A 72,089-nucleotide genomic window follows, 5' to 3' on the forward strand; every position below is an offset into this window, starting at 1 on the left:
CCTTGGAGCATGATACTCAGTTTTGCTGGGTAGGTAATTCTTGGATTTAATCCTAGCTCCTTTGACCTCTGGACTATCATATTCCAAGCCCTTCGATCCCTTAAGGTAGAATCTGCTAGATCTTGTGTTATCCTTTCATTCCATTGGTTATGTTTTATAATTTCTTGATTTCTCATAAAGTCACTGACCTCCACTTGCTCCAATCTAATTTTTAAGGTGGTATTTTCTTCAGTGGTCTTTTGGACCTCGTTTTCCATTTGGCTAATTCTGCCTTTTAAGGGAATTCTTCTCCTCATTGGCTTTTTGGAGCTCTTTTGACATTTGGGTTAGTATATTTTTAAGGTGTTATTTTCTTCAGTATTTTTTAGGTCTCCTTTAGTAGGTCATTGACTTGTTTTTCTTGATTTTCTCACATCACTCTCATTTCTCTTCCCAATTTTTTCTCTACTTCCCTTACTTGCTTTTCCAAATCCTTTTGAGCTCTTCTATGGCCTGAGACCAATTCATATCTTTCTTGGAGGCTTTTGATGTTGCCTGTATGACTTCATTGACCTTTGAACTTTTTGTCAGGGCGTGACTGCTGGTAGAGTAGAGAGTACTTTGTCCCAAGCTTTAGGGGCTGTGCTGCTATTTTCAGAGCTACTTCTACACAGCAAGCTCTGCCACAGCAGTGCTCTTCCTTCCCCAAGAACCTCCAACCAGGACCATGACCAAGATCCAAGCAGGGCTAAGCTTCCTCTGTGACAGCAAAGCTCTCCTTGCCCTCCCACTCTGATCCACTGCTTGATTCCTCCCACCCTGTGAGCCAGGGACTCTGGAAGCAGCTGAAGTTGGAGCTCTGGAAGCATCCACTGGAGCTTTCTGCTGCTGCTGCTGCTGCCACCTCCCCCATGGTGGGGGCTTGACCACTCTCACCCTGATTTAGCAGTTTTCCCCCAACCTGGTCCTTCTCTGGAGTTTGTGGATTGAGAGGTCTGGTAACTGCCACAGCTCAATGTTTCATGACCCTAAGTCCTGCTCCAGCCACCTGACTCATGGTCTGATCTGCTCTGGCATGGCCCATGCTAGGCTGCCCTCTTTTCCCAGCACTGTGTGATAGACCATCCAGGCTGTCCTGGGCTGGAGACCTGCTTCCCTCTGTTTCTTTGTGTGTTCTGCAGCTCTATAATTTGTTCAGAGCCATTTTACAGGTATTTGGAAAGATTTGGGGGAGAGCTTAAGGAAGTCCCTGCTTTCCAGCTGCCATCTTGGCTCTGTCCCCTCCAGAATAAGCCTGGTGCATGTATTCTCAATATGTCTATAGTTTAATTAGCTTTGGTGATTCTTTAAAGATTATCTATTTTCTGTTACTTCATATTATGATTGAAACTTTTTTGGGATTCAGTTGAAAATCAAGAGACAATACAGGCATTTCCTTCTTTTGCTACATGAGCACAACACTGGTCCATCACCTGGAACTTTTAAAGTATTTTGACTAATTTACATTGTCTGACTTTCTACTGTCCACTGAATTTCTATTTCAAAAACTCTTCTCAACCCTGCCATTAATGAAAGAGGTAATGAGAAGCCATTAAATTGGTTGAAATGCATCTTTCCCCCTATGGCATTATGCTCAGCAATGCAGAGTTTTGTGCCTAGATATAAGCAGTTTTCCTTGGCTTTAAGGTATGCCATATTTAAATCTTTTCTTTCAGTTCTCAATGTTATGTAGTTTGGAGCAAATCAGACTGCAGACTTCTCCTGACAGCTTGTGAAAAAAAAAATTATCCTAAAAGACTGCAAAGTTATTGTACATTATTAGATGAATTAAACCCAGGGTTGCCCTCATTTGGTATACTGTAGATTGTATTGACATCCAGTTTCCTTCTTAGTTTTGATAAAGCAAGTGACTTGTTGTATGACTCCCTGGAGGACCAAAAATTCATATTGTCTTGTTGGGTGAGCTCTGTGTTTAAGACCAATTTCCTTGCCCTGTAAATAATTCACACATTATTTTAGTTTAGTTTTCCTGGCTTTTGACTTTGTACCAATATTACTCTTGTTATCTGCACCACTGAGTTCCATTTTTCCATTTATTTCAGGATAATCACTACTTTATTAAATTTTTTGAATTCTTATTCTCAACTATTGAATATCTAATAATTTTTAAGAGCTCTAACTTTGGAACCTTTGTTCTTCAATTATTTTATGTATTTCAGTTACTCTGGGGATTCTTATTGGCTCAACATTGTTTTTCCCACTGCAGTTCTGGTTGTGTATGTGTGTGCATGTTGTACATGTATGTGTATATTGTATTGTACATATATGTGTACACATATATGTATTGTATGTACATATATGTATATATGCACACACTTATACACATGTATATATGTACATATACTTATCTATGTATATGTGTGTATATGTGTATCTATGTACACGCACACAGAGTACTTGCTGTCCCTCCTATTAGAAGGCAATATCCTTGAGAGTAAGAATTCTCTCTAGAAAAAAAAAATAAATGGAAATTAGTTTTTTTTGTCTTCAGCCCCATCAGAGTGCCTGGCATACAGTAAGCATTTAAAAATGCTTGTCAAACTCCAAAAGACTCATGATGGAAAATGCTTTCCACATCCAGAAAAAGAATTATGGAGTCTGAATTCAGATCGAAGCATGTTACTTGCCATCTTTTTTGTTTGTTTCTTCTTTCTCATGGTTTCTCGCATTGTTTCTAATTCTTCTTTACAATACGACTAATGTGAAAATAGGTTTAATATGAATGTATATGTACAGCCTATATCAAATTACATGCTATCTTAGATTGGAGGGGATGGCGAGAAAATTTGGAACTTAAAATCCTATTGGAAGTTAATGTTGAAAATAAAAAAAAAAATCAAATAAATTAATTCATTCAAAGATATTTGTCAATTACTTATTGAATCTTCTGGAGCTCTCTCCATGTATTTTAATATCCATTGTGTTTTCTTTCTTTGCTTTGTATTCCATTTCTTTGCTTTTATTTTACTTCCTCCCTGCCTTTTCCTTCCTTTCCTTTCCTTTTTTCCTTCTTTTTAATTCTTCTTTCTTTGCTCCTTCCTTCCTTCTCTCATTCCTTCCTTCATTCCTTCTTTGTTCTTTCTTTATTGCTCTCTTCCTTTCTTGTACTCATTTCTTTGGTGTCACTGATAAGCTTTCTTCACTTTGATTTATGAAAGTTTCTTTGATTTTCTCAATAAGATAGGAAGTGACTGCTGAGATGAAGGTGGTGGGGTGAGAGTTATATAAAGGGGTCAAAGAAAGAAAGGCATATTTGTGAGGAATTTAACAGAGGAGAATGAAAGGCTTGTAACATAGCAATGAGGGTTACATTTCTTTAGGACTTAATGGTTTATACAGTTTCGCAGAAACTTTCTGATGTAGGCAACACCAATATTATTTAATAAATGAGGAGAGGATATCTCAGACACATAAAATAAATTAGCTATGGTGACAAACTTAGTGAGTAAACTGGGGCTTGAATCCAAGGTAGTTTGGGAGGGAGACACTAACTTCAATCTAACTGCAAGTCCAGTGATATTTCCTCTATACCATGCTCCATTTGTACAGGGATGAAAAGCAAAGCTTGGGAACCAGGGTTAAAGCTAAGACAAGAATTGGCATTAAGGAGCCCCTGAAAGGCCAAGGTTCTTGACACCTCATGGCTTTCTTCCTCCATGTCTCAGTGCTGGGTGTTTCTCATATCTGCAATACTCTCCCTCTTCTGCTCTGCATACTGACATCTCTGGCTTTCTCTAAGTCCAAACTGAAATCTCACCTACAGGAAGTCTTCTCTAACCACTCTGAATTTCAGTGCTTTCCTTCTTTGAATTATTTCCAATTTATTCTGTACATAACTTGCTTTGTATGTATTTGCTTGCATGCCTTCCTCATTAGATTGTAAGCCCTTTGAGGTTAAGGACTGTCTTTTGCCTCTTTTTGTATTCCTAGTCCTCAGCACTGAGCCTAGCACAAAGTAGGTGTTTAATACATGTTTATTGAATGGAATTAATGCCTCCTTGTCCAAGGACAATGTCCTTGTCCAAGACTTCCCTCATTGCTATATGATAGATGGTGTTTTGATGAATTTACTAGAGATATATTTGCCAACCCACCATTCTGCTTCTCCTTCATTATGTGGTATTTCCCTTTACTATGGACTCTATGTTCAAGTGAACTAGTATATTTATTGCTCCCAACCTTAATATATCATCTCCCACCTCTATTCTTTTTCACAGGCTGTGAACCATTCTTAGAATAACCTCACTTCTTACCCTCACCTCCTAGAATTTTTATATTCCTTCAAACTTTAGTTCAGTCATTAGCTAACACAGGAAGCCTTACCACATCCTCTTTGCTTTTCTTTCCATACATTATTTTTGTATTGATTTATCTGATTTCCTGAGTACAGGAACTTTTTAAAATTTCCCTTTTGTCATCAGTGTGTATTATAGTTTTTTTGTTACCCCACATAGGAGGAAACTTTTTTATTAGCTTAGTCTTTTCATTTGGCATCAAGAAGAGCTATTATGTTGGAGTAAGCCTTGAGTTTAAAGTGAGCATGGTCATGAATAGACAATGAAACACCCTTTGGAGAATGAGAAGGAATATACATCTTCAGGTTCCTCAGACTGTTTCATATTCTTATTTTACAGTGTATGATATTAACTTGTTGCTCCCTAAAGTGATTTCAAAGCCTCCTAGTAGTTATTGAATGAACATCTATAGTCCTTTGCCTTCTTGTTCACGATATATCACTTTGTCCCTGTTAAGGAGTGAATCAGAGGTGAAAGTGCCAAATTTGATTTAAAGACCTTGTTCTGGTCTCCTATTAAAATTCCTGGTTTTGTTACAAATGTTAGTTCCTAGTTGCCTGTGATGGTATTTTATGGTGGGACATTTTGTTATTATTTCATTATTTTCCCAGTTGCGAGGAAGATAAATTTTGATGTCTTTGTTTTCTTCTAGATATGTCCTCCATGGGATTCTAAAGGAGGAAAAAGATAAATGTATAAAAATAAATTAGAATACTATGGTAAAAAATTATATTTGGAAATTATACATGAATTCTGATTCCTGGGTTGAACCTGAAAGCTGGAATAGACCTGGATACTCAGTTCATTACTTCCTTCTGGTATGCAGATTGTAAACATGAAATACGTGTTTCCCCATCTTTCAGTTTTTCAAAGCCCTTTCTCTACTGAAAACCATTACCACTATACTCAATGAAAGACATCATGGATATAAGATAACAAATACCTCAGATGAAACAAAATAGGGAGAGAGTTTTTGAAAATCAGTGTCCCACTTTTCACAGCCATGTTTATCAATCAGTGTTGGGGGAGGCTCTTTTGGGGAAGGAACACCAAGCCTGCAGGTTTTGGATTGCCTGCTAGTCAAGTACTCCTACCTGTAAATTGTCATGTTCTTCCTACTTTGGGGAGAAACTGAGATGCATGGACTAGATCTCTTCTGCTGAGGTGGACTTATTTGAATTGTCTTAAAATTAACTATAAAGGCTGGTCTCACCTTGAAGCCATTGCTGATAAGACTCCTTTTAATTCTCTTTGTTCTGAGTTTTCCCTGTCGCTAATCAGGGTGAAAGCCCAAATGAAGTATTTTCCTTTCAAGAGTCATTGAGAAATTGGGGGGACCCTACTTCACTGAGAAATCATAATAAGGTCCCTGTTGTTGTTGAGTAGTGTCTGACTCTTTGCAATGCCATCTCAGGTTTTCTTGGCAGAGTTACTGGAGTGGTTTGCCAATTCCTTCTCCAGCTCATTTTATAGATGAGCAAACTGAGGCAAATAGGATTAAGTGATGTGTCTAGGGTCACATAGCTCATAAGTATCTGAGGCTGGATTTGAAGTCAGGAAAAGGAGTCATCCTGACTTCAGGAAGGGTACTTTATCCACTGAGCCATATAACTGCACTGATAAACCTTGTCCCACCACTAATGATACACACACACGCACGCGTGCACACACACACACACACACACACACACACACACACACACACACACATATATATATATATATACATAAACATATATATATATATATATATATATATATATATATATATATATATAGTCTCCCCCTATAGAATGTAAGTTCTTTGTGAGTAGGAATTGTTTCATACTTTATACTTATAACCCCAGAGCCTAGCACACTGCCTGGCACATAGTAGGTGCTTAGAAAATGTTTCATGATTTATTCAGTAATATAAATGACATTGAACTCTAGCTAATAGCCACTTTGAATCACCTAAATTTGTTTAAAATTTATTGTATTTTTCTACATCACATCTTAATGAGTTGATTAAAAAAACTCATTTTATGCTGATTACTGCACATGCTAAATAGAGAAAGCTGGTGGCTCAGTGAACAGAGCACTGAATCTGGAGTCAGTGAGACCTGAGTTCAGATCCAGTTTTAGACACTTACTGTGTGACCGTGGGCAAGTCACTTAATCTCTGATTGCTTGACAAAAGGATCCACTGGAGAAATGGCAAGCCAATCCAGTCTCTTTGCCAAGAAAATCGCTTGGACAATTATGGTCTATGGGGCCATGGAGAATCAGACACAACTGAACACCACCAACAAAAGAAGATGCTAAAATTGATTGTTATGATTATTCATTTGAGATAGAAAATGCTCACTCCTTTCTCGGGGTGATTAACATTTTCACCACTAAAGTAATATGTTATAGCATTTAAACTTTAAAGGGGATCTTAGAGTTTGCTTAATTAGACCCCAGGCAGCAATCTTTCCTCACCATAATGGTTATTTAGTTAAAAAAAGGCTTGAACAATCTATCAGGAAACTTGGAATCACATTGTGAGGGGTTTGTCACTCATATAGCCTTTGCCAAGGTACAGCCTTCTTTGGTACTGTTTCTACATGTGTAAAAAGAGGAACTTATATTAGATAATCTCTACAATGCTTATTCATCCTAAATAATTATTCTGTCAAAGACATAGTCTCTAGTAATGCTTTGATAGTTTGATGCATCTTTGATCTTATGGATATAGTTACTCTTTCTGCCAGTATTGACACCAAGAAAGTCAGACCTGTTTCTTCTGTTTAGCCCATGTCTGTTTCTCTCTATAACTACTCCATGGAGAAGCTACAAATTGTGCTAGAGGTCTTTCTCTAGGTTTTTTTAAACATCTTCTGGATACCAAAGCAATGCCTTCACTGTCCTTTGGCTATCCCTAATCCTTGCAGCACAACTGACCTATTTCCTGTTTCTGACACATCTTCATAGTATTTTTAACCCACTTCACATATACAATTCATCAATGGTAATATGATTCAACTTACTTAATATATCTGCACTTCCCTCCTTCATAATTGAGATCCTTCATAATTGTAATACTTTTGAGACATAATGTTCCACACATATACAGCATCATCAGTAGGAGAATACATATATTAATAAGATATACTTTTAAAGGTAGGGAGCAGCTTAAGATCAGGAAAATGCTACACAATTTTCCAGATGTAGTCCAAGATAGTCTCCTCATTCCATTCAAATCTGGATCTAGCTTAATGCCCATCTGCAATCCCTATCAAAGTTAGCTTTACTGATGCAATAATGCAATAGTTTTACTATTGAATTGCATGCCAAAAAGTGGGCATTACTCATGCATCATTCTCTTGACTGTTTCCATGTAACTTCCTATAATAATTAATATTTAGTTGCATTAACTGATGAACCCAAGCAATATTTGGGGATGAATAAAATCAGCCCAATATAATCTTTAAATAGGAACATGTGAAGTCCTTCACTATCTAAGGAATCTCACTTATAGAAGGAAAGACTCCAAAAGAATAGAAAAGATCACAGGTGGCTTATTTGACAACAAAGACACCAGAATCTACTGATCCATGTTGTATTTTCTAATCTTTATAAAATTGTATGAGAATGGTCTTTTTAGGCATCCAGGGTATCCCTGATGAAAGATGAGAAGGGAACAGTCATACTTTTCATGGATGATTTTCTACAACAGACCACAGTTCTTTTATCATATAATTGACTGTCACATGTATAGGATACAAGATAATTATTGGTTTCATTTTTTTATTATTTAAAACAGAACTGGTACAACAGAAAATATTCTTAAAAGCCTCTTCAACAAGTTGACTCCAGTATATCTGTTAAAATCTCATAGGATTTATTGATAGATGTAACCATAGAGATAACTGTTTAGTCATCCTCAGATTATAAACATCAAGACATGTATACAAAAATTCCTGCCAAAGATGTTCACCGGTGTCATAGATAATTCAGAAAAAATATATAAGAAAAGCATATAACATAGATGCATTCTTCAGTGGCCTTTTTTGTTATTGACACCATGGAATCAGTCTCATAACTCACACTGAAATCATAATTCACCTGTATTTAGTCCCTGAAAACACCAAGTTAGGTAAGACTTTACAAGGGGAAGTGTTTTTTGGCATAAGAATTATATTTGCATAAGTTCCCACAGTGGAGTTTTGTGACCTTATGATGAGATTTGACTATAATTTTTGGAATGTTTAAATTGAATGTTTTTCCATTACCAAAATTCTATTTTCTCTCCCTCCCAACTTTCATTAGAAAAAAAATAAACCTCTTGTAATAAATGAGTACAATCAAACAAAACAAGTTACAACATTGTTGGTCATAAAATTTAATAATGTTATTATAAAGCAATGTTGTTCAGAGCAGCTTAGTACAAGGAATTTTTGGGCAGTAAACAAACACCTTTTTTGGTCTGATTTGCCTTTCTTCTCAACTGCCTGGTTTGTCACTCTAGGTCTTTGGGAGAGGAAATGCCTTTTCTGAGTATTTTGCTGCTCCTAACATTGGCCTGGAATTGAATCTAATATTTTCCTAATATACTTGGCAGAAATATAAAAAAATAAGAAACTTGGGCTGTCACTTTCTCCATGTAATTATGACCTATTTTCATTTGTACTGTTCTTTCTTTGGGGGTTGAAAGAGTCCCTTGGTTGTGTTCATGAAAGCAGTATGATTTAGGCAGGTTATAAAGGAATGGAACATCACCGCTCATCCCATCTTTACATCTAGAGGGAAGGAAGGGCTAGAATGCTTCTTGGCATGGGCTTCTGTGGATGACTGCAGTTCTGTTTGGGGACCACGACTGGCATTTTTTCGTGTCGACCAAGTGCTTTTCAATCCCAGATGAAAGGTATTATGTGATGGCAATGAATCCTTCCCACTTTTAGCAAATTTCATTTAGCTTTAATACACTTCAGTTGAGAGGCACTGTGACTTTTGAGAGATTTGTTTTTTGCTTTCAGTCTTAGACTGGAGAGAAAATGAAAAGGGAGAGCAGGCCCTTCAGCTTGCCTTTGTCCACAAAGTTAGCAATGGAAAGTGCATTTTCATTTGACAAAAGGGCTAGAACTATACTCAGGAGGTATTGCTCTTTTCCCTGCCTTACTCGCTCTTCACTGAAAGTCACGTTGCTACCTTCCTGTCAAAAAGCCAAACGTCATTCACAATGTCAATGCATGACCCAGGCTCTCAACTTAAGAATCAACATCTGCTCCTCCTTGATTATATATAGTGGGTATGATTTATTTCTCATTTCCTTAAAGCTAGCAAAAGGCTTATTATGAAAAATACATTTCCCCAATATTATAGGATCAACATTGTAGAGCTACAAGGGATCTAACCCATTTATTTCTACCCCTTCACATTATAGATGAAGAAAGTATGAACTAGAGAGGTTAAGTCAGGAGTAGGGAACCTGAAGGCTTAAGGCCACATGTGGCCTTCTAGGTCTTTGGGTGTGGCCTTTTGACTGATTCAAGTTTCACAGATCAAATCCTTTTATTATGAGGATTTGTTCTGTGAAGTTTGAATTCAGTAACAGGGCTGCACTTGAGGACCTAGTGTCTCAAGGCCATAGGTTCCTCATCCCTGGTTAAGTGAATTTCCAAATGTGAGATAGATAATTAGCATTAGAGGTAGGATTTGAACCCAAGCCTTCTGACTCCAAAGGCAGTCTTGCCCTTCCCTTCTCTATTTCTGTCAATTTGCATATCTTACCTCAGACCTCCTTCCCCACCAAAACTGAAATGCTGTCTGAAACATTTGCCATAGTAAGAAAAGTGTTTGACTTAGAGCCAGACAAGATACAAGTTTAAATTTTTCCTAGTACTTCTCGAGTGGTCATGGACAAGTCACCTAATTTCTCTGAGCCTCAATTTCCTTATCTCTATAATGGGTCAAATGGCCTAACCAATCTTGGGACAAGCTGTCTCTGTTTTATATATTTATTGCACCCTTGTTCTACATCATGCCCTATAGCCTGGCCCTGGCCCTTCTCTAGAATCTGTCATATTTGAAATATTTCTAGTCTAAGACATAAAGCCTAATAATAGGGACTTCCTCACAGTCTCTCAGTGAGTTTCATCTTTCTAACACATTCTTTTGCAATATATATTTGACCAGGCTTGATCTTTTATAGTATTTGTGTTCTTCTTCATGTTGGTTAGCATTTTCCTGGCTTTACAGTGAATTTCTGCTTTGGGGGTTCAGGGATCTCTGTCCCAGGTTTTTTGTTCTGGGATTGTGAGTCTAGTTACTGGCTTTGTGTATTATAACTTTCAGTTTCCTGAGGTCTGGGGGAGGGGTCTGGCTGCCTGAAGTCTCCTCTTCCTCTGGGGCTGCTCTCCAGCACTGTTGCTCTTCAGCAGTGGTCTAAGTTGTTTGTTGTTTGTGCTGGTGTCTGCCACTTCCCCTGGGGGTGCAAGGGTACATCTGGGCTCCTGGTGTTGACTCCTGCTGGCTCTGTCCCTCTGTGACCCAGGAACTCCCACTGCTTGGCCACTGAAGCCCCACTTCTCTCTCCTCTATTCCAGTGTTTTTTCCCCCGAGGAATTCTCTGGGTCAGGGGGGAAGAGATTATAGCTATTTACCTGGCCATTATGTCTCCTGGAAGTTCACAAAGACACGTTTCATACCTTTGGGCTGTAAGCCTCAGGAGTTGATGTCTCATGGCTGGTAGCATTGCTCTGCTGCCTTTCCTCCCTTCCACAGACTCCCGTAAGGAGGCCTGGGGATCGCCACCAGTTTCAGCCACCCAACTTTCTCCCAGCCTGTCTTGCTGGTTGGTTGCAGCACCTGCTTCTGCTTTGGTGCTGTCGGGAGCAGCTCCACATGCAGAGCTCTCTCCCAGTCTACAGATTCATCCTGTTGGCCTTTCGGACTCTCCTGGCTTGGAAATTTGCCCCACTCAGACTACTCGTGGTTTCTAACTTTCTCAAATCTGCTCAGATTCACTTCTTTATAGGTATCTGACAGAGCTTGTGAGAGAGCTTCGGTCAGTCGTTGTTTTCAAGTGGCCATCTTGGCTCCGCCCCTGATCTTTTGCAGTATTTCAGGATGGAAGAGACCTATAAGAAAAGGGCATTTATCTTTTGACTTTTGGATGTGAATTCTCTGCAGAGTTGAGCTCTGGTTTTTGAGGTGATAGAAATGCAGCAGTGTTTATTGACCTGTTTGCATTTCCCCCAGGTTAGGAGAAGGAAAATTAGACAATCAGTGATTATGTATGGAATACTTCACCCCATGCAATGAAATCAGAAATGAAGGTATGACTAAAGCTTGGCCAAATCAGCATATTTAGAGCACATTATAGGGTCTATCCCAAATTCACATTGGAGTTGTTTCTGCAGAAATTCCCTTTCTCTTCTTCTGGGACAACAGGAGGAACCCAAATATTATGGTAATTGCTATAGAAAATCATAAATCTGAACTAAAACTTGGGGAACTGAAGCTAAGGGTCTTAGATACGCTCTTGCCTTGGATTCTTGGTAGTTTTCTTTGTGTTATTTATAGAAGTTATATTGTAAGTTATTTATTAGATTGTATTATTATTAGCATTATTATAATTACTATTCTCTATTCCCTTGGGAATAAAGTTGAGAAAGCATTTCATTGCGTATTACAATTTGTGATAGGAGGGAAAGAGAGAGTGAATTCCAAATAAATCATCCAGTTATTGTGGTAAGGGCAGAAGGAGGGCAGAGTATTGTTTCTGAACTCAATCAACCTGGCCTTAGGTACCATGAAGGTCCAAGAGATTGGTTACTCTGATTTTGAGTTCAATAATTGGGAAAGGATTCAAAAACAGTTACCAATGAAAGTTTTGGAGTCATTCCAATAGAAAGCCAACCACTTGAGGGGAGGGGCTGTTTTTTTTTTAACTTGGTATCATCGGAGGCTAGTATACCACCTTACAATTAGGATATATTTAATAAAAATAATAAAAGTATCTTTGTTATACCTAAAGCCCTCAAACCATGCCCTATGGTTCTTATATCAGAGGAAAAGAAATTGACTGTGTAGACATCAAGCATAGGCTGTGTGTTCTAGAAAATCCTTGTCATTATAGTCTTCAATGTTTTTTCTTAGCTTCTGCTTGATGACTGGTAGCCCAGCCCTGCTCCATATCACATCATTAGATCATAGAGCTAACCTAATCTAATCAAAGACCTTAAATGGTCCTTACAAGCCATCTTGTTCAATTTTCCATCTCCCTTTTTACATATGAAGAAACTAACACCCAGAGATGTTAAATAAGTTGTCTAAGGTCACATGGGTAGCATGTGTCTGAGGCACTTCCCAATGTAAAGTCCAATGATTTCTGCAACCTTTTCTGGATCTCCTTTCTCCATACTTAGAATCTTCACTGAAAATTTCTAGCTTCCTAGTTGACTGTACCTGTGAGATCAGAGGTGGGAAACTAACCAGTCACTCCTGAGAGACAGATACTGCCCCATCTTTATAAAACTTCTAAGTCTCTTCCACTTTGTTGAGTAACCTTTATTTAGGAAAATGATCTAGGTACACCAATACCTCACTAGGAGGGAGTGATGGGAGCCTGGCATAGCCTGAGGTTCAACTTTGGAGTGATCCTCTTGCATGAATATTTAATCATTTCTTTTTCCCTTTCCCTCGGCCAATGACCTCAAGATCTTCTTATCCAAGGCCCAGATTCCCTGATGCCTCCCCTTTTGGTAATCATTTTGCATCCTTGGCTTTCACATGACTGTGAATCTGATTCAACTGTACTGTTTCTACCTCTGTCCCCCACCTCTTCCCCACCCTACAATGGAACAAATTAAATGCTTTCCCTTGTGTGAGGTAAAATGTGCATGTAATAAAGGCTTATTGCTTTTAACATACTTGGCTGTTTCACAACTTTGGTTGAAATCTCCAAGTCCCCAAAATGCCTAGAATGGAATGGGATACTGCATCAGAAGGATTCTGCTCCAGCAATGAGTGAGGTGTGGGATGGGATGGCACGGGAAGTGTCCTAAGCAGAGTCACAGTACCCAGATGGCCACTGGCCAATGTAAAACGAAGAACATTAGCCCACTACCCCACATGGCCTTCTTCCTATATGTCAGCATATATACACAAGAAATGTGACCACATATTGGAAGTTTCTTGGGCATCCCAAATAATTTTTTTTTATAAATTTCTTTATTTATTTTTGGTTTACCACACATGGTTCTCCATAGTTTTGAGTTCCAGATTTTCTCCCCTCCCTCCCCCCTCCCTCCCCAAGATGGCATGGAGTCTCATATAACTGTCATGAATGACTTTGCATTGAATTAATTTATGCACTAGTCAAGTCATGGAGAAGAATTTTGACCAATGGAATGAATCATGAGAAAGAAGAAACAGAACCAAAAAAAAAACAAAACCCCAAAAACAAAAACAAAAGAGAAGCAGAAAAGGCGAGCCTGTAGTGTGCCTCAGTCTGTATTCAAACTTCACAGTTCTTTGTCTGGATGAAGATAGCATTCTCCATCGTGAGTCCCCTGGAGTTGTCTTTGCCCCTTAGGTTGCTGAGAAAAGCGCAGTATGTCAGGGTTGGTCCTCACGGAATCCACATATCTGTGACTGTGCACAACGTTCTCCTGGCTCTGCTCCGCTCACTCAGCATTATGTCGTGTAGGTTTTTCCAGGTTGTTATGAAGTCTGCATCATCCCTATTTCTTATGGCACAATAGTATTCCATCACCTTCATATACCACAGCTTGTTCAGCCATTCCCCAATTGATGGGCATCCCTTTGCTTTCCAATTCTTGGCTACCACAAAGAGAGCTGCTATAAATATTCTTGTACATATGTGTCCTTTTCCCACTTGCGTGATTTCTTTGGGATACAACCCTAGAAGTGGTATTGCTGGGTCAAAGGGTATGAACATTGGCATCCCAAATAATTTAATCATGACTCTGGAACCCAAGAAGCTTATCTGGGTCAGAATCACTAGTCACAAATAACCAAGTCTTCCTAAAGGTGACATAATAATGGTCAATCTAATAGCTACTAGAATCAGTCAACATACTTCATTTTTATGTAAAAGGTGCCCTCCCACATTTCTGAATGGGTAATGACTTTATCCCAGCCATGGGTGGCATCACTGTTTTCCTAAGTTATGGTGGTAGCTGAACCAGCTGATATATATTCACACATTACCTCCCTCCCCCTGGCCCATAGTACTGAGCCCATCACTGAATTCTCAGGGGGGACTCAATAACTTGTTAAACACCTACTATACAGAAGGACATGGGGACTTAAAAATTTCTGTACCTATAATTTAATTGTTAAAAGAAATCCAAGGGAAGAAATCCCCACTATCAAAGCAGATTAACAACAATTTATATATCTCAGTGAAATATGTGAGGTCACATTGCCATTATGTGTTAGAAGTGGGACATGAGCTGAAATTTTCCCTCATCCCATTAACTATGTCATGATACTCTTGACTATTAAACTACAAAGACAAACATGGAACTGTCCCTGCCTGATTTAGATATATAAGAATAACAGACTTTGTCTAATAGAGAAAAGATCAAAGGATGTGAACAAGTAGTTATAAAAAGAGGAAACATAAGTAATGAACAGTTATATGAAAAGATGATGAATTATTGTTAATTAGAGAAATAAAAATTTAAAGCAACTCTGAGTTTTTAACTGGTAGCTGTAAGATTAACACGATAAGCAAACCAGAAAATGACAATTGTTGGAGGGGCCATGGGAAGACAGGAACATTGGTGTGCTCCTCATAGAGTTGTGAATTGGTCTGACCATTCTATAAAGCAGTTTAGAAATAGGCCAAAAAAAATTATTTAACTATATATTGCTTTTTATTTTATTTTTCCCAATTACATGTAAAAACAATTTTGAACATGTTTTAAGGTTTTGAGTTCCAATTTCTATCCTTTCCTCCCTCCTTTCACCCCTCCCTGAGATGGTAAGCAATCTGACAAAGGTTGTACATGTGTGATCATGTAAATAAACAATTTTACTTTTGACCATGCAATACCTATATCACTACCAAGACTATTCTTCAATGAGACCAAAGGAAGAGAGAAAAGAATATACATACACATCTATCTATATAGGGATATAAATGCACACACACAGGTGTATATATACACACATATATATGCATGTGTTTATGTATTATATATATAGAATATATCTATATTAACTATACATGCCTATTCATATATATGTATGTATATTAGAGTAGCTTTTCTTGTAGCAAGTAACTGGGAACAAAGTGGATGTCCAACGATTGAAGAATGGCTGATTAGATAACAGAATATGATTGTAATAGAACATTATTATGCCATAAATAATAACAAATCAGAGGGTAAGGAAACTGCATTCAGAGCAGTTAAAGGACTTGCCAAGGTCATGAATCAATTTACCAGCAATGTCAGAACTAAAATCCAGACCTTCTGACTCCAAGACCATTTGCCATTACATATCAATACACTGCCAGGAATATTACATATTTTCATGTATATAAACATGCACATATATGTATATGTACATATAAAAATCCTTATATTTGTTTTCCACATTGTGTAAAGATTTTTTAATCTGTCTCTATAATTATCCTCTCATTCTCTCTTGAGAGAAATTTAGAAAACTGCATTTGGATTCACAGAATGGCTGTGTATGTTTTGGCACAAAGTCACCCAAACATCTTAATGAAGCTCTATTTTCCTCTCTCCCCACCTCCCACACCCCTGTCCAATAATCATTGGGAGACAGTGAAGGAGTGGTACTTGGAGCATTCTTTAATTCTGTGCATTCCCAGTCTAATAACAGGGCTATTATCCCTTTGCACTAATTGCTCACACAAACTGCATCTAGGTTATGACTTCATTCATATTTAGGTCCATCTGTTCCTTGAAGGGACATTGTAGCTTCCATATTTGGATCATGCCCCAGTATCATGATTGTACTTTGATGGGTAAGAAAAGGATTTCTCATTCTTTCTCAGCATTTGTAAAGGCTTGTTTGTAAATTTGTAAATGGCTTGTTTGCCATTTAGGAGGAGTCCTTGTCAGTTCATGTAAATTTCCCAAGAACATGGCAATCCCCTCAGGCCAGACATTCCCTTACTCTAGCACATTTTATAAGATCATGGCATCATAGACCTATTTATGGCAAGTGAGCGCAGACACCATCATGTGCAGACCTTTTATTTCATAGTCAAGGAAATTGAGACTCAGGAAGCTTAAGTGAATTGCTCAGGTTTCAGAGATAATAAACTTCAGAGGCAGAATTCCAGCCAAAATCTTGGGACTCCAGAATCAGTGCTCTTTCTACTGTGCCTCAATTCAGACCAAACAAAGAAGCATTTACTAAGTACCCAGAATATTCCAAGATCAGCTACATAGTACAGTAGATATAGTGCTGGGCCCAGAGTCAGAAAAACTTTTCTTCCTGAATTCAAATCTGGACTCAGACACCTACTAGCTATGTGACCCTGGGTAAGTCACTTAACCCTCTTTGCCTCAGTTTCCTCATCTGTAAAATGAGCTGGAGAAGGAAATGGCAAACCATTCCAGCATCTTTGCCAAGACAACCTCAAATTAGGTCATGAATAGTTGGGCACACCTGAAAAATGACTGAAAAAGCAAATGTGCCAGGAACTCTTCTAGGTACTAGGAATTCAAAGACACAAAAGAAATAGTCCCAGAAAAAGCAAAGCACCTGGCACATTTAAAATGTATGTGTATATATATGTATATGTGTATGTGTGTATATATGTATATATGTATGTATATATGTATGTGTGTATATATGTATGTATACACACACACACACACACACACACACACACACACACACATATATATATATATATATATATATATATCTTTGTTGATTGACTTTAAGGACCTTACAAGTTACTGGGTAGAAATATGCCTTGAATGCCAATATGTATAATCAAAGATACAGAGTGATGTAGGCAAAGGAGAGGGCCCTAGGAATAGCTGAGAAAGGATAGAACAGTTTCCACTGGAATATTGATCAGAAAAAAGGCACATGGAGAAGCATGACCATGGTTACAGAAAGCCCTTGAGAAATAAAGCAAATAGGGGCGGGGGAATTTCAGGCATTGTCATAGGCTAGTGGGAAAAGTTATTTTGGGCAGGAGGGCATTTTCACATCCTTTGAGTCAAATTAGTGAATGTCAACTAAAGTGAACTTTGAAGGGCGATAGATAATCTAAAAGGAAATAAAGAGTGAATGCATCCTAGTCATAGAGGCTTGAAGTGAAAGCAAACCAGTAGGAGATAGGACATCAAATTCATGGAAGACTAAGTTGGTCAGCTTGACTAGAACATAGATTTATTAAGGGCAGACGCACGAAATAAAAGCTGACAGTGAAAGTTATTATTAGGCTATTAAAGGTCTTGAATACCATACTAAAAGATTTATATTTTATATTAGAGGCAACCTGGAACCATCTTTTATGGGATTTTGTGCAAGGGACTGACATGATTCTGTACCTTAGTTTGAAAATTTTGGCACTTTTGTTAGGGATCACTTGGAGAAGGAAAAGACAACAATCAGTGGGATTAATTAGTAGGCCATTGCAACAGTTTGAGGACTCTCGTTTAGCATAATCAGCAGGGGAATAGCATGTTGGAATTAACATGTTAAAGCAAAGATTTTTTAGGAGTTTTTTTCATTTCTGTGTTGTTGGGTAGTTGTATGGTTCACTGCAGCAGACAACCACTCTGTTAGTGTGCTTTGATAGGTACCAAAATGCCCTACTGCTCTGAAATAACTTTTCCCTCCAACCTATTCCAGTACCTGAAAATCTTACTCTTCATTTCACCTTTCCTTCACAGATTTTTGGAAATGTGCATGCAAACAGTGTTGAGGTAAGACATTAAGTTACTTTAGTTGGATAATTGATTAGCTAGTTAACATTGGGATTGGTTTATCTAGTAGAACTATTGTCACCTAACAAATGAGATAATGAATAGAAAAAGCTGAAGAAAATGATAGGTCAGAAGGTTTTCGGTTGTTTTCTTTTCTAAAAAGAGAAGACAGCTCCTTTCCATCTGAAGGCTCTAATTCTCCTTCTTGTGATATGGTTTATGAAGTGATCATTGGCAACTCAAATTTTAAAGTTGCTCTTCCATTTTAGTCTCCTAGATGGCTAATATATTTTAAAAGACAGCTTATATTTTTTTTAAAGTCTATTGCCTTCTTGTAAAATGACTTTTTTACACATTGGCAAGTAATGGCTAAGGTAATGAATAGTCTATATTTCTAGACCACGTTTATTCCTTCAACATACCCATTATGATATGTCAGAGATATATCATTCTGGGTGACTTCTCCCTTGTGCACTTTTACTGGGCATACCTTTCAAGGACAAGTAAACAATATTGCCTTAGTTAAAGATATGATCCATAACATCAGACATCTTCCTGATGAAATATCAAAATCCAGAAGATACAGGCATCTAAGAGGGGGTATATTCAATGATTTTCTTCTTATCTCTTTCATTGTTCATAATAAAAAAAATACTCAGATGACCTAAAGACTAGGTTTCCTGATGTGAACATACAGATAGACATGGAATGAGAGCTATATAGTTATGTATAAGTGCTGGACTTAAAGTCAGAAGACCTAAATTGCAAATCTGCTTTGGACATTTACTAGATATTTATTCACCATAACCTCTTTGTGCCTTAATTTTTTCATCTGTAAAATGGAGATAACACCTATAGATTGTTGTTGAAGATAGAATGCGGTAATATTTGTAAAGTTCTTTGCAAACCTAAAATAACTATTCATATGGTAGCTATTATAATGATATTTGGGTGTCTCAAAATGCTAGCTTTTATTTACACATACATCTGAAGTAAATCACATATATTCATTCTTTTGAACATTATAACAGGCTACATCTCAGGACAGATTAAAGTGAGGTTTGAATTTCCTTTGAATTCAGTTCCATTCAACAAGACTAAATGTCACTTGAGCTTCAGAGCAGGGGCTCTTTCTGCCCATTTTTGTATCTGTGATTAGCACAATACCTGGTACATAGTAGGCATTTAATAAATGTTTATAAACTGTAAACAACCACTTGCCAAATGCCCACAAGGTACGTAGTGCTGCTATATCAAGATAAAACCATCCTACGAAGCAAATTGAATTTGAATGAGGGAACCAATGTATAAATAAAGAAGTAAATACGTGACAATTTAAGGAAAGAGAAGTTACAAATTGGGGTTGCTGTTTGTAATTGCTCTGAACCTTTTTTTAATGGTTAATCCAATGTTCTTGTTTTACAGTTCAGGAAAGTAAGAATCAAAATAGTTAACTGACTTGCCCAAGATCACACAGTACATTGTGGCCAAGCAATCAACATTAATTATCTACTATTTACTAGGCAGTTAGGTGGTTCAGGGCATAGAGTTCTGGACTTGAAATGAAGAAGTCTTGAGTTCTAATCCTGCATGGCATTAGCAAGTCATTTAACCTTTCTGTAGCTCACTTTTGTTATCTGCAAAATGAGAATAAAATGCATAATAATAGAACCTCTCTCCTCATAAGGTATGTGATACTCTACTTTTCCCAGGAACTGGCAGTTCAACTGATTTGTATTCCAATTTACATTCCCTGGATTTTAAAGTTTTATAAGGGCTAATAGACGAAAGGCCCAATTGTTCTGTTGACATCTACGTCTTGTTAGAAGACCCAGTGAATGACCTCCATCAGGTAAAGTGGAACCTATGTGGAGTATTAGTAATAAGTCATAGGTGACAATTGGGCAGGATGGTCAACGATGGTAGGTCATGATCTGCATTATTTAAAGGAACTCACTTTGGAGAGATCATGAATTTATTGTGGTATTTAAGACTTTTGCACCTTATAAGCAAATGCCTAAGACTCTCAAAGACCTCTACCCAGTGGGACTACTCTGTCAATTAATAGTTTCAAATGTTCTGAAAGGCAAATACTGTCAGGTGTCAATTTTCTTAAGTGTTACCTTTTAGAAGGCCCATGTTCTTCAGAGCCCACTCTCCCGGGGGAAGGAAATTCTAATTATTTATCTCTGACTCTAATAGGAACTGTGATTATTATCTTATCAAGATAATTGGTATCACTTGGAAACTGTATAGCTTACTCAGTTTTATAGCACAAGATACACACTTTAGAAAATTTTCACAAGACTTTTTAAGAAAAAAAAATATATATTTCAAGTCCAGAGATGGAATCACAAATCAACCTTAAGGTGTATCTTGATACCCATTAATAATGTTTCAATTTGGTGAAAAATCCATCAAGGCCTTTGAAAGTTATTGCTCAACAGACAAACAGGAAGACAAATGTGAAATGCTGGCTTGTCAAGTTGAATGATCCCTCAAGTTGTTAAGGCAACAAATGTCTCTAGATTTATTGTGTGAAAAGTGTCTAGACCACTATAGGCTGCCCCAGTCCAAGACTGACTTTGGTTGGGTCATGTTTGACAACACGGTAAGAAATTTCTTGTATGATAATAATAGTTTACATTTTTGTAGCACTTTTTAAAAATGGCTTTCCAGTCATATGATTTGGTCTTCATTTTAACTCTGTGAAATAGACAAGACAAATATTACTACCCCCATAATACAGAAGAGGAAACTGAGACAGGGAAAGTCTATATTAAGCATAAACATGTTTTCGTTTGATAGACTTTCCCAAGGTGACAATAATGAAGACACACACATGCAATATCTATACTTTAGCATTTCTCTTTTGAAAGACACAGAGGTGGGACTTTGACCCTGGTCCTTACTTCCAATCCAGTGCTTCCTTCATGCATGTGTGTGTGTATGTGTGTGTGTGTGTGTATTCTCCTTTTGTGTTCCCTCGTTGTTACTTGATAATTATTGAAGACATTGACCCAGTGAAATATATCTGTTGCTTTTTAGAGTAATTTTAACTCTACTTCCTTAATGAAGAAAAGTTTGCTTTATTTTGTTTTCCTGTAATCAGTAGACTTTGCTACTTAAGACCCAGAATAGGGCATCCACAGTTCTCACTCTGGACTAGTGACCAGAGCAGTGACTTGAGCAGTCTGCCCATTTCAGCTATCATCATGATGGATAACAATAACTCTGGTCAAGTTAATTATGAGTGGATCCTAATCCATCTTTCTGGACAGTCAGCATGAACTGACTAACCATGCCAATGAATATATGTATTAACACGTATTCATTTAATACCTACTTCATGTTGAGCACTGTCTTAGGTGCCACAGAAGCACATATCAGCAGCTCATAGTCTAGTTGCCTTGGAGAATTTTTAATCAACTTGGAACAATGAAGTGCCCTCATAAAGGATTAGCTCTATTGTGTATTTATTATATTGAATTGGAAATTATGTCATCTTTGTGCAAAGATTGTATAAAAAGAAATGTAGTAGAGTGGAGAGAGAGCTGGCCTCAGACCCAGAAGACCTAGGAACAAGTCTCATACTTCCCATTTGGCCCTGGGCAATTCCATTGACCTCTCAGTCCTCTAAACAACTATTTTGTTGTTGGGCAGTTGTTTCAGCCATGCCTGACTTTTCCTGAATGCATTTGGCATTCTCTTGTTACCATTCCTTCTCTAGCTCATTATCCTGATGAGGCAATTGGGGCAAACAGAGTTAAGTGATAAGCCCAGGGTCACACAGCTCAGGAAAATGAGTCTCCCTGGCTCCAGGCCTGGCACGCTATCCACTGAGCCACCTACCTGCCTCAAGCAACTGTTTAAGACTATCTATTATAGAGAGATCATAACCTGCATTCATAGAGGCATTTCCTTAATGAAACTTTTTTAAACAAGTGAAATCATAGGTGTGATCCCTGACTCTACTACATAGTTATGTGTGTTGTAAAATTCTCTCAGTGTATCATAGAAAGTCTAGGCTATGGTCCTTATCCTTTACTCACCATTCTTCTTTGACCAGAGGGACATTGCCATGTTCAGGTTAAAAGGAGATGTTATTTCCCCAGATGTTGGGATGGGTCATGGCTAGAGAAAGCTGTGATCTCCACCTTCAGGGATTTACATTCTACCAGAGAAAACAGAGACACCAACACAATCTACACCTATGATCATGAGAGTCAGGTTTGTCATCATTGTGCAGGTTTGGATTTTCAAGGCTAACAGCACAGAATATTTTGTGTTTACTTCTAGGGAGGAAGTCTGTAATCTAGATAAACTAACAAGTTCACAGTGGTGACTAGGCTATGGCTTTATGATTTAAATAGATAAACTTCCTGGAGGTATGCTTTTTGATTACTAATCCATTCCCCATTGTAAGAATAGTTCTATATATTAAAATAATATTATATAAGTAGGGCCACAGGAATCACGGGGGAAGATAATGTCTAGTACATTCTCATCACTTGACAAATGAAAAAAAATGAGCCCCCAAAATGTAAATGAGTTGTCTAAGGTCACACAGTAAACAAAATTTTAATCAAACCCACTCATATTATATTAAAAAAATGTAAAGAGGGGAAAGGGAGAAAGAATTGGCATGATATAAAAAATAGAGGGCATTCTTTGGAATCAAGAAGACTGAAGTACAAGTCCTGTTTCTGACACACACTAGTTATGTCATTTAACTGCTGAGTGTCCCAGGAAGATTGTCATGATTCTGAGTCACCAATGAGCTTCCAATCCAGCTCAGTGAAAGAAATGTCCATTCAAGTAATTCCTTACATCAATGATATTGTAAACATACACACACAGAGAGAGAGAGAGAGAGAGAGAGAGCCAATTGTATACTACATAGATATATGTGTATATATGTACATATATATATATATAAATATACGCATATATAAACAAACATATATTTGTGCATATCTTTACGTGTACAGAGTCCTATAAATATGTTTTTCTAAATTACACATACATTTGTATAGAAATATAGATGTATATACACACACTATATACGTATATGTGTATATATACACACATATATTTGAATTTAGAGCAGGATATATAAAAAATAAAGTCTTTGAAATGTTGTCGCTTTAAAAATAAAAAAAATGTAAATGAAAATAAATAGCTAGGTATAATTTGATACACGTGAGTACTCCCTAACTTGTAAAAGCAAATATATATATATATGTATGTATATATATATATATATATCTGTATATGTATATATATAAACATATGATGTTTATTCAAGATTTGATAGATTTTAGATCTGTCAGAAGTACAGAAGAAATAAAGTAAGGAGTATTTTCCCCCAATTACCCTATAATCTGATTGAAAAGGCAAGATGAAAATATGACACCAGTTGATATGTAGATTAATATATACCATAGGTTCTTAAATACATCAGGGACACTGAGTCATGAGCACTACCTGAACAAGGAGGGAGTACTGAACCCTGGAAAAAGAGAATTAGGGTTAAGGAAGGGACTCAAGGGAAAGAGCAACCCTGGTGAGCCGAGCTAGATACTGGGAGTTGGATGAAGCCAAAAGATGAGACAGAAGAGCAAGTCTGAATCAGGTGAGGATCCAAGGGGATGTGGTTGGGGAATAGAGTGTCTACCGAACTTAACACAGATCAGCTGCCAGGGTAAGCCCGTGAAGGTCTTAAACTTAACTCAAGGCAGTAGAGACAATGTGGACAAAGTTAAAGAATGAGAAAAAAGAGCATGGCACATCTGTGCAACAGTGAATAGATTGACCTGGTTAAACAGAGAGAGTGGTCATTGGGAGAAGTGGTGAAATATTCCATCTGAAGACTGAGCTACTTACCCTATCGGAAGAGTCCCACCATGACAGACCCACATCACTGAGCTTAATGCTGCTAGCCATACCTTGTTATGGCATTAGAAAGTTTTGGAAAGGTCAGTGAACATTTCCAGAACTATAACAGAAGCTTGAGGGATGATGCATTTGGAGAGGGACCCTCAAGCAAAATAAATCTCTGAGCTATGCAGACACTGTTATAGTAGATACGTAAATTTTCAACTTTTATTCCAAGAAATGTTTTCAATTCTTTATATTCTGGAACAATAGCAATATTTTAGGTCAAACAGAACCTTTAAAAACACTCAAAGCTATCAGAACAAAATGCAGAGGAATTTGGAATAAACCCATGGGAAATTAGCAGGACAACCTGGTTACTTACTTTTTACCCATTAAACCCATCCCAAGACCCCTAAATGAAAGATTTTTTGCTTCCAGTGGTTTAAATTTTAGAATTGTCTCAGTATCTAGAAATCCATATCAAGTGAACGGGGTGGAAGAGGGAAGGAGGAAGAAAGAATACAGGAAAGTTTGAACTGAAATGCAAATTCCAGCTCATTGATTTGATTTCTGTTTTCTTTCACTCTAAATCCTATGAATCATAGCCAACATTTTCCTTTTTCCAAAGCAGCAAAGACTCCTCTGTAATTGTAACCATTTACATTCAATGCCATCATAATGGAGGAGCTTTATTATATTATAGAGGGATGATTAATATGTGACAGGGATTAAAGATTGCATCTCTGCAGGTAGGGCCTTTTCTATGTTCTGTCATTTTCCTGATTACAAATGCATACCAATTATATAAACAGAAAAAATGATCTTCTCTTATGCTAATTTTAGCTTGGCCACCTGCACATTAACTCATTTTGGATTAATTGGTGAAAGGTAAATGATAATAGGTTTGTTAAAGTGCATTTCTGTCTTGTGCATCCACTCCTCCAACTTACTCTACCTTTATTTCAACTTTACTGCCCTATTATCAGTATTATAATTATCTTTCTTAGTCTGCATTTTTAATCTTCATAAAATTCTATAAAAATAATTGTCTCATAATGGGTGTTTTGGGGGGTAGAGGAATGGACAGGCAAGGCATAAATTCCCCAGGCAGGTTAATATACAAAGAAAATAATATAGCATCATAATAAATACTATTAATCTGTGTTAGTCACTTACATGTCCAGTTTTATCTGTTTATTCCAAATAATAGTAATAATTACTTTTTGAGGTCTAAAGTTTGTAACATACTTTCTTCATAGCACTAGGATGACAGGTAATGTAAGCATTATGAGCCCCATTTTATAGTTAAGGAAACTGGGCCTTATAAAGGTCATACAGCTACAAACTGAGAATGATGACTTGAGACCCCCAAGTATTTTTGCCCTAAGTCTATCCCACTTTTCACTATACCAGAACAATGTTTCCAAATATTCTAAAGAATATTAAATGCCATGAACTACTATGTCAGGTAGTTAAGAGACAGTCATGAAATTAGGAAGGCCTCTGTTTCAAGTTCAAGCTCTGTCTCATATTGACTGCTTGACCCTTAACCTGTTAGTGCCTGAGACAACTTTCTAAAACTAAGTTGTCAATCGGTCACCAATCAGCACCAGTTTAGGGAGCTTCCTCACCAGGAATTGCCTATATCACAGATCTGGTCCAAAAAATAAAATAAATGCTATTGAACATGGGTCATGACTACATGAGACAAGTGCTATCAATCAGAGATTTATCCTAAGCCAACTCTCCTGAGCACAGTATTCATTGTTTATATAGCCTCTGGGAAACAAAACATATTCTTTGGATATAGTTGTCTTCAGTTCAAATGATCTCAATTACTCAGAGTGCTCTGGCAGGATATTTAGGGTCATAGGTTTTAAAATCCTGAGCTGTCAATAAACAGAAGGTATTTCTGAGGTAGAACTGGGAGCAATAAGAACAAAACAGAGGAGGAAGGTAAGTGAGAGGCAAAGAATGTGAATTAGAAAGGACCTAGAGTCTTAAAACATGAATCAACTGGAGGTGCTTTCCAGGGTGCTGACCACTCATAGCTAGAGGTAAGTATGCTCAGTAGTTAATGCGAACTTTGTCTACCAGCATCAGCTTCCCCAAGAATATATGTTAACACTAGTTTCATTGTCTGGCTTGTTGTGTGGCACTGCACGAATTCTATCACTTTTATGGGCCTGAGTTTCCTAAGCTGTCTAATGAAAGGCATTAACTAGCCGATCTCTACATTCTCTTCCAATTATATTATGCTATTTTCTACATTATAAACTCAGAAAAAAATAAGTACGCTTTAAAAAGCCTATTGTAGTAATATTTGTGGTTGACAGACATAAGAAATAAAATAATGAAAACATACAAAAGATTTATGACAATGCATGCTTCCCACCTTTTAGTAGTGAGGCAATAGATGAAAGATGCAGATGTTTTAAGGCATGCCCGATGTGTAAATTTGTATAACTTGACTATGTGTATTTGTGTCGAATGAAGGTTTTTATCTTGTTACAGGATGAGAGTTGAGAGGAGTGGGTAGGCAGTGATAGTGATGGGAAAAATGAAAGAGTATAAAAGTGCATCAATGAAACATTAAAAATATACAAAAATGAGAAGGAAGTTCAACATGGAACACAGAAAAGCAGGGTAATGTTAAAACTACTATGAAAATTTAAAACACATTTAATAGCCAGTTAGACATAATAGGAATTAAGTTCTCATATACAATCCTTTTTTTTCTTTATCATCAGAAATTCCCATTTTTGGATATTTCTTAAATTCATAATAAAAAAGAAAGGAAATAACAAAAAAAGGAAGAATCAAGAGATACGTAAGTTGAATGGGATTTTCTTTTAAGCAAAGGTAAATAACAATACCAGAAATCAGTGACTTTGAAAACACTAGCCTCATGATCTAAGGAATCCACCTATCTTATTCATACCCCAACTATCTTATATAATAAATATTCAACGTGGTAGAAGAGAAACATCCCTGGATTTGGAATCAAAAGACGTAGGGTCAAATTCTGGTACTTACACTTTCTTATATCACCTTTGGATTCATCTCTTGTCTTTGGGCCTCAAATTTCTCATCTCTAAGAAAGCCAATGATTCTATGATCTCTAGCCTATACTGCTGCCTTTACCAGGAGTTTTCCAATCATCCATCTTACCATCAAAAATCCAACCTGTTGTTCAAAGCACAGCCTGTTCCATGAAGCTTTTGTCTTCCTCCCTTCACCCCCAACTTACAGTTGGTAATAACTTCTCTCCTTTAATAGTCAAGGGCACTTTGTCTCCCTCATAGTTATTATAGTCTGCCTCATATGGCAGTCATTGGTGAATATAACTTATCTCCTCTAATAGTTTCTGAGCTCCTTAAGGATAAAGATGGAGTCTTATTCATCCTTTTGCTCCCCATAGTACCAAGAAATTTTTGAAAATAATGGGTGCTCCATTAATAACAAACAAATGAATATGAACAATACTCAACAACACACTCATAAAGGACTTTAATAAAATTATTGGACTGTGTTTATGAGGCTTTTGTTTTGTTACAAGGGTATTGGTTTTCCTTCTTCTTAATGGTAGAGGATTTGGTGGGAAGGAAAGAAAAAACTGTTAATTGAAAACAATTTAAATAAATAAATATATACCCCTGAATGGTCCTGCTGATTTTTTTTGGTGCCAGTCATGGTCATATTCATATTCCCTGCTCTTCAAAGATGATGAGGCCAAGGTTGTAGGGGACATACAAACCCCCTTGACAGACTTTAAACTCCCCCTGATATCCAAGTAAACCGAATTTCAAGCTCTGCTTTTTAGCTATAATTTTTAATAGTTATACAGTGTTGAAGTCTCCCAGGAGATGCATCTAACCTACAGAAATATAACTCCTGATGATATATTGAAAAACAAGGCCAAATAGAGTTAACTGTGATTATAAGTTATGAAACAGCTCCATAGGGATAGCATTGGACACCATACATCTTATATCCTACATGTGTAATAATCTGTCTGAACAGATTGAATTTGCAACATTAACACTGAACCATCATTTCCTTGATGGAGTACATTGCCCAAGTATGGAATGAGTTGGTATTTTAGCATTTGGCCCTGAAGCAAAGCTGATGTAGTGCCTCCTATAGTCAAAATCTGAAACATGTGCTGGCACTGGGTAGAATTGGCAGATGGATTCAACAGAATACTATCTCATCTGCTATTGAACCATTCAGTATTTCTACCAACACATTTTGTAAGTGTTCTTTGCCAGGAAAGTCTTCTCTACCATATTCTCAATGGAACTTTACTATTTGCAAATAGGAAAGCAAAATGGAATTTCAATTGTTAAATATTTCTTTTTGGTATTGCCATTCTTATTTCTCAAGGCAATTCTGAAGTGCTGTGTCATCAAAGTTTCTTTTTTCTCTGTAGGTCTTAAAATAACATTATTTTTAATAAATTTTGATCAGTCCTGCTCCCTTTAAGGTCTGTGCTTGGGAATGAAGCCTTTGGGTGTTAACATATAATAAAAGAAATTGTTTCTTATAGGACTCAAGATAAGTATGAACAAATTCACAGTTTTGCTTATTTTTATGAAGAAACAATATTTGTTTCTTGCTTATCATCATTTAAATGTAACTTGGTTTGACTGCTTAAATCCTAGAATCCTGAATCTAAAAACATACAATTCCTGAGACAGAGTAAGAAAGGGGCAGTTAGTCAATGTCAGTACCAAAAATAGCACCAATACCAACATGGGTTAGGGGAGGAAACCCTTGAAGTGTAAGAAGCTCTGAAAAACTTTTCCTGGTTATCCAACGTCTGCAGGGGTGAAATTAACTATGGGTTACTTGAGACCTATAGCATCTAAAAACTACTGGTGATGTCTGAACTGGCTGCCACTGTATTGGCACCTTATATTATTTCAAGAGAAAGTTGGGAGGGATTTACTATGCAATATGTTTTCCTTGACATTTTGGTGCTGAGTCTCAGGGCCCTTTATTTCTGTACCAGTGTCATGAACTTCACTGAGATGGCTTTTGCTTGAAAATTCCCACGTGACTGATGGAGGTATGCACTGTTCCCCACCCACTATCATGTGTTTTTCAACATTAAGGGTCTGAGGATGCAAGCAGACACCAGTAGTCATTCATAGAATGGCAAGATGAATGCCCACAGGCCAAGCTGTGTTTGATGTTTGGCTTAAGTTTCTAACTGAAACCACTCCCTTTTGCTTTGGGGATTGCCTACTTTGGAGCTTGTAGACTCCAATAAAATAGAGAAATGAGATTCAGCTGTAACCTTCCATCCAGAGGTATAACTAAGGAAGATGACCAGCATTTTCTTCAAGGCTCTCAAAATGAGATGGCTCCAAATGAGTACTTACAGTTAATCTGCCTCTTAGTAACAACAGTGTTTAGCACCTAGTTGTTTTTCAGTCATTTTCATTCACGTCTGACTCTTCACCATCCTTTTTTCAGTTTTCTTGGCAAAGACACAGGCATGGTTTGCCATTTCCTTCTCTCATTTTACAGATGAGAAAACAGAGTTAAGCTGCTTATGTAGGACCACACAGCTGGTAAGTGTCTGAGGTCAGATTTGAACTCAGAAAGATCAGTCTTTCTGACTCCAGGCCTGGCTCTCTATCCACTGTGCCACCTAGCTGCCCCTGGAAGTTCTCTACTCCAGTGAAATGATAGGTACAGATCAAAAAGGAAGCTCACAGACCTATGACTTGGTCCCTCTTTAACCACAGATTCATAAAATTACAGAGATAAGGGAACCTTCGTGAGGATAGATTCAATGCCATCACTTCGTAAATTTATAGATGAGAAGATACTCCCAGAAATTTGAGTGATTTTCCCAAGGTCTTTCAACTAATTAATTATAGAACTCTACTTAGAATTATGGTCCCCTAGCTCAAAATTGAGGGTTTTTACACTACACCTTATTGTCTCCTTATTTACTTTGTATTTTTGACTTACTCTACCTACCTTCTCTTTCTGCATTATCCTGTCTTCCTTTAACTTCCATTTTGATTCCTACCAAGGGTATATATTAGTGAGGCCAAAGGTAACTTGACAGTCAATCAATATCAACCAATCAATGATCAATAAAGATTTATTAAGTACCTACTATGTGCCAGACACTGTGTTAAGTACAAATTAAAAGCTTGATGATGGACTGACAATACCAAATTACTTGGGGTGTGCAATTCTGCTCACAAATATACATAGAGTCTTCAGGGTGCCTGAAAATGGAAAGACTAAGTTTCCCATTCCCCATTTCTACCTTGATTTTGTGTTGGTCCTCTCTGTGCTGTTATCATAGAAGGAAGGCCTAAGCCATGACTTTAGAGATCATCTAGTACAACCCCCTTATTATATAGATGAAGTTGTAAAACTGAGGACCAGAAAGTTGAATGATTTGCTTAAAGCTATGATCTGGTTAAGTGGAAGTTTTAGGATTAGGGTCATAAAACTGGAGCTGGAAGGGATCTCAGAGATTATGTAGTCCAGCCAAAACTGGGAAACTGAGGCCCACCAAGTTAAAGAACATTTCTACATCACATCCATAGTGAGTGACAGAATCGTGATTCAAATACAGGTCCCTCGTCTCCAAATCGCCAATTATTTTTGCAATATAATGATGCCCACAGGCTTCCCAGCTAGTATTCTTTCTAGAAAAACATGTTCCTATTGAGTGCTTGCTACTGTACCATGTGCTAGGGGCTACTTCAGATAGTCTGTCCTGATTCTGATTCTGATTCAAGGAGAAGTGCCTCATGTAAAGGTCAGTGCACTGTGGGGGGATTTGGGGGGAGGCATCATGTTAGCTTAGTTAGAAGTCTTTGGATTCTCTGTATTTCCATGAAATGTCAACAATAATAATCTCAGAGCCTCTTCTGTTACAATTTTAATACCTCTGGGTGATTCTGGACCTTCTGCAGATCTGAATCATTCAGCTCAAAATAAAAGTGTTTGTTGGAAAAGGGATGAGTCCACCTGCTTGCAACTTGAAGTCTGGCCTATTTGAAATTGGGCAACATTTGGTGAAAGCAGAGTTATTCAGACTTACCAGCCTCTGTGAGCAAATAATGGAAATAATCTTTCCTAGAGGTGCCTTTATCCATTTACAACTTCTTACTGTGGAGCTCAATGAATAGTGAAAAACAAATCACACCAGCACACACTCACACACACACATATACACACACACTCACACACATACACACACATACACACACACATACACACATATACACACACACATACACACACATACACACACATACACACACACATACACACACTCACACTCACACACACACACACACACATACACACACATACACACACACACACACACATACACATACGCACACACACATACACACACACATACACACACACACACACACACACACACACACATACACACACATACACACACACATACACACACACACCCAAACACACACACACACATACACACACACACACATACACACACACACACACATACACACACACCCAAACACACACTGGCTAAGATGTCATTGAGAAGCCATGCAGCCTGTATGAGAAACTTACTGAGAAGTGGTAGGGGAGAGGAAAAGAAGCAGATGGAGAGGAAGGGAAAGAGTGATACCAATGAACTGCAAATGGGGCAAATGTCTATCTTCCAAAAAAGAAAATCAAAATGAAGTATACAAAATTTAGAGCAGTGAGTTTAACTTCTATCCCGGGTAAAATCCCAGGTATTCAGAGAAAGGTTAGTGAGTATCCAGACAAAGTGGATCGCTGGTCCCAAAGGGTCAACATGCCTTCATCAATTTTTGTGCACACCATTTTCTGGTAAGTATAGGTCAATGTTGGCTGAATGCTCTTCCATCCTCAATACATATATAGCATTTTTTTTCTCCTGAATGAACTGTTTTGAATGCTTAGGACTATTCTGTGAAGAAAGGCTTTGCCACACTGATAACATTGATAGGGTTTCTCCCCAGTGTGGATCCTCTGATAAATAGTGATAGGCAAAACTTATCTCATTTCTTCTATGACAAGGCAATTAGACTAGCAAAGCACAGCAGTATTGTAAATGTGTGGAGTGGAAGTGTAGCAGAGTGGAAGAGAGTATGGGTGTTGGGGTCAGGAAGACATGAGCAGAAATCTCATCACTGATGCTTCCTAGCTATGTGACTCTAACAAGTCCTTTACTCTGGAGGCCTGCTTTTCTAAATGTAGAAATTGGAGTTACTAGTATCTGTGGTAACTACTTGTTATTAAGTGTCAGAACCAGGCATTGAACCCAAATCATCTATAATGTTGTCCTGCTGTCTCTGTGACATCAAACTCTTAAAGAGATAGATTGGTTTGTGTGTGTGCATGTGTGTGTGTGTGTGTGTGTGTGTGTGTACACAGTGCATATTTTTATTCATATGTATAGATAGTGTCATGCACACCACACTGGATTTGAAGTTGAAAAGACTTGTGGTCAAATCCTGCCTCTGAAGCTTATTAACTGAATGAATACATGTGTGTTTTGGCAATCGAAATGGGCTCTTAGCACTCAGTTCAACCAAGTGCCCTGGAAGAGTTTGGCCTTTGTTTCCTTGATTAGACAGGGAGTCCTTGGTGTCCTCCCTGCCTCAGGGGAGGGCCTAGTTTACATGGGTTTGAGTGGCATGTTTGGTACATCGGAGGCTTTTAGCCCACCTGGGCTTAAGTTGTCTCTTTGTGACAATTTCAGGTCATGTGGTGAGTCGCATGTGTGACTCATCCTTGACCATGAAAAAGATATAAAACCAGAGGTTGGCTTTCTCTTTTTCAGAGCTCTTACCCATAGTCATGGTGGCACGCGTGACTCTGGGCCAGGCCTTGGTATGAGCTCCCAGGATGAACCTAGATGTTGGTAACTATGAATTGAATGTGGCCTGTCTGTTGATATTTGTAATTTGTTTGTATTTGGTCTGAAGTTCAGAGTGCTGGCTTTTTCCCCTGAACTAAGTGAATTGTATTTGTATGCTGAAATAATGTAAGATTGTTAATCCCTTAACATTGCTTTTCTTAGTAAAGCAGATCAAAAGAACCTGGGCTTTTGCAGCATGCTGGTAGCATGCTGGTAGCATGCTTGTTGTTGGGCTTGTGTTGGTCTTTCACCCCCGCAACAGCTGCTAGCAAGATTGTTGGAACAACACGTAACACCCTGCTAAAATAATTATTTCATCTTAAACCTAGGATCCTTCAAGTCCACATAGTTTACTCCTTTGCTCTGGAAGTTTAAATTAAATATAATAAAGATACTATATCAATTTGTTGATTCCTTACATTTAGGCAGATGTTTGGCACTATGCCTTATTTTACATTTATATCTATTATTTGTGAACTTCTGGCCTCTTTATGGTCGAGGGAAAATTCAGGTTTTTGGGAAAATTTGGGCAAATAATTAGCAGTGTTGGTTGAGAGATAGGCACCAGGAATGGGAATTGAGGAAAGAGAAGATGATTTCTTAGAATTTCCCTAAATCCTTAAAGAGATAGTTACAACTAATGGCATTATTCTAAATACGCTCCTAGATGCTGTAGGGCCATGCCCCTCCTACATTTCCTCATCACTGTGATACCTCAATGATAAAACTAGTTATGAAAATTGTTAAAAGGAACATTGCAGGGGCAGCCAGGTGGTGCAATGAATGGAGCACCGGGTCTGGAGTCAGGAGGACCTGAATTCAAATCTTGTCTCAGACACTTGACACATACTAGCTGTGTGACCTTGGGCAAGTCACTTAACCCTAATTGCCCTGCCTTCCCCCCACCAAAAAAAGCAAAATTCTACATTTGGGCCTTTGCCCTGATAAAAGAGGCAAGACTCAGGAAAAGAATATTCAAAGGAGTTTATTTAAAAATACCAAGGCAGAGATATGTTGGTAGACTAGCAATGAGGGACTATCTCTGGGGATAGGAATTCAAACTAGGATGATTTCTTTTTAAAAAATCATTATTTATTTACTTAATATTTTTTAGTTTTCAGCATTAATTTACACAAGAGTTTGAATTACAAATTTTCTCCCCATTTCTACACTCCCCCCCATTCCAAGATGGCATACATTCTGATTGCCCCATTCCCCAGTCAACCCTCCCTTCTGTCACCCCACTCCACCCCATCCCCTTTTCCCTTACTTTCTTGTTGGGCAAGATAGATTTTTATGCCCCAATGTGTGTATATCTTATTTTCTAGTTGCATGCAAAAACTTTGTTTTTGAACATCTGCTATTAAAACTTTGAGTTCCAAATTCTCTCCCCTCTTCCCTCCCTACCGACCCTCCCTAAGAAGATAAGCAATTCAAAATAGGCCACATGTTTATCATTATGCAAACCCCTTCCACAATACCCATGTTGTGAAAGACTGACTATATTTTGCTCCTTCCTATCCTATCCCTCTTTATCCAATTTTCTCCCTTGACCCTGTCCCTTTTCAAAAGTGTTTGCTTTTAATTATCTCCTCCCCCTATCTCCCCTCCCTTCTATTGTCCCCCCTTTTTTCTCTCCTTCCTCCTTCTTTCCTGTGGGGTAAGAAACCCAATTGAGTGTGTATGTTATTCACTCCTCAGGTCAAATCTGACAAGAACAAGATTCACTCATTTCCCTTCACCTGAGCCCTCTTTCCTCCCAACAGAAATGCTTTTTCTTGCCACTTCTTTGTGAGATAATTTACTTCATTCTATCTCTCCCTTTCTCCCACTCTCAATATGTTCCTCTCTCATCCCTCAATTTGATTTTATTTTTTAGATATCATCCCTTCATATTCAACTCACCCTGTACCCTCTGTCTATCTATCTATCTATCTATCTATCTATCTATCTATCTGTATGTATGTATGTATGTATATATATATAGGTATGTATGTATGTGTATATATATATATATATATATATATATATATATATATATATACATATGTACATTCCCTTCAGCTCCCCTAATCCTGAGGTCTCATGAATTATTCACATCATCTTTCCATGTAGGAATGTAAACAAAACATTTCAACTTTAGTAATTCCCTTATGATTTCTCTTTCTTGATTACATTTTCATGCTTCTCTTGATTCTTGTGTTTGGAAGTCAAATTTTCTATTCAGCTCTGGTCTTTTTATTGAGAAATCTTGAAAGTCCTCTATTTTATTGAAAATCCGTATTTTGCCTTGGAGCATGATACTTGGTTTTGCTAGGTAGGTGATTCTTGGTTTTAATCCTAGCTCCATTGACCCCCAGAATATCATATTCCAAAGCCTTCAATCCTTTAATGTAGAAGCCACTAGATCTTGTATTATCTTGATTGTGTTTCCACAATACTCAAATTTTTTCTTTCTGGCTGCTTGCAGTATTTTCTTCTAGATCTGGGAGCTCTGGAATTTGGTGACAATATTCCTAGTTTTCTTTTTAGGTTCTTTTTCAGGAGGCAATCAGTGGATTCTTTCAATTTCTATTTTACCCTCTGGCTCTAGAATATCAGGGCAGTTCTCCTTGATAATTTCTTGAAAGATGGTATCCAGGCTCTTTTTTTTGATCATGGCTTTCAGGTAGTCCAATAATTTTTAAATTCTCTCTCCTGGATCTATTTTCCAGGTCAGTGGTTTTTCCAATGAGGTATTTCACATTGTCTTCCATTTTTTCATTCCTTTTTTTCTGTTTTATAATATCTTGATTTCTCATAAACTCATTAGTTTCCACTTGCTCCAATCTAACTTTTAAGGTATTGTTTTCTTCAGTGGTCTTTTGGACCTCCTTTTCCATTTGGCTAATTCTGCCTTTCAAGGCATTCTTCTCCTCATTGGCTTTTTGGAGCTCTTTTGCCATTTGATTTAGTCTATTTTTTAAAGTGTTATTTTCTTCAGTATTTTTTGGGTCTCCTTTAGGAAGTCATTGACTTGTTTTTCATGGTTTTCTTGCATCATTCTCATTTCTCTTCCCAATTTTTTCTCAACTTCTGTAACTTGCTTTTCCAAATCCTTTTTGAGCTCTTCCATGGCCTGAGACCAGGTCATGTTTTTCTTGGAAGTCTTTGATGTAGGCTCTTTGACTTTGTTGACTTCGTCTGGCTGTACATTTTGGTCTTCTTTGTCACCAAAGAAAGATTCCAAAGTCTGAGTACGAATCTGAGTCTGTTTTCACTGCCTGGCTATATTCACAGCCAGCTCCTTGACCCCTGATTTTTTTGTTGGGGTATGACTGCTTGTAGACTATAGAGTACTTTTGTCCTGATCTTGAGGGGTTGCACTGTTGTTTTCAGAGCTATTTCTACACAGCAAGCTCTGCTGCAGCAGTGCTCCTCCTCCCCCAAGAACCACCAACCTGGACCCCAACTCGGATGTCAAGCAGGCTCTGCACTCCTGCTCTGATCTGCCACTTAATTCCTCCCACTAGGTGGGCCTGGGGCCAGAAGCAACTGTAGCTGTAGTTCTGTCCTCAGAGCTGCTCCACCTCTGCTGCCCCCAGGGGTGGTGGCCGAACTGTAAACTTCTTTCACTCTGTTCCTGCAACTTTTCCTACTAACCTTCTCTGTTGTCTTTGGTGTTTGTGGGTTAAGAAGTCTGGTAACTGCCGCAGCTCACTGATTCAGGGCGCTAGGACCTGTTTCACCCAGCTCTCAGTCTGCTTGGTCCTGGCCGCAGCCCATGCTTGGCTCTGCTCTACTTTGCTCCCAACTCTGTTTGATAGAACTTACCTAGCAACCATCCAGGTTGTCCTAGGCTGGAGCCCTGCTTCCCTCTGCTATTTTGTGGGTTCTGCAGCTCTAGAATTTGTTCAGAGCCATTTTTAATAGATTTTTTGAGAGACCTGGGGGGGGGACCTCAAGCAAGTCCCTGCTTTCCAACCACCATTTTGGCTCTGCCCCCAGGATGCTTTTAAAGACAATTTTTTTTGTAATAAGAGCAAGACAATTCTGATAAACACACCTTTTTGGTGTGGACCATTATGTCTCTGAGCCTGCTCCATTGCAGCATCATAGGGAAATAAGATTAGAAATAAGGGGGCGGGTGGGCTGCTACATGTTCATTAGCAATTAACATGGAAGACAAAGCTTATAGTATCAAGTATATGCTACAGATTGAATGATCAGCCCATACCTGAAAACATGAAGACAAGTAAGCCTGGAATATCAATGAGGCAGAACAAATTTCAACATGTGATAACATTTATATAGCACTCATTATGTGCCTGGCACTGTGCTAAGAACTTTACAATTATTGTCTTATTTGATCCTCACAACAACCTTAGGAGTTAAGTGCTATCATTATCCCCATTTTACAGATGAGTAAAATGAGGCAAAAAGAGGTTAAGTGGCAGGCCTAGTTTCACATAGTTAGTAAGTGTCTAGATTTGGATTTAAACTCATGTCTTCCTGATTCCAGGTCCAGCACTTTATCCAGGGCACCACCTAGCTTTTGCTGATTGTTCTGGAGCTGCCAGGTCTTTCCAGAATAGTTGTGGATGCTCCACTCCTTCTATTCCAAGACTAGACCTTCTCTTTGATTCTGAAACTGTTCTTGCTCTCATTAAAGTTCTCCAGGTCATGACCACATCCTCTCATCCAATCTGAGGACAGTTCCCTGTTGCCCTTATATCTGAATAACTGATCTACAAAAGTTTTCAAGTAAAATAGGTCAATCAGAAATTAATGGGCCCTCCCACCCTTACATAAGGCAAGTCAATTAATCCTCACTTTATATTTTTTGTCAAATGGGAATTATTACAGCACCTAATTCTCTTGATTGTTGTGGCTCAGCTAAGATAATCCATGTAAAAGAATTTTTAAAATGTAAAGATCTATATAAATTCTGGTTTTTATTATCATTCATATATGTTTTCATACATACACATGTAGATAAAAACACATACCTATTTTTAAAATTTATTTATTTATTTTGGCCAGGACTTGCCATTTCATCAGATTGGGCCATTCCTGATATAAAAACCAAGAGTAACTTATTATCTTCCCTCAGGGTCTGGAGAACTGAAAGATCATGTGACTATCTCATGGTCACATAGTATTTCTGAGAAGTACACCTAGATTGGTTGGACTCCAAGGCCAGTCTTCTAACCTATTACTCCTCTCTGCTATGTCTATTTATATAAACATAATACAAAATAGATTGTGTCTCTAATTGTCAGCTCATCACAAATGCATGGAGTTTGTCAGAATAACTGAATGCAACAGATTTCCTTCATAAGAAAAGAACAATAAAATAACATCCATGTTAGCTATCCTTATTTTTCTGTATACACAGTATCTTCTAACAGTCCTCTGAGATGAATGCTTATAAGTTAGAAGGGAGTAAATAAATCCTGTAGCTTCCAAATAAACCTGATTCATCTTCCCTGTGCTCCAATGTCCTTTTGGATGTATACATACATTTCTAAGATTCCAGCAACATCCAAATCTTTCTTTTTCTCCAAACCTTCCTGAATCAATTTCTATTCCCCCCAAACTCTACTAAAGCTTATGTCAGTGCAGTCTCAGCTCTCAGATGCAGCTTCTCTCCAGGTGCAAATATGCTTTACACATAGACAAGGCAGGAAACCACCTACATGGTAGGATTTCTTTGAAAATAGGAAAAGCACTTTAACCTCCAAAGTGCCAAATGTCAATATCTAACATCTAAAATTCCATGTTTAGAAATCTATTCTCTCATGGAAGGAATTAGCATGGGCTAAAATGCCAGGAATCCTACATGTTATCACCAGTCATGTGCATTCAAAGGTAAGCTAGTTCATAAAATCCTTTCCCAAGAATTGTTTTGAATGGAGAAAAAGATAGAGCCTGTGACAGGACTTGACACCTGAACAAAGATGGGGAGAGGTAATCACCAAATGGGAAAGGATAAAAAGGAAGGCAGAGAGTACAAAAGGCAAACCTTGTATTCTGCCCAATTTATGCCAGAACTGGAGCAACCTTTCTTTAGCCTTCTCAAAGACCAAATTTGAAACTTTTCAAAATGTACACCTCCTGCAAAATGTAGCTCTGTCTTCAGGATTTAAGGAAAATGAACCATATTTTCCATCAGAGGAATTAACAGAAAGTAGAAATGCTATGTTATTGGGCAAAAATAACATTGACCTGGAGGTCAAGAGAATCAGTATAGTATAATGAGTAGAGAGTTGGCCTCAAACATAGGAAAATCTGGGTTCAGGTTTAATCTCTGACACATACTGGCTCTGGGAATCTGGAAAGTCAATTAATCATCTAGCCTTCTAGGCATCTTTTTAAGATGCTAAATTCCAGAGACGGTCGGTCCTGACCCAACTCAGTAGAGGGAATTTTCTCACCACGAAATTGCCTATGCTAATAAAGTCATAGCTCTACTCCTCATCTCATATCAGGGAATTAAGAAAATTGTAGATCTGGGATCTAGTCCCAGATCTTTCACTTAAAGGCTGAGCAATCTTGCTTAATCCATTGAATGTTTCTGTGGCTGTGTCTAATCCTGTGCTCTCAGGGCTCCTGTTCTAAATGTCTCCTTTTATGAGTGAATGAACGTGTTAATTTATATACATATATATATATATATACACACACACATATACATACATGTATACATACGTATATATACACACATATAGTATGTATGTATATATGTATATATACATATACATACATATAAATGGATATAGATAGATGTGTGTGTATGTGTGTGTGTGTGTGTGTGTGTGTGTAAATAGAAACCTAAACCCATAGCTATGCTATGAAGAAAATCTGTAGATTTGAGATTTTCATCATAGACTAGAAAGGATCTTGCTTGTGAGAGCAAGTGAATTTGTCTATCAATGCCTGGATTTGAAGACATTTGAAAGCAACATTGTACAGATAGAAATGCTTTTTAACTACCTTAATGGTGTGTGGTTGCTCAGCTTTATCTAAATATTATTAAAATGGAAGCCTATTGTTGGCAAGATAGAGCAGAGAGAACATTCTGCTGATTATGTTTTCACTCACCTATAATAAAGAAAATGTTCCAAAGATACGGAAATTATGAATAATAACCATACCGAAAAGAATGGTTTTGTTAGTTTAAAAGTAGTGACATCTCAGTGTGTGACTACTGCTCAGCTTGCAGTGATTTCTTCTACTATAATCAAGGCCATCCTTATCAAATAACAGAGGTGGTGACAAATAAAGTTTTTACACAAATCCAATCTGCTTAAAATGAATAAAAAGGGCAGTATCAGAGGGGAAAGGGGGAAGGGAATACAAAATAATTTAATTTAATTTGACAAGTATTTATTTAACATTTATTGCAACCCAGGAATCCAGACCACATGATGAAAAAATAATTTTTCCTATCATTCCACTATCTACAGTGTACAGTTCTATTGAGATCTTACATTTTATTTATAGTGGTCATGTATTTAGGAAAAGACAATAAAGGCAGCCCAAGGCAAATATTATAGAATGTAGGGATGTACTGGAGTTTGTCTAGGACCTGCATCTCTGGTGTAAGGGCTTGTTCAGCCCTTTTCAGTGCTGCTCAGTCACCTTTGGTGTTCGCTTTCACCCAGTTCCAAGAAGCCGTAGTATGTGCAGTGGCTACACCCCAGTAAACCATCTCAGCAGACGGGCCAAACCAGGTTGAGGGTAATTGACAAGCTTCAAACTTGTGAGTTAGGGGGATGTCTACCACAAGCATGTGAAGACTTTCTGGTAGAGTGGAAGGCAGCTGAAGTAAGCATTAGAACTTGGTCAGGTATCAAAGACACCAAGGTCATCCACTACATCCTGGACCGTAACAAGTTACCTGACTTTTGTTTTGCCGCTGCACTTCAATGACTCTGGAAAAAAGAATGAGGCTGATGACTCTGTGCCATTCCTCCTTACTTAAATCACTTCCTCTCCCCCACCACAGTCACCTCGTGACACCATTGATGTCTTTGTTCCTCTTCAAAAATGAAGGAGGAACAGCAAAGAAAAATATAAATTGCCTTTGGCTACTCTCGTAAGTCAAATGATACATGTGCATCTCATTCCTGACCCACCCATTGCTCTTTTGATCTTTCCTTGTCGTTTTGTTATTATTGTTTGTGAGGCAGAGTTGCACAAAGTCCTCAAGCCTCAATCCCTCTTCCAGAGTCGAAGTCCACTGCCAAGACAGAAGTCAAAATGACCGTTGGCTCCCCCAGATGCAGTGTACGACCTTGGCATCCTGATCTGACCAAGTTCTAATGCCTGCTTCAGCCACCTTTATGGCCATGCGGGGAAAAGCTGTTCTCATCTACTAGTTCTGCTGGGAAGAGTCTTCACGTGCTTGCGGTTGCAACCCTTTAACTAACTAATAAGGCCTGTCAGTTACCCTCAGTCTGGTTTAGCCAGTCTGCCAAGATTACTTCTCTACTATTCTCTATCCTACAACCCCACAAAAAAGTCACAGAAAATGAACCCATGGTACTTGGAGAAATTATCTCATTTTCCCAAACCCAAGAGAACATTTCTCTTCTATATTTAAATATAAACAATAGGCGTCTAGGTGGCTAAGTGGATAGAGCATTGGTTCTAGAGTCAGAAAACCCAAGTTCAACTCCAGCCTTAGATAACTACTAGCTATGTATCCCAGGGTAGTCACTTAACCTCTGTTTTTCTTAATCCACTAAAAAAGGAAATGGCAAACCACTTCAGTATTTTTGCCAAGAAAACCTGTGTTATGGTCCATGGAGTCACAAAGAGTTGTACATGACTAAACAACTGAATGACAACAACAAAGTATTAATAAATATTTTATTAATAAATTGATAAATATGTTTTTGAAATAGTCATATGTAATTTGTAAGTCATAGTAATTTGCAAAAAATTGTGTATATTTTTGTCTGGGTAAGGGGAGAATAAACTCATTGGCTCATAAGGCATCAGGGCTTGAACAGGACCTATAGCTACAGACAAACTGTGAAGTATTATAAATTGCTCTGTGAAGAATAATATCTGAGTTGAGTGGATGATGTGGTTGCTTAGGGAGTAATGCACAAGGTTTCATTGGCACCTCCAGTTTAGTACTTGGGACTGATTTCTCAGATAAGTGTAGGGATCTGCATTGTGCAAAGTTGTGGTTATTTCAAAGATATATAATAAAGTCTTTGCCTTCCTGTAACTTCCAGTCTACTTCTGCAAATAAGATATGTCTATATGAAAACAGAAGGGCTAATGTAGAGTAATCTAATCCAGATGCATTTCAAAAACAAAGGATCGAAGCAAATCTAACAGAAAGGTAGTGAAGATTTTACAGAATTTTAGAATTGGAGAGATGAGAGATGTCATCTACTTCTGACTTCCACTTCCACACATTTAATCCCTGCTATTTGGTCATTCATTCTCCACCTAAAACCTTCCTCATATTGTCACTAACCCAATGCTTTTGGTTCCATTGTTGGATAATTATGGCTGTTTAAAAAAAGTTCTCTATGGTGCCAAAATTGTACTCTCTGTAACTGCAATCAACTGATATTGGATATGCATCCTGGAACAAGTCAGAACAACTATGATATACCAATTTACTGACAGAATAATAACAGTAATAATGAAAAAAACCCACAAATTTAAATAATTTAAGATTTATAGAATTATTTCCCCACAACAAGCCTGTGAGGTCAGGATCCAGAATTATTATGCCAATTTTACAGATGAGGAAACTGAGGCTTGGAGAAGTTAAATGGCTTTCTGATTAGTATTATAGCTTTCAAGTGTCAAAGCCAGGATAAAACAAGAAATGAAACAACACTGTCAGGTCCCACATTGCTTCCTTGTTAAAGGACCCACTAAATCCTCTGGGAACCTCCTACTTGAACTTTAAAAGGAGCTATGATGAAACCAGTTATCAAGACTACTTGCTCTACTAAGTTCCTTGTGATCCAACTTTGGCATATCCAATATTTTGGTTCAGGACTTCCTCATCCTATGCCTTGCCAGTGTTCCCAGCTGACTGGACTGACTTCCTTCTGTACTAAACTCTATTTTTTCCCAAGCTTTTCTTCTCCTTGAGGCTTTCAAATAGCATGTTGATTTTGCCTCATTTCCCTGGATATCATTCCCACTGTGGCTTACATAAAGCATTTGTAGATCCGATCTCCTTCCCTGTTCTGAGCCAAATGTGTTTGGCACCCTGTGTTCTAACAGCTGCTTCTGAGTCTTAGAGTCACCAGCCCTACACCTGTTCCTGGCTCTCTACTGCTCTCTGCTGCTTGCTTGTAGACAGGTTGACCCTTTGTGTGCTGGAAGCAGTTGCTGAAGAACAACATTTTGAATCATAGATTTTCAACCTTGGGAAGATATTAAAGTTATCTTGTGATTTGCCCAAAATCTAGAGGCAGATTCAAATTCAGGTCTGCTGATTCTATATCCACTACCAACTTAATTTCAGAAGACCAAAGGAGAGGAACTGGACTCAGTTACCCAATGAGACACAGATTTTGGACATGGATAATATAAGAATTTTTTTTGCCTGATAGAATTTTTTGTTAGTTGTGTGAATAGTGGTGGGATTTATTTTTGTTTTGGTTTTTTAAGAGAGTGGAGTTAGGACAGAGAAGGGGTTTAGTAACAGGGTTGTCAAAAAAAAGGAAAAGAAAGCAAAGAGGATCATTTAAGTATTTTGATGCACAGAAGAAAACAGAAGGAAAGCCAAAAGGAATAATAGATAAAGATAGCTCTAAAAGTGACACATTGAATTTATTATATTCTTTAAAAGAGCATCAAGCTCTACTTTAGAGACATTTGAAATTTCATGTACAATCCCCTCTTTCTATTCTATTGCATATGTAGAATTTCATATTGCAGTTGGTGTTTGTTAGATTAAAAGAAACAAAAGAAAAAAAGAGAAGGAATTAAGGAAGGAAGAGAAAGAAAGAGAAAAAGAAAGGAAGAATGAAAGAAATCCAGTGTTCTTTTCAAAGCACAATAGTAGTGATGTCTCCCTTCTTTTTAGTCTCCCCAAGCCACAAATATCACAAAAGTTGATAGTTCGTGACATTAACTAACATGGGGTCACAATATAAATCAGTTGATAAAAAATGAAGTCAATAATTATGCCTTTATTGGCCCAAAATATAAAAGAATGACCATTTTTGCCTCATAAGTATGTGTTGCCTATACTATTCAAATCTAAGCTCTTTGAGGATGGGGGCTCTTTTGTTTTCTTTGTATCTCCTGTGCTAGCACAGTGACCAGTACATAATACTTAATAAATTCTTATTGATTGCTTCATCATCCCTTACAATTGCATAACCCTTCAAAGCACATACATGATCCCATTAGCAGTTATACAATGATTGAAAAGATAACCCCACAAAAGTTTGTAATTTTCACAAATTGTCCCCTTCTTATAGCAAGCATGAGCACGAGTATCCTTCCATAAGTCCCATATACTCATGAGACTGAAAAACAGAGAACATAGTGAGTGAAGAAAATAATATCCAATATAACTGTGAATTTTGCTGATGGCTCTAAAATTGCCCCAATGAAAACATTAGATGATCGAGCCTAACCATTGGGGTCGCCCATGGCCTAATGAGGCTTCTTTTGTTGGTGGCTTGCTTTTGGTGCTATCCTCAAACAGGCTGCACAGGAAATAGGAACTTTTCAAATTGCACAGATGTCCCAGCCTAGTAAATTAATTATTGAACAGTCACTACCCAGTGCTGTCGACATGTGTGTAGCTTGACAAGCCTGCTATAACTTTCAACCTTTCTAGGAAACTAATTCTATAAGGGAATTGCTTGTGATAGAAGTGGGGGGTGGACTCAGCCAGGTGACAGCCATGTCACAGCGATCAATACAAGAACTAAAAAAAATCAAATATTAATGAAAGATGGATGTGGCCATGCCCAGAATCGGTAGTTTTGTAAATGCCATTTTCCTCCCACTGTCCGCTTTCCAGTCAGGGCTGAGTATGAGCTCAGGGACACTAAACTCAAGGTGACATTTCTCATTTCAATTATTTCCTGAAGCGCCGTCCTCCTCCTCCTTCTCCCACCTCTTGTCAAGAAACTCAGCCAACATAATGAAATACTCTATCAAATATGGAGTTGGGGCTTGGGTAAGTAAGCAAGGCGAGAGCCTTGTTGATCTTTCTGAATGCAGAATGTAACACTTCCTAATTTGAAAAGCCAGCAGGAGACATTGCGGGGGATATCAGCCCAAGCAAAAACATCATCAGGATAATTTAATCTAAAAAGTGTAGGCACTTTTATTGAGCAAAATTAGCTGCTAATTATTTGCATGTAGGCAGCTTTCAACATAAAAATTTCATGGTCTGGTTACCAGTATGACATCCTTGGTTCTCCAAGACGTTTGTGGTCATTTACCAAGTAAAATTGGTAAGAACCAGCATTTAATTGCCTATTTTACAAAATAGCAAAGCCATGAGAGAAGGACTAGGGAAACTATTTGAAACTGATGGTTTAGGATTGTGCAGGCAAGACAACCAGTTGATTAGCACCTGGATTGACCTGACCATCTTGATGATGTTGAAAAGTTGGATCAAATTACCAATATTCCAGTTGACTGGTTTTGGTTAATTCCATCAAGAAAAGTGAACTAATTCTGAATATTTGCAATTTGTCTTCAGAGACTTTCATGTATCACTACTATTCTTGTTCTATAGGACAATTCCAAAGATGAAGACATACTTTGAGTAATCTTGATAAGTCTGAGATGTCTTAGGTTTGCCTTCTTCAGTGGGAAATCAAGGAGGGTTTTATTCTATCCTCAGGTTTGACAAGTTTGGCACCATTTACAAAGATTTAGGAAGAAGGTGGTGTTAGGTTAACTTACATGTAAGTCCTCTATACCATCATTCATTTGACAAGTGGGAAGATGAGAGTAGTTATAAGAAGTGCAAAGGTAGTATTGTGACTGAGTGAAGGTTCTGATGGTAGTTCATTACTCCCTCATCTTATTTTTACTTCTCAATTTTCATTTACGCTTATGGGATCTTTAAATAAAATCATCTCAAGAGGCCAAACATTTTCTCGAAGTATAAATTGAAATACTTGCTCCCAACTGATTTTTAATCTGTTTCTTGGTATCTAGAGAGCTGGCTTCAAAGCCAGGAAAAGTTTTAAGTTTTAATTGTGATATATACAGATTGTGTGACCCTTAGCAAAGCCCTTAGTGACTCAGTATCCCAGACAACTTTATAAGGCTGTAAATCGTAGAGAAGAGGCTGATCTGTATTGATAGCAATAGTTTTCTTTTCAAGTGTTCTCTATACCAATGACACACTATATCTAGTCCAGTCCCGTAATTGTAAAATGAATAAGGGCATGAGTGTGGACGATGTTACTACTACTCTCTGGTTATAGTACCTTTATTCCTTAAAAATTGAGATGTAAGATAGGAAATTGACTAATTCAGTCCCCCAAATGCAATCATTAAAAAAGTCAGATACTTATAGCCAAAATGCCTTTGGGGCTTAATTCTTTATTTTCATTGTCTTTGATAGATTGGACTTTGCCTAGGATTTCTTCTTGTACTTTTAGACAATACCATTTCAGGTATAATTAAAGAATTGAAGACCAAGAATTGGTACAAAAGATGAATTAGGACATCCACCATCTGTCAGATTCTGGTACTTCAATGGATCAATTGTCTCATCACTGTGGTGCATCTCCAATGGTACACAGCATAAGCCATACATATCTTGTCGTTCAATGTGACTTCTATCCATGCATTTCTCTAAGTGCTTCAAGACACTTATGATGGAGAATTTACTCTAGAATTCTTGATACTTTGTGGATATCTTGGACAACATAGGTTGCCCATTGGTTAATCCTTCATCTCATTATTAAAAGGCCTATCTCATTTTCTGGAAATATAGATACATACATATATACACACATACATACATACACACATATACATATATACACACATACATTATAAAAACACATATACATATACACAATACATAGATATGTGTGTGCATGTATATATAAGTATATATATATATATATATATATATATATATACACACACATATAGATATAGACACATATCTAATAATATCTTTTATGATGCTTCCTCAAAAAAATTCATCATAGGGGATCCCTCCCCATTATCCTTTGAGTAGCCACCCATTTTAATTCTTTACTGCTTTTTGGATTTCCCTCTTACCTTTGTGATGACTCTTCATTGATCTCCTTTTTTGGATCATCAGCTATGTTCTGACTCCTAATTAGGTAGAATTCCAAGGCTCTGTTCTAGGTGTCCTTCTATCTTTCTATAATCATTCTCTCATGATCTCATCATGTCCCATGGGTTCCATGGGTCTCATGATACAGATTAATTCACAAATCTATGTATCCATCCTTCCTTGCTCCCCTGAGATCAGGCACATACCATTATTCGTCCTTCAACTTTTATACCAACAACACATGCTGACCAACTGCCACCAACAGGCAATAAGTTCAGGGCCCTGGGAGTGGCTTCATCCCTCAGACAAGCAGTCTTACTTCCAGACCATCTCTCACAACCATAATCTGAGAAAGCATCTTCTGTGGAGAAGGGGCCAGCCATTTCCACCAACTGTTAACCAACTGCCACACACACAGGGTAGGCAAATGAGTCCAAATGAAATTGCAAGGCAGGAGAGACAAATGGCAGCACATGTTAGGCAAGTCAAACAACCATCATCACCTTGACCACCATATTCCTTAAACCTTGATGGAAATAGTGCAGGACCCTGAAACCAAGAACCTTGGGAATTGCAATGCTTTCCAGCCTAGTGTCCACAGTCATATTCTGGGAGTGGATTTACAACCTGGCAACTACTCGTGAAGGTATTATACTTCTGGCTTCTGAATACCCAGAAAGAAAAATTCTTGCCATTGAAATTTTTGGCATTGTCACATGGTTCAACATCAGAAATGACTATCATTCTGGTGCTGAGTGAGGGGAGCAGAACCAGGAGAACATTATACACGATTACAGGCACACGGTATCTGTGATGACTAACTTTGATAGACTGGGTCCTTCTCAGCAATGACAAGGTTATAAGACAGCTCCAAAAGACTCATGATAGAAAAAGCTATTCACATCCAGAGAAAGAACTACAGATTCTGCATGCGGATTGAGGCACACTATTTGCTCTCTCTTTTTTCCTTTTTTTTCATTTTTGGTTTTGTTTCTTATTTCTCATGGCTCATTCCTTTGGCTATAATTTGTCTTTACAACTTGACGATTGTGAAAAATAAGTTTAATGTGAAGGCATATGTAAAACATATATCAGATTACATGACATCTTGGGGAGGGGAGGAGAGGGAGGGGGAAAAATTTGGAACTCAGAACCCTGTGAAACTGAGTGTTGTAAATGAAAAATAAAAAAATGAATTAAAAAAAGAAATGAGCATCATTTTATCAGTCGAAATGACATTAGAGAACTGTCATTAATATCTGCTATGATACTGTACCCTAAGGATGATGAAGAAGGGGAGGGGATAAAAGGGGAGGGAATAAGCATTTATTAAGCACCTAATATGTGCCAGTATACTGTGCTGAACTCCCAATAAATATTAATTCATTTGCTCTGTGGGACCTTTCCAGCTGACATGTACCTGAAACCTTTCATATGTCTTGTCTTCTCTTGTCTTCTTTGAGGGCAGGAACTATATTACAACTTTGCTTAGTTTATTTTAATCATAATTGTCTGTTTAGCTATGGACTCAGTCTGTGACTTGATAATTTGTCTATGGCCACCCAAAATGTGCCACCCACACAAACCATTGTTATGTTATGGATGTTTTCATGGCACCATTTGGGAATTTCTTTTGTTTTGTCTCCATGGAAATGGACTGTGGTAATCCATCCATACTCTCTGATTTAATCTCATTTGTGACTAAACTATATCAACAAGTGGTTTCTTGATAGACAGCATTGTGCAGGGAATAAGTCACTGGACTCAGAATTAAGAAGACTAGAGATCAAATCTTGTCTCAGATTTTTATGAATTATGTGACCTTAGGCAAGTCACTTAAACCTCCTTTTCTGGTAGAGGGAGATTCCTCATTTGGGAGTTCCCTATCTCAATGAAATCACAAGTCTAATTCCTATTTTTATCCTTGTGCATATGACTCATACAGTATAATTAATAGTCCAGTCCACAAACTAGTCTTACCTAAATCAGATCCAAACTTGGAGGAAACCCTCAAGCATCAGGACCATTTTGACTTGTTTGTCCCAACCCATACTTTCCTTTCAGAAAAGCTGCATTTATGGCTCATATATAGATAATGTCTAGGTTTTTACAAATATGTATAATAAGGCCCATTGCACCCATACAAGCATGCGAGGTGCATATCATGCATGGGACAAATTTTATCCAATGCCATAAAAATGGAAAAGTCACAAAGGATGTACAGGAATCCATAAATAAACAAAATGTGTAAAACACTTTACTGTAGTCCATAAACAACCATTGAAATTCTCTTCTTTCTCTGTTGCATCCCTCCTTTACACCAAAGTCCTGGAGTCCTTTCACATTCCCATGGATTGTATTTTTCTCAGAGGGAATTGAAATTGTGATTGCTAACAACATAACACCCTGATATTCCAATGAAACCCAAGCACCCCTATAGAGTCTTACTGAGTTCCCCCTATAGTTATAGAACTGTCACTGCCATGTTTTGTCCTCACACACTGTTGCAACAATTTGGCTAGCAGCTGCTGTTGAGGTGAAAGACCAACACAAGCTCAACAACAAGAATGCTGCCAGCACAGGTTCTTTTGATCTGCTTTACTAAGGAAAGTAATGTTGAGGGGTTAACAATCTTACTTTAATCCAACATATGTATATATACTCACTTAGTTCAGGAGGAAAAGCCAGCAACCTGAACTTCAGAGCAAATACAAACAAGTTACAAACATACACAATATAAACAGACCAGATCACAATTCATAGTTACCAAGAAACTATCAACATCTGAGTTGACAAGCTGGGAGGCTCTCAGAGTAGCTGCCTAGAGTCCCATGGCAACTCTCCTCCAGGAGTGAGAGCCTCAAGCAAACAGCTCTGCTCCCTCTTTTTATACACTCTTTAGATGTTGTCAAATGTCATCTAAGTGACCAGAGCTTAGGCTCATAGTATTGGCTCTGGTCTTAGCAACCCTTAGGATCCTGAGGACTTTACGCCCACATTGGCTTAGCACTTAGTAATTAGGGGTTTGGGCCTGGGACTTTGCACCTAGTACAGCTCAATCAAAGAAAGTTAATTAATTTAGCATTCTAAAACAGTAAAAAAAGGCCCAATTTAATTAATATTACACACACACACACACACACACACACACACACATAAAACAACATAGTTTGGAACCACTGGCAAGGGAAATCTTTTTTATAAGATCCATACTGTCTGAATAATTCTCAGTAAGAGTGGGGAGCAAAGTACAAGTCTTCTCTTCTGCCATGTAATGGCTTTTCATTCTTTCCTACCATTACATATTTGGGGATTATACATTTGACAATATTCTCTCTCCAAAGGCATATTATTCAGGAACTTCTCTCATTTATTCTCTCTCTCAAAGACCAGGTATTCCAAATCCCAAAACTTTGGTTAATTTAGAGGAAAACACAAGGTTAGTACTTTCTAAGAAAACATCATTCTACTGTAAGAAGCCCAGAGTCTTGAATCATGCTGCTTAGTGAATTAAAATCCACCCCTACAACATGAGAGGCTGGGGTGCAAGTGCATTGCTCATGAGCTTCTTCCTTGGACTATATTGACAAATATATCTTTCTCTGCCATGTGCTTCTGTAAAAGCTCTTGATACTCCACCACTGTCCTGACTGCTACTATCTTTTGGGATTGGAAAGTCCACCCTCAGAATCTCTCCTGCTAGTTGGTGCAGTGGATAGAGCACTGGTTCTGCATTCAGGAAAAAAAGTTCAAGTCAAGCATTAAACATTTACTAGCTCTGTAACCCTGAGTAAGTCTTTTAACTTCTCTGTCTCAGTTTTCTCAGCTGCAAAATGGGGATAATAATACTACTTACCTCGCAGTGTTATTATGAGGTGCAAATGAGATATTTGTCAAGAACTTATCAAAATGCTTGGCACATAGCAGGTGCTTAATAAATGCATGTTTCCTTTCTCCTTACTCTTTTTCCTTCTCTAGATATGTTGTTCTCTATGTGTATATTTCAGGAAGCCATTAATGTCTTTTGAAGGAAACTGAGTAGTACCCAGGCTTCCACCAACCCCTAGGGTCCATGCCCACTCTTAAGTCTTTGGTTCTTTTAAGGTTCTCAAAGATGAAGTGAAAACAGCTGCAAAGGTAAGTATGTTTCCCCGAAGATAATATAAAGCGGTTTCACTTTCATAAATTAGCAGAGAAGGTGAATACTTTGAATACATTTTTTAAATTTATTTTTAGTTTACCACACATGGTGCTACATAGTTTTGAGTTCCAGATTTTCTCCCCTCCCTCCCCCCTCTGTCCCCAAGACAGCCTGGAATCTCATATAACTACCCTGTATAACTTCGCATTGAATTAATTTATACACTAGTCAAGTTGTGGAGAAGAATTATGACCAATGGAATGAATCATGAGAAAGAAGAAACAGAACCAAAAAAAAAACAAACAAAAAAACCCCCAAAAACAAAAACAAAAGAGAAGCAAAAAAAAGCGAGCATATTGTGCGCCTCAATCTGTATTCAAATTTCATAGTTCTTTCTCTGGATGAAGATAGCATTCTCCATCGTGAGTCCCCTGGAGTTGTCCTTGCACCTTAGGTTGCTGAGAAGAGCGAAGTATGTCAGGGTTGGTCCTCACGGAATCCATATATCTGTGGTTGTGTACAAGGTTCTCCTGGCTCTGCTCTGCTCACTCAGCATTATGTCATGTAGGTTTTACCAGGTTGTTATGAAGTCTGCATCATCCCTATTTCTTATGGCACAATAGTATTCCATCACCTTCATATACCACAGCTTGTTCAGCCATTCGCCAATTGATGGGCCTCCCTTTGATATCCAATTCTTGGCTACCACAAAGAGAGCCACTATAAATATTTTTCTACATATGGGTCCCTTTCCCTCTTTTGTGATTTGTTTGGGATACAACCCTAGAAGTGGTATTGCTGGGTCAAAGGGTAGGAACATTTCTATAGCCCTTTGGGCATAGTTCCAAACTGCTCTCCAAAATGGCTGGATCAGCTCACAATTCCACCACCAATGCAACAATGTTCCAATTTCTACACATCCTTTCCAGCATTTATCATTTTCCTGTTTTGTTATTTTAGCCAATCTCACAGAAGAGATGTGGTATCTAAGAGATGTTTTGATTTGCATTTCTGTAATCAGTAGTGATCCAGAACATTTTTTCATATGCCTGTAGACAGCTTTAATTTCTTCCTCTGAAAACTGCCTGTTCATATCCTTTGACCATTTCTCAATTGGGGAATGGCTTGTATTCCTATATATTTGGCCCAGTTCCCTGTATATTTTAGATATGAGGCCTTTATAAGAGATACTAGTTGCAAAGATTTTCGCCCAATTTTCTGCTTCCCTCCTAATTCTTGTTGTATTGGCTTTTTTTGTGCAAAAACATTTCAATTTGACATAATCAAAATTATCCATTTTGCATTTGCAATGCTCTCTATCCCTTGTTGAGTCATGAATTCTTTACTTTTCCATAAATCTGATAAGTAAACTATTCCTTGCTTTCCCAAATTACTTATAGTTTCAGCTTTTACTCCTAAATCATGAACCCATTTTGACTTTGTTTTGGTATATGGTGTAAGATATTGGTCTATGCCCAGTTTTTGCCCTACCATTTTCCAATTTTCCCAACAGTTTTTGTGAAATAGTGAATTATTAGCCCAGAAGCTGGCCTCTTTGGGTTTATCAAAGAGTAGATTGCTAAAATCGTTGATTTCTCCTTCTTGTGTACCTATCCTATTCCACTGATCCACACCCCTGTTTCTTAACCAGTACCAGGCAGTTTTGATGACTGCTGCTCTGTAGTACAGTTTAATATCTGGTATGGCTAAGCCACCTTCTCTAGTATGTCTTTTCATTAATACCCTAGATATTCTAGACCTCTTGTTTTTCCAGATGAATTTTGTTATTATTTTGTCCAGCTCAGTAAAATAATTTTTTGGTAGTTCGATTGGTATGGCACTGAATAGATAGATTAATTTAGGTAAAATTGTCATTTTTATTATATTAGCTCGGCCTACCCATGAGCAACTGATATTTTTCCATTTATTTAGATCTGATTTTATTCACGTGAAAAGTGTGTCATAGTTATGTTCATATAGGCCCTGGGTTTGTCTTGGCAAATTGACTCCCAAATATTTTATAGCACCTACAGTAACTCTGAATGGAATTTTTCTTTCTATCTCTTGCTGTTGGGCTTTGTCAGTAATGTATAGGAATGCTGAGGATTTATGTGGGTTTATTTTATATCCTGCAACTTTGCTAAACTTGTTTATTATTTCAAGTAGTTTTTTACTTGATTCTCTAGGATTCTCTAGATAAATCATCTGCAAAAGGTGATAATTTAGTTTCTTCTTTTCCTATTCTAATTCCTTCAATTTCTTTTTCTTCTCTTATTGCTACAGCTAATGTTTCTAGTACCAAATTGAATAATAGGGGTGACAATGGACACCCTTGTTTCACCCCTGATCTTATTGGGAATGCATCTAGTTTATCCCCATTACAAATAATGCTTGTCGATGGTTTTAGGTAGATGCTATTTATAATTTTAAGGAAGGTTCCACTTATTCCTATGCTTTCTAGTGTTTTTAATAGGAATGGTTGTTGTACTTTGTCAAAGGCTTTTTCTGCGTCTATTGAGATGATCATATGGTTTCTGCTGGTTTTGTTGTTGATATGGTCAATTATGCTAGTAGTTTTCCTAATATTGAACCAGCCTTGCATTCCTAGAATAAATCCTACCTGGTCATAGTGTATTGTTCTCGTGATGAGTTGCTGCAATCTTTTTGCTAATATTTTATTTAAAATTTTTGCATCAATATTCATTCGATAAATTGGTCTATAATTTTCTTTCTCTGTTTTGACTCTACCTGGTTTGGGTATTAGTACCATATTTGTGTTGTAAAAAGAATTTGATAGGACTCCTTCTTCTCCTATTTTCCCAAATAGTCTACAAAGTATTGGAATTAGTTGTTCTTTAAATGTTTGATAGAATTCACATGTAAAACCATCTGGCCCTGGAGATTTTTTCCTAGGGAGTTCATTGATTGCATGCTCAATTTCTTTTTCTGATATGGGGTTATTAAGAAATTTCACTTCCTCCTCCGTTAGCCTGGGAAGTTTATGTTTTTGTAGATATTCATCCATATCTCTAAGGTTGTCAAATTTATGGGCATACAGTTGGGCAAAATAATTCCTAATTATTGTTTTGATTTCCTCTTCATTAGAGGTGACCTCACCCTTTTCATTTTTAATCCTAGCTCCATTGACCTCCGGAATATCGCATTCCAAGCCCTTCGATCTCTTAATGTAGAAGCTGCCAGATCTTGGGTTATTCTGATTGGGTTTCCACAATACTCAAATTGTTTCTTTCTGGCTGCTTGCAGTATTTTCTCCTTGATCTGGGAGCTCTGGAATTTGGCAACAATATTCCTAGGAGATTTCTTTTTGGGATCTATTTGAGGAGGTGATCGGTGGATTCTTTCAATTTCTATTTTGCCCTGTGGCTCTAGAATATCAGGGCAGTTCTCCTTGATAATTTCTTGAAAGATGGTATCTAGGCTCTTTTTTTGATCATGGCTTTCAGGTAGTCCAATAATTTTTAAATTATCTCTCCTGGATCTATTTTCTAGGTCAGTGGTTTTTCCAAGGAGATATTTCACATTGTCTTCCATTTTTTCATTCCTCTGGTTCTGTTTTATAATATCCTGATTTCTCATAAAGTCACTAGCTTCTACTTGCTCTAATCTAATTTTTAAAGTAGTATTTTCTTCAGTGGTCTTTTGGACCTCCTTTTCCATTTGGCTAATTCTGCCTTTCAAGGCATTCTTCTCCTCATTGGCTTTTTGGAGCTCTTTTGCCATTTGAGTTAGTCTGTTTTTTAAGGTGTTGTTTTCTTCAGTGTATTTTTCAGTATTTTTTTGGGTCTCCTTTAGCAAGTCATTGACTTGTTTTTCATGGTTTTCTCGCATCCTTCTCATTTCTCTTCCCAATTTTTCCTCTACTTCTCTAACTTGCTTTTCCAAAACCTTTTTGAGTTCTTCTATGGCCTGGGGCCAGTTCATGTTTTTCTTGGAGGCTTTGGTTGTAGGCTCTATGACTTTGTTGTCTTCTTTAGGCTGTATGTTTTGGTCTTCTTTGTCACCAAAGAAAGAATCCAAAGTCTGAGACTGAGTCTGGGCGCGTTTTCGCTGCCTGGCCATATTCCCAACCAACTAACTTGACCCTTGAGTTTTTCAGTGGGGTATGACTGCTTGTAGACTAACGAGTTCTATGTTCTGCGTTTGGGGGGGAGGTGCCAGCTCTGTCAGAGCTGCACTCCTCCTTCCCCAAGGACCCCCAGTCCAGACTGGACTTAGATCTTCAGCAGGCTGTTGCACTCCTGCTCTGATCCGCCACTTAATTCCTCCCACCAGGTGGACCTGGAGCCGGAAGTAACAACAGCTGTAGCTGCCCCACCTCCGCTGCCCCCGGGGCTGGAAGCCAAACCTCGAACTCCTTCCACTCCTGCAGCTTTTCCCACTAACCTTCTCCGTAGTCTTTGGTGTTTGTGGGTCGAGGGGTCTGGTAACTGCCGCAGCTCACATATTCAGGGCGCTAGGGCCCCTTCCGCCCGGCTTCTGGTCTGGATCGTCCACGCAGCTCAGGCTGGGCTCTGCTCCACTCCGTTCCCAGCTCCCAGCTCCGTGTGGAATAGACCTCACCCAGAGACCATCCAGGCTGTCCTAGGCTGGAGCCCTGCTTCCCTCTGCTGTTCTGTGGGTTCTGCCGTTCTAGAATTGGTTCAGAGCCATTTTTATAGGTTTTTGGAGGGACTTGGGTAGGGAGCTCACTCTAGTCCGTGCTTACCAGCCGCCATCTACCCTTTTCATTTTTGATACTGGTAATTTGATTTTCTTCTTTCTTTTTTTTAATCAAATTGGCCAAAGGTTTATCAATTTTATTGTTTTTTCATAAAACCAGCTCTTTTTTTTATTTATTAATTCAATAGTTTTCTTGGTTTCAATTTTATTAATCTCTCCTTTGATTTTCAGTATTTCTAATTTGGTATTTAATTGGGGGTTTTCAATTTGCTCTTTTTCTAGCTTTTTCAGCTGTATGCCCAGATCATTGATCTCCTTTTTCCCTATTTTATTCATGTAGGCATTTAGGGATATAAAACTTCCCCTAAGAACTGCTTTTGCTGCATCCCATAAGTTTTGGTATGATGTTTCATTATTGTCATTCTCTTGAATGAAGTTATTAATTGTTTCTCTGATTTGTTCCTTGGCCCACTCATTCTTTAGAATTAAATTATTTAGTTTCCAATTAGTTTTTTGCTTATTTTTCCATGGTACTTTATTAAAAATGATTCTTATTGCATCATGATCTGAAAAGGATGCCTTGACTACTTCTGTTTTTCTGCACTGGATTGTGAGGTTTTTATGCCCTAGTACATGGTCAATTTTTGAGTATGTGCCATGTACTTTTGAGAAGAAAGTATATTCCTTTTTATCCCCATTCAGTTTTCTCCAGAGGTCTATCATATATGCCTTTTCTAAAATTCTGTTTATTTTCCTTAACTTTTTTCTTATTTATTTTGAGTTTAGATTTATCAAGTTCAGAAAGGGTGAGGTTGAGGTCTCTCAATATTATAGTTTTGCTGTCTCTTTCTTCCTGTAACTCCCTTAACCTCTCCTCTAAGAATTTGTAAGCCTTACCACTTGGTGCATATATGTTAAGCAATGATATTGCTTCATTTTTTTATGGTGCCTTTTAGCAGGATATAATGTCCTTCCTTATCTCTTTTAATTAAATCTATCTTTACTTTTGCTTTGTCTGAGATTAGGATTGCTACACCTGCTTTTTTTACTTTGGCTGAGACACAATATATTTTACTCCAGCCTTTTACCTTTACCCTATGTGTATCCCCCTGTTTCAAATGCGTTTCTTGTAAACAGCATATTGTAGGATTATCGTTTTTAATCCATTCTGCTATCTGCTTCTGTTTTGTAAGAATGTTCATCCCCTGCACGTTCAGGGTCATGATTTCTATCTGTGTCTTTTTCTCCATCCTAATTCCCCCTGTTTATGCTTTTATTTCTCCCTTACCCCTTCTCCTCCTCAGCAAAGTTTTGCTTTTGACCTCCGCCTTCCTCAGATAACCCTCCCTCTTTATTCCCCTCCCTTATCTTACCGTTTCCCACTTGCTACTTCTCCTCACCCTTCTGTCCACCCCCTCCCTTTTTCCCCCCTTCCCCTCCTACTTCCCATAGGACAAGTTAGTTTTCCAAACTTATCAGGGTATGTTATTCCCTTCTTGAACTAGATCAGATGACAGTATAGCTCAAATACTGCTTTTCTCCCTCCCTTCTTTCCCTCTACTGTAATATGTTTTTGTGCCACTTCATTTGGTGTAATTTTACCCTTTTCTACTACCTCCTTACTGCTTCTCTCATAGTCCTCCCTTTATATCTCTTACTTTTATTTTATATCTTTACATCAGTTAATTTATACAGGCATTCACAACCTATGTATATCCCTTTCAATTGTCATAATAGCTGTACCATTCTCAAGACTGACTTAGATATCACACACACACATAAAAAACATACATAAGATGATATAATCCCACATAAAGATGTAAACAACCTGCCCTTATTGGTTAATAAGGTTTGTGGGGTTTTTTCCTCCTGGTTACCTTTTTATGTCTCTCTTGAGTTTTGCATTTGGAGATCAAATTTTCCATTGAGTTCTGGCCTTTTCATCAGGAAGGTCTGGAATTCCCTTATTTCATTGAATGTCCATCACCTTGCCTGGAAAATTATGGTTAGTTTTGCTGGGTAGTTGATCCTTGGTTGTAGTCCAAGCTCCTTTGCCCTTCGGAATATCATATTCCAATTTCTCCTGTCTTTTAATGTGGAAGCTGAGAGATCCTGCGTGATCCTGACTGTAGTTCCATGATATTTGAATTGCTTCTTTTTGGCTGCTTGCAGTATTTTCTCCTTGAGTTTATAGCTCTGAAATTTGGCTATAATATTTCTTGGTGTTTTCAGTTTGGGATCTCTTTCAGGGGGTGATCGGTGAATTATTTCAATGACTATTTTGCCCTCTGGTTCTAGGACCTCTGGGCAGTTGTCTTTGATAATTTCTTTGAAGATACTGTCAAGGCTCTTCTTTTCAACGTGGATTTCTTGTAGACCAATAACTCTCACATTGTCTCTCCTGGATCTATTTTTCAGGTCAGTTGTTTTGCCAATCAGATATTTCACATTTTTTTCTATTTTTTCATTCTTTATGTTTTGTTCTACTACTTCTTGGTGCCTCATAGATTCATTAACTTCCACTTGCTCAAGTCTAATTTTTAATGAGTTCGTGTTTTCATTTTGCTTTTGAGTCTCCTTTTCCAATTGGTTGATTTTACCTCTCAGGGTGTCATTTTCTCTCTCTAGATTCTGAATCTCCATAGACATTTCACCAATCTTTTTTTTCCATATTTTCTTTTAGCTCCCTAATTTGGTTTTTAAAATCCTCCTTTAGCTCTTCCAGCAGTGCTTTTTGGGCTGGAGACCAGTTCATATTACCTTTTGAGGTATCCGATGTATCTACAGTATCATTGCCGTCTTCTTCTATGTTGGTATTTTGATCCTGCCTGTCTCCATAAAAGGAATCTATTGTCCTTGGTTTTTTTGTGTTCTTCTTCATGTTGGATTGCCTTTTCCTGGCTTTACAATGAATTTCTATCTTTGGGCCTCAGGGCTTTCTGTCCCAGCTTTCTTATTCTGGGGGTTGTGAGTCTAGAATTTTAGCCTTCAGTTTCCTGAGGTGTGGGGGAGGGGTCTGGCTCTCTGGCTTCTCACTCCCTATGGGTGCTCTCCAGCACTTGCTTATCAGCAATGGTCTCAGCTGTTTGTTGTTTGAGCTGATGTCTGGCACTTCCCCTGGGGGAGCAAGGTTACATCTGGGCTCCTGGTGTTCGTTGACCCCTGCTGACTCTGCCCCTCTGGGCCTGATGAACTTCTATTATTTGACTACTGAAGCCCCACTACTTTCTGCTGAGTTCCAGCTTTCTCTTTTTTTTCCTGAGGAATTCTCTGGGTGGGGAGGGGAGGGTTTAGAGCCCTTTACCTGGCCATTGTGTGTCCTGGAAGTTCAAGAAGCCACATTTAATATGTTTGAGCTGCAAGCCTCAGGATTCGGTATTTCACCGCCAGTGGCGTTGCGTTGCCTCTGGTCGCTTCCACAGATTGCCATCCTGTGTTGGGAGGCCTGGGGATCTCCGCCGGTTTTGGGCACCCAGCTTTCTCCCAGCCCGTCTCCACGTGGATTTCCTGGCCAGCCGCTTCTGCCTTGGTCTGGAGCAGCTCCGCACCGAGCACTCTCCCGGCCTACAGGTTCGTGCCTCCGGCTTTTCAGACTCTCCCGGCTCAGAAATTTGCCCCATGCAGACTGCTTGTGGTTTCTGACTCTCTCAAATCTGCTCAAATTCACTTTTTTATAGGAATCTGACAGATCTTGTGAGAGAGCTCCGGTAAGACGCTGCCTTCATGAGGCCATCTTGGCTCCGCCCCCCTAGATTCTAAGCACATATGGGTCCAAGTCAACATAAATATGTTGGGGACTTAGCTAAAATGGAAATTATTCATTTTCTCCAGCCTCTGATGCCAATCCCCTGGTAATAGTTCCAAACTTATCAATTCATCCTTCAGCTTCTCCAATCATAGATACACAATAAATTATTGAACTTTTCCACTCTCTACAAGGTCCCAGTATATCTCAGTGGGAATGTCCACAGTTTTTAAGGTGAAAGGTTCAAAATAAAAGCTCACTTCCTCCAAAATGAGCTCATGCAATCAATCAAGGGATTCCCTAATCAATACCATTTATCACTTCTAAAGCTATATCTTCAGCCCTGACTCTTTTCCTGAGTTCCATAAAGACATTTCCAATTAACAATTGAATATTTCTCTTTGGATCCAAATTCATCATCTTCCTCTGGCCTGGAAACAGACTACTCCTCCCCCTTTTCATCTCTGTCAGTTGTCCCAATAGTATCCCAGGATTAAAAGCTTAGAATTTTCTTTGACTCCTCCATTTCCCCTGATTTCATATTCCTGACTCTCTGAAACCTATAAATGAGTGAACAGGAGAAGGGAAACAAGAATATGAGGGAAATTTGGGGGGGAAGTGGTAAAAATGAATCTTAGGGTTCCCACCCCTCCATATCATGGTAACACACATTCCCAACAGAGAGGAGAAAAAAACTATAATACCCTTATGGTTCATACGCATTAGTTCTACCAGGGAGAGAATGAACAATCTCCCTCTAGCTAAGCCATTTAAGAGATGTGATAATTTGAGCTCGAATCCTCCTCATCTGCACATCCACCCTCATCACTATCTCTCCATGAAACTGATTGGAATCTATCTTTCTTTCTAATTTAATGTATTTCTTATTGCCTTCATTTAATTTACTCAAAAACAGAAAATAAGCAGCACCAGCTTTAGTTAAGCTCTTAGGAAACCTAAAGTGAAATAGGTGTCTTTCAGTACCTCGAAAAATTAAAAGGGCCAAAGAAATGAGCTTGTATATCAAATGGATAGTGTATGTCTCCTCAGTCTTCATCAGAATCCAAATCACATTTTCTGTGTCACTTTCTATATAACGGGGTAGTTTCCCTTTCCAGATAGGAAACCTGGAAAAAGGGAGATTCTCAGCTCTGAACAGGAAACCAAGCAGGTAATCAAGAAATCAGATATGCGCAAGGAATGGGGCTCAGAGTACAGCAAGTTCAATGTGGCAGATAATTTTCTTCCCACACTCTGCTTTACTGACTGCACAATAAAATACATTTCAATCTGAATTGCCTCCTAACTCCAATCAGCTTTAATTTAATAACACATATTCAGCAGAAGTAAACATTTCAGATGACAGGGAAAGTAGGATAGCCGCACATGTATTTATATGGATACGAGCCCCTAAATATGGTCTTTACCACTGACTGGAAGAGAAATGATACTTGCTTGCCCACCCAAGAACATCTTCACATAAAATCTTTTCCCACTTCTAGCCAATTTCTATAACACCGTAATCTAGAAAACTAGCATCCCTTTTCTTTCTTTTTAAAAATAAGTTTTATTAAAGTCTTTTATTTTTTCTATAATCTCTTCAAGTCAGCCTTCCCTGACAACAATGAAAAACAAGCCAAAACAAAATAAATAATGTCTGTGAGTGAGTCAATAAGCATTTATTAAGCCCCTAATGTGTACCTGGCACTGTGCTAACTCCTGAAATTACAAAAAGAGGTAAAACTTCCGCCCTCACTGAGTTCACACACTAATGGAGGAGAAAACAAACAAATAAATATATACAATCAGGATAAATAGGAAGGAAATGAATATTAAATTATTAAATTAAAATATTAAAATAAAAAAAGAAATAGCAGTAGAATAAAGAGGGGTTGGGGAAGGCTTCTCATAGAAGCTGGGAATTTAGGGAAGCCAAGAGGTATAGATAAAGAGAAAGAACATTCCAGGCATGGGGACAGTAAGAAAAAAAATACCTGGAATGCAGGGATGGGTTGTGTGGTTTGAAGAACAGCAAGACATCCAGTGTCATTGGATTAAAGAATACTTGGAGGGGAGTGAAGTGTAAGAAGAGTGAAAAGCTTGGGTGTGGGGTCTGCTTATGGATGACTTCAAGAGCCAGAAGATTTTGCAGTTGATCCTGGAAGTTACAGGAAGTCACTGGAGTATACTGAGTGTCATGGTCAGACCTGAGCTTTAGAAAAATCAATTTGGTGACTGAATGGAGGATGGATTGGAGTGGGGAGACACTTGAGGCAGGCAGACCCACTAGCAGCAATATGTCAGGCATGAGGTGATGGGAGCCTTAGCCAGAGTGGTGACAGTTACCAGAGAAAAGAAGAATGCATACTTGTGAGATACTGCAACATTCTGCATAGCCTCCATAATCTCTCTTAGATGAGAAAGAGGAAGAATGTTTCATTATTTGTTCTCTGGGACCAAGATTGTATGTTATACTTAGGACACTCAGAATTTTTCTTCCTTCAGTTTTGTGTGTTTGTGTGTATGTTTCTACGTGTGTGTTTTCCCTCTCTTAATTCCCATTGCCAGAGTAATTTTATACATTGTTTTGACTCTTCACTCTGAATGGGTTCATAAAAATCTCTGTTCCTATGAATTCCTTATATTCATCTTTTCATGCTGATGACTTCCTAACATGTATTCTTCTCAAAATCAACTTCATCACTATTCCTTCTGTAGTTGTGAGCAAGTAGAGCTGTGATGTCACTGAGACACCTAATCAGATTTGACACTCTGAATTCTAATGAGTAAAAAACTCCTTTCCTCTTTCAATGAAAAGTCCCAGATTTCAGTTCACAGGGCCTGGGCTCAAATCTAGGCCTTTCAATTTGTTGCTTATGCCATTTGGGGCCTGTACAGGCCTCAATTCTCTCTGTATATGAGGTTTAACCCAGGGCCTTTGCTCTCTAAACCTATAGTACTCTGATGCTCTCAAAGGTCCCTTCCAACTCTAATTCTATAGTCTGTGATCTTTGACAGTAGTCAGAAGAATTCCACTTGTGGGAAAGTTACAGGGAAATTTGTATATACCTAATGACCAAGTGTAAGGGGCAGGCTTGACACAAAAAATACCCAATTAGTTTAGGACTGGTGTTCGAATGAGTGAAATATTGTAGGTCATTCAACAGTTAACAAAAATGGATTTACTTATCCATAGCATGAAAGAACATCTAACAAGGACCCTGTGGCCCTTATAATAGACAGATATGACCCCCTCTTTCCATATAGGAATGCATATATGATTTCCAGTTTTGTTTATTTGTTGAATTGAAAACACATTTGCAAAGTCGAGATTTGTAATCTGCAAATTTATGAAGGAAGGCAAGCTTCTGCTATATAATTCTGGACAGTTAATCACACCTTTATAAGCCTTTAGTAGGTGCAATTTTTTGCAATTCATCATGATATGTTGCAGTTTCTACCATTTCCTGGAAACAAGGTCCAATAAGTTCAGGGTATGAAGTGAGGTTTTTTTTTTTTTTTTGTAATTTCTAGCAACAATGACTTTGTCTCACATTATTTTCATAGACTCTTCTATAACTGAAAATAAATCTTCTTGACATGATTCAACCTTTATTTCTCAATTTATTGTTGTAAATATATTGTTGATTGAGTTCATATGATGTTGCCCTAAGACTTTTTGATTCAACTTTTGCATCTCAGTCATTTCAAAGGTTCCACCCATACATAATCCAGTATTAGTTACATTCTCCAAACTCAGAATCAGTCTTTACTCTTCCTGTGTGAAGTATTGCCTGTCAGCTCCAGTGGTATTTTGGTCTATCTTTAATCCATTTATCTTGTCTTCTGAGCATATGTCAATGCTTTCTCTCTTTTTCTTTCAGAAGAAAGTGATACTTTTACTACAGCTATTTGGGAGAGGACCCTCTGTAATATTGTACAGGTTTTTTTTGTCTGAAAACTTTGTAGATCCATTCATATTTAACTGTTTCAAAAATATACATTAAAACTGATACTATGAAAGTGTTCAGTGATCTGTACATATTTAACCCATTTAGCTTTTACTTCAGGATGACAGTTAAATGTCTTGATATGAACTTTAATGGCTTTCTCCTTTAAAATTTATTTGTTATTTGTTTTGCCTGAAGGAGAACAAGGTGTTTGTACATATTGACTTTGTTCATTGGTTCTATAATAATAATAATATTTATGTAGGCCTCTAAGATGTAAAAATAACTACATGTTTACTGTATGAGGTAGGTTCTATCATTATCCCAGATTTAGAGATGAAGAAACTACTGAGACTCAGAAATATATAGTGACTTGCCCAGGGTCACATAGCTAGCAAATGTTTGAGGAAGAATTTGATCTCAGGTCTTTCTGACCCCAAGTCTAACATTCTGTCTACTACTCCACCTAGGTGTGTATGGCCTCCACAATTGAAATTCCAAGTCTTCTGATTTTATTTTTGCCTTGGCACACATTAAGTATTTTATACTTATCACATCAAATAACATTTTGGTATTATTGGACAAATTATCCATGAGCCAAAGAAGCTGTCGAATGTGTTCTCATTATTTTTATCATTAGTATTATTAATCATAAAATAACATGCCACTGGGGGAGATCTAGCTTAATTATGACTTCAGTGTTCAGCTGCCTAGATTATTAGGTGGCTTCCTGGATCTTCAGATGACTGTCAAGTACTTAGTAAGGAGCTAACTTGAAATTTCAGGGAACAGAGTATTCACATCCTTTAAGGAGCTGTGATCACAGTGCCTGACAAGAACTTTCTACCTTTCCTTTTTATCATGACAACCAATGAATATCCTTTGCACAGGTTCTCACAGAGAGAATAATTTCACTACTTTATGGGGTTATTAAAAAGAGTGGAGCAAATATGTGGAGGGAAACAAGCAGCTAGGAATTTTAAAGAGGAGAGGGCTGGCAGGGAGCATGCCCAATCTAGACATGCCTAGAATGACAGATTTGTCTTTATCTTTGTGCCTCCTTGTGTTGTTAGGAGATCTGATTGTCCTGAACTGAGGTCCATTGTAAGGGAAAATCTGGCATAAAGTCAGCTATCTCTTCTCTTTCTGAAACGTATAGGTTGAAATTGGAGCTGGCTTTTACATAGTGCTTTTAGATGTATGAAACCCTTTTATCTCATACAAACCTCACAATACCCCTGCAAAATAAGTACGAAGACCATTCTCATCCGCATTTCACTTATGAGGTTCAAAGAGGATAGATTACTTGCCCAACATCCCACAGTTTTTACATGTTGTAATGGCAAGCAAAGTGGAACTTTTCACTTTTTTTCTTTTGAAGTGCTTCTCAATCCTCAGGCAATCAAGTGCCTTTGATTGAGTCTTGCCTTTGTTTCAATCAAGATTCTTTGATTGAATCGAGAGGCTTTGATGACCTTCTTAAGTCACAAGAAAGCCTAAGTTGCATGAGTTTGAGTCACATGGTTGTAATGCCCTCTGACTTTGAAGAAATGTATATATACTCTGAGGTTAGCATTTTGCTTTGAGGGCTTACTCATTGGAAGAGTGTTCCTGTGATTTCGCCAGATGAGACTCTGGGTAACTGTTAAGGAGACCCCTGGCTTTAAAAACCCAGATATTGGTGCTTCTGCTTCTGGTAACTATGTACGTATTGCTATGGACAGATAAAAGCACTGTCTGCTGATATGTGTTATTTGCTCTGTTTATAAATTTCTCCATGTAATTTCTGTTTGTGTTTTCTCTGAAGTATAGGATGTCAACTTTTTCCCCTGAACTCAGGGAATAATATATATATATATATATATATATATATATATATATATATATATATATATGTATATATATATCTGTTTAATTAAAGTGAGATTATAAACACCTTAAAGTTGTTTTCCTTAGAAAAGCAGATCAAAGAACTAGCAGCCGTCCTGTGTGCTGGTATTGTTGGTCTTCCACCCTCACAGCAGCTGCTAGTAGCATTGTTGTTACACATGTACACAATAAGATTTGATCCCAGGTTTCTTCTGACTCCAAATTTATTATGCTTTCCACTGTACTATCCTGGGGAAGGAGGATGTGTAGTTATGTGTGGTGTACACCTCCCATTTTAGACACTAATGTTATTAGAGAAGAAAAAAAAAAAGAATTCTACCAGTAGACTTTTTCCCCATCTGGGATGGCTTTTTTCACACTCTTTTAATGTGCTTATAATGTGACACAATTCATCAAGTGTTTATAATGAGACACAATACATCAGGAAAACATCTCCCTCTCGCCTTTGCTCCCCATGACTGTATACTCTCTGCTGAGCCCTGGAGCCTCTAAAATGTTCCTCAGACTCTAGTTCCATGCTGTAAAGTACACCTATGGGGGAGGAGGGAATGGTACATACTAGCTTTGGATCCCTGGCCACTTACTTAAATTCTCTTTGCCTTAATTCCTATCTGCAAAATGAGAATGTAAATTGGACTCAGTGGTCTCTATGTCCCTTCTCAGATCTATATCTATGATCTTATGATATAGTAGAAAGACTGGATTTCAAGTCACAGGATGTAGGTTTGAATCCTAATTATACTGTTTTCATTGTGACCTTGGTTAGGGAATTCACTTCAACTCTTTGGCCCTCAGTATTGTTCTGTATTGATCAAGGATCATTGGATTACTAAATACACAAATGAGAGGGATCAGAAGTGACATTGAGTCCAATCTCCTTATTTTATAAATGAGGAAACTGAGGTCCATGGAGGTAAAATGACTTGCTTAAGGTCACATTAGGATAAATGGCAGAGGTAAAATTTGAATCCATGTCTTCTGATTTCAAATCCACCCCTAAATCTTACCTGTTGTATGGTGGTACAGCAAATATAAAAACAAATTTTCTATCACCAGAAAATATGCAGACTTACAAACTAAAGTAGATCTTTACACATAAGAAAGACACAAATAAAATCTTTTGTCATATCTAAAGAAGAAAGCATATGTCAGATTGTGAAGAATAAGGGAGGCTTTGCAGATGCACTGATATATTAGTATTCAGTTGTGAAGTATGGGTATAATTCTAACAGGTAGAATTAGGGACACAGGACATGCAAACTATTCCTTATGGAAATATATGTTAAAAACATTTTCCAGAACTTTTTGAGATCCATGAATCTCTGAGATCAGAGCAACTGCAATTGTCTAATAAGAATGTGTGTAGGATGTATGGGGTCCTTATGACTCTGAGAGGTGGGAGTTTTGAAAAGAATAAAGGAGCATGTAGAGAAACTAAAATGACTATTGGCACGCAGGGATGTCTCCCTGTGTAATGGATTTTTACTTTTCCCTCTGCAATGCTAACTTTTGATCTTTTAATCAGCAGCCATGTCCAGATAATGACTGTGTCTCCATGCTTGGTGAAGTAAGACATTTGGATGATTACAATGTTGGTGCCTTCTGAATACTTTTGACAAATCTCCCTTTTCTGTGTAATCAACATTTCCCTGGTAAGCATCAGAAACTTCCAGATCCTTGAAAGGCAATGCCTTAGTGGTAAGCAATAGTATTGTTCAAAGTGGGAGCTAGCAATGGGCAAGTTGTTATTCTAACCCAGTATTTACCATTTCCCTTAACTGAATGCTTGATTGATTAGAAGGCTAAAAGGGTAAGGACTTAGCTGGATCTGAAAGAATTTTAGGGAGTTAGGTGGTAGCTTAGCTTTAGCCTGAAAGTGATTGTTGTCAATATGTTTTCTTGCTGTTTTTCAGCCTTTCTATTTTTATGTTATCAATTTTTGCCACCACCATTTAGTGCCTCATAACTGAAGGCTAAATGGTTCAAGCTTTATGAAGAAGAAATGAAATGGGATTTTTGGTACATGATCATTAATTTGTTAAATTGAACATAAACCAATTAAAAATTTGGGAGTCGTTAGAGGATGTTACAAATAAATAACCTTGGAAATAGTAAGCTATCCCTTCAGTAATGGGAAAAAGAAGAGGGTAGACAGCTGCTGAAAGGGAAAGTAGAGATTTGAAGACAAATTTGGCCAAATTCAATAATACACCAAAGGAAATTCTTTTTTTTAATTTTTTTTAAATTTAAATTTATTTATTTAACATATTTGGTTTTCAGCATTGATTTTCACAACAGTTTGAATTACAAATTTTCTCCCCATTTCTAAGGAAATTCTATAGAAAGAGATAAATCACATTCTAGAAGATAGCAGAGTAATAACTTTATTTACTCACCTAGAAATAATGGATCAACTTTAAGAAACTCCAAAGTGGTTCAAAAGATAAAGAGGAGAATTAGAAAATGTTATGACAGAAATTAGGATTGAAATTAAGGCAGAAATTATCACTCTTGAAAAAGAATTTAATGAATTAAATGTGAGAGTAGATAATTTAGTGCATTTGATCAAGATTCTCTCTAGGGTAGTAGGGATTCAGAAAAAAGAGAACAGCAGATGTGCAACTAAACAAAATGTATAAACATGGAATGAAAAAATTGGCAAGAGTCAAAAAACTGCAGTATTAAAAGAGCTTCAATATGAATCAATGTAACTGACTTTGAGAATTGGATTTCCACAGAAAATTTGGGGATGATGAAATTGTCCATAAATATTAAGAAAAAACAGATAATGAAGTACTAATTGACAGAATCTAGAGCTTAAAATTGAGAGAAATCCAAAGTGGAGGTGGGATTGGGGAAGATGGATATTCATAAAGCAGATCATTAATCAAAGGAGAGAAGGGAGTTTTCCGACTGAAAGAAGTATAGGTTGAATATCCACCAAGCCTGACTTTGAGAAGAGAGGAAGTGGTATCATTGTTCACATGGTCCATGTTAAAGGAAGGGGAAAGAGAAGGATAAGGACAGGACAAGGAAAATATTTGGGGTGAGGAGCAGTAGGCAACTCTCATCCTAAATGAAAAGAGTTGTTGAAACTCATTCACAGGATGGAGAGAATAACAGGCATCCAATAAGGGAATTTATTTGAGGGAGATGGATATTTAAAGAGACCTTCTGATAATAATGATTATGATTCCGAAAAGCACAGTTCATCATAGTAGAGAAAGTTTATGGTCCATGCTATGATCAATAAGAAAATCATTTTAAATAATTAATTTATTTTTATTTTTCAACATTTACTTCCGTAAGTTTTAAATTTTCTCCCCCCTTTCCCTGTCCCTCCCCAAGATGACATGCAGTCTGGTATGGACTCTACACATACATTCCTATTAAACACATTTTCACATTAGTCATGTTGCGTAGAAGAATTGTAATGAATGTGAGAAACCATAAGAAAAAACAACAACAACAACAACAAAAGAAAATAGTCTGTTTCACTCTGCAGTCCAATTCCATAGTTTTTTCTTATATGGTCATATGAAAAAAATGCTCTAAATCAATAGTGATTTAGAGCACTTTTTTCAGATGACTATAGATAGCTTTAATTTCTTCCTCTGAAAATTGCCTGTTCATATCCTTTGACCATTTACCAATTTGGGGATGACTTGTATTTTTATGAATTTGACTCAGTTCTCTATATATTTCAGAAATGAGGCTTTTATTAGAGACACTAGTTGTAAAAATTCTTTCGCACTTTTCTTCTTCCCTCCTAATCTTGGTTGCATTGGCTTTGATTGTGCAAAAAGTTTTCAATTTCATGAAATCAAAATTATCCATTTTAGATTTCATACTGTTCTCTGTCTCCTCTTTGGTCATAAATTCCTCAGTTCTCCATAAATCTGACAGATAAACTATTCCTTGCTCCCCTAATTTGTTTATAATGTTAGCCTTTATACCTAAATAATATACTCATTTGGACCTTATTTGGGTATACAGTGTCAGATGTTGGTCTATGCCTAGTTTCTGCCATACTGTTTTCCAGTTTTACCAGCAGTTTTTGTGAAATAGTGAGCTCTTATCCCAGAAGCTGTGTTAAGAAAATAACATTTTAGTGTTTTAGAGATAAAAGGAACTGTATGATGATCACTTAGACTCTAGCCCCTAATAGAATAACTGCCCCTCACAAATTAGACACTCCAGAGAGGCTAGCCAGATTCATGATACTCTGTGACTCCAAATCAATTGAAAAGCATAATTCTTAAGGAAGTATTAATATATTTACTTTTAATAGTCAGTGAAAACATCCAGTTATTCAAAGGAAAGGCATTTCATAAAATAACATAATAAAAAAGTAACAGTAGACCATATTCCCCCATAATTGTGGGCCTTACTCTCCAACATGCACACCTGTGATTAGTGATGGGAGTGTATAAACCTAGGGAATGAATGTAATTTAAATGGACACATGAAGAGCCATACACACTGAGAACAAGTGTGTCTAGGACTCACTCATAGAGGTAGATGCAACTCACTCTTCTGAAGCTGTATCACCAATGTTTTCTGGCCATGCCATCTTGCTGCTTGCACTCGGGCTTCTCCCAATGGGTATCATGAAATGTGTCCCTTCTTCACATTGGTCCCTGCTGGTCTCATGGGGCTGCTTCTGGAGTATAGTCCTTGTATGGTTCCATTGCACATAAGGCTGTTTAGCATCTAATTGTTTGCAGCTTCTGGTTTCAGTAGTAATGTTCAGCTAAAATGCTACCTCTTATACATGAGATAAAGAATGAATTCTGACATTTATGTTTTAGTTAAGTCCAGGGTCTTTAAACTTTAAGTATTTTGGAGAGAAAGGCTTTCCAATGCATTAGGGTACCAAAATTTTTTAATTGCTTTCTTCCTCCATAAGGAGTTTGTCAAAGTCTAAGTGAGAGATTTTTCTACCCCAAAAGGAATCTTTCCTCTAGGATTCGAACATTATTTGGAACATGCAGCACCCAGTCCATGAATTAGTAACTATAGCATTTTTTTGTCTTTGTAATCCTTTTCTTACTGTTCACCAAGAACAAGTTTGTGTCCAAAGCCAGCATCTGACAGGTAAAAATCCTTAATTCTTGCTTAATTGCAAGATGTTAAAATGCACTCTTTGATAATCACTTTATGGGCTTCCATTTTAGCAAAAAACAAAGAACTATTTGGGTTGAAGGCTCTCTTTATTCTTAAGGGTTCCCCTTTTCCCAATAACAAGACTTTTTTAGACCTTCCATGCACATTATAGGAAAGCAAAAGGGAAAAATTCCTTAAGTATAAATATGGAAACATCATCCGTTACTTTTCTTCTTTGTTCTGAATTCCTGATTTTATTATGCATATGGCTGAGGAACAAACAACTCTATCCTTCATTTTTCAGACAGATAAAGTGAGTCCAAGAGAGATGGAAGCCCTCTCAGTTGAGAACCTTGAGTCACATTTCACTGGAAAAACTTGAGGCCATTTGCCAAGATCTGTCTCTCTCTCTCTCTCTTTCTCTCTCTCTGTGTGTGTGTGTGTGTGTGTGTGTGTGTGTGTCTGTCTGTCTGTCTGTCTGCCTCTTTCTCTGTTTGTGTGTCTCTCTGTCTATCTCTCTGTGTCTCTTTCTGTCTCACTGTCTTTCTCTGTCTCTGTTTCTCTATCTCTTCTCTCTCTCTCTCTCTCTCTCTCTCTCTCTCTCTCTCTCTCTCTCTCTCTCTCTCTCTCTCTCCTCACATCACTCAGATGCCTTCCACAACTATTTGCTCTTTCACACCATTATCTCACATGAAGATGTGATCCTTCTTGACAAGACAAAAAACCTTCACAAGTGATACCATATTTTCCTCTCTTCTCTAGCATATTTACTCCCTATTATCCCCATATTCCCACTAATCTTCAACCTCTCACTATCTGCTAACTGCTTCCCTACTACTTACAAAAATGTTCATTCCTTCCCAATGCTCAAAAATCCCTCACTGTTGCTATTTCTATCATTGTACATCTCTCTTCCTTTGTGTAGCTGAACTGCTTGAGAAGACTATAATAAGCTCTTCTATTTTCTTTTATCTCTCTCTTTTCTTGACTCTCTCTGCTCTATTGTCAAATATCATTCCCTTTTTTAATCCTTATCCTTCTAGACATTTCCACAGTTTTTGACACTGGCCATCAAACTCTCCTCGATATTCCTTTCTCTCTGACTTTTTTTGATATCATTCTCTCCTAGCTATCTGACCTCTCCTTCATGGCCTCCTTTGCTGGATCTTTGTCTAGGTCATTCTGGCTAGTACTGGGTATCTCCCAAGTTCTTTTCTCATATCCTCTTTTCTTCTCTCTCTCTATTATTTTCCATAGTGATGTCATGTCCTAT

This window comes from Trichosurus vulpecula, chromosome 9 (genome assembly GCF_011100635.1).
Source record: "Trichosurus vulpecula isolate mTriVul1 chromosome 9, mTriVul1.pri, whole genome shotgun sequence".
Classification (NCBI taxonomy): domain Eukaryota; kingdom Metazoa; phylum Chordata; class Mammalia; order Diprotodontia; family Phalangeridae; genus Trichosurus; species Trichosurus vulpecula.